Raw genomic sequence first — 60,948 nt, forward strand, 5'->3', positions numbered from 1 at the left:
CAAAAGGCCAACTGGATTTTGTTTGTTTCTATAACCTTGAGGAAATCTAAAAACTTCAGCATTCATCATATGCTGCATTTACTGCAGCTTCATTAAAGTATTGGGAATCATAATCTATAACAATCAAGATTGTATCATTTTTATAATATTTTTAGAATTTTTCTAATGGTACTTACTACATGCAAATGTTCTTGAACCATTAGAGAAAGCCATTATCTTACATGCTTATACCATAATTTGACATTTTTAAAGATATTATTCAACCCCAACTATCTTGACAACATAACTAGCTTTATTTTGTTTATTTAGTAAGTTCTTTTTGCAAAAAAACTTTCTTTTATGTTTCTTAAGTGACAATCCTCACATCTAGCAAACAATCCAAACCTTAAGAAACAATGACGCAGAAAAAAAAAAGAATTTATAGCAAATCACCCAAAACCTTGATCATTGGGTTGATGTACAGGAGCAAACAACACTTGACCTCCTTCCAATTTCCTTTTCATCATGACAAGAGCTTAGTGATTCTCTGCTAAAGTGTGCTGAGCCAATTTGGCAAATATTATCTTTGATGATTGATGCCTCCATATGGCTGATTGTCTAATAAAAAGTTTCTTTTAAGTTAAAAGCAAGATCCTCTTGTTTGTAAAAAAAACAAAAAAACAAAACAAAACAAAACAAAAAACAAAAAACAAAACAAAACAAAAAACACAACAAAAAACAAACAAGAAAACAGAAAACAACTTTAAATCTCAAACAGAAAACAACTTTAAATCTCAAGCAAGCTATTCCAGGATTTAATATTATTTGATTTGGTGAATTCGTCAGGTTTCAAATCTTGATTTCCTATGGATTTTCCAAATTATTTTTATACATCTCAAATTCCACCCTTTGAACTGAGGACAAGATGTTTTCATCTGCCTTCAGCTTCCCTAATGCTTTTGTTCGTTGAGAATATTACTCTTTGTACTTTTCTCAGCAACATTCAGACATTTATTCATTCATGCAACGATACTTTTAACCTTCTAAAATGTGCTAGGTGTTCCTTTTTATGTGTAGATACAGCAGTGTACAAAATAGGCAGTATCCTACTCACTTAGAACTTGCTTACTTGCACATTGAAGGGTGTACTGTGGAAGGGGAGACAGTTAATAAATTAACCGCAAATAATTTCAGAAAAGAATGAGATCAGGAAGAATAGAAAAAGAGAGAGACAGAATAAGGAACAATTACATACCTCAACAACAACATAGAGAAACCACTTCAGGGGTTAATAGCATGCATTAAATATTGATTATAGATTAGATTATGATTATTATTGCTAAGAAGATTGCTTTATTTGAAATATATTTTGAGCAACATGAATGCAGCTAAGAGGAGGAAGGTGGCCTGCCTAAAGCAGTATCCTTTCTAATGGAACAGAAGCAACAGTAAAAATACTCTCCTGTCCGAGTGCCCCAAAGGCCAGTTACCAGGAAAGGCAGAACCGGGACAGATCAAGGACACAGGGCTCCTTCTGAAGAGGATCTGCCCCTGGGTGCCTGCCCTCTGTTGCTGCATTTCGTGCTCTTCCGGGTTCCAAACAGAGGTTTCTCCCACCATCACAGACCGGCAAGCCAGTGTGACAATGAAATCTCCAGGACTATATGGTGGGGAAGAAGCAGAGAAGACTGAAAGAAAGGGCGTGGTGACCATGGGCCCTCATCAGGCCAGGCTGGGTGAAGCTCTAAGAGGGACTGTGCCAGCAACCCTCATCCTCCTTCTCAGGATGGTAGGAAGAACTGCCTCTGCAGGCCAAGGACGCTCAGAGAATCCTTGCAGGAGGCAGAAGGGGAGTCTCCCAGAAGAGCTGTGCAGGGGTTTCAAGTTGAGTTGACAGCATTGGATTTGGGCCACTTAAACAACCTGGGGTTGAAAAGAACATAGACAAGATCATATATATGGCATACTTCCTGGTAAATGGGAATGATTATAGATAAATGGTAGATAGATAGATAGATAGATAGATGATAGATAGATATCATCATCTATCTATCTATCTATCTATCTATCTATCTATCTATATTTCTATAGTATCTATGTATCTATGTATCTACATATCTATATATCTATATATCTATATAACTATATATCTATATAACTATATCTGTATCTGAAACTGTATCTATATCTATATCATCTATCTATATCATCTATCTACAGGGTGGGCAAAAGTAGTTTACAGTGGTGAGTATGTGAGTTTATTCTTGTGTTATTATTTATTAATTAATGTATTATTTTCCATATGAACAACTGTAAACCTACTTTTGCTCCATCCTGTGTGTGTGTGTGTATAATGCCATATTCTGAGGATAATAGAGAACAAGACATAAAATTATTCTTCAAAAAGTTTACAACAAAAGGGGCACAATAAGGTCCCCTATGATAATGCAAATCAAGCTGTAACATGATCTACTCTTGAGCCCAGATATTCAAGCTGGCAAGGTAGGCAGCCTTGCCCAGTCTCTTATGAACCTCACTACAATGCCACCTGGTATTGCAGCTTGTAAATGTATTGGCTCTTACTTATGGCATTGTGGCTAGTTTTGTCACCCTTGCTTTCCAGTTTCCACTTATCAAAATTGTCTGAACCCCTCTATTGGCCCATGTCATTCATATATATATATATATATATATATATATATATATTAATATATATATATATATATATATATATATATATTACAACTTCGAGAAAAAAAGTTTCATATCCATAACTGGACAACTCTGCCAAACATGACCACACAATTGCCCTTAAAAAGAATGCTCATTAAATGATACAATGCCCTTAAAGTAGATCTGGGTTTAAATCTATACTTCAAATCCTATTTACTATGTGGCACAGGGAAGTCTCTGTGTCTGTGAATCTGAGTTTTCTTAACCGATAAAATGAGTGAACTCATAATGATTACTAAGGGGGCTTCTGTGAGGCACAAATAATGCAAATGAAAATTGCCCTCTAATGTTAATCATGCAAAGAGGATAGATTGTATATTTATGGTTGAAAATATTTCTGTAGTAACTATGACCACTTAATAGAACTGGAACTCGAACTGCCTATGCCTCAGTTGCTTATTCCTAAGTAGGAATAATAATGATACCTACTTACATCATAGAGTCAGTGCAAAAATTAAATGTGACATCCAGGTAAAGTGATTAACTTGGTAGTATCTTGTATTCTAGTTATCAGGATGAAAATGGTTGTCTCCCTTGTACCAATGGGGGCCAACATTAAAAAAGAAGCAATTTGCACTACCTGTTAAAGAACATCACATTGAACCTGGAGCCGAGTTCTTTGGATTCCCTGCTCTATCCAGTCACAACAACATCTTGGGATACCACCATTTAACTCCTGAAATTCCTGGTTCTCAAAGTTGGCACCAAAATCGATTTTTTCTTTTACATTTCCCAGAATTCTGCCAGCAAACTGGCTAACAACTCCATCATTTCTGTCAGTAACAGTTTCCTGTTAATTTCTTTCAAATCTGTTCTGAAGGGCTTAAAGGAGGATGTATGTTTCTGAATCCATTGGCAGATGGGCAGATGATGCAGCGCTCACTCACGCTTTAATTAAACCCATCCATCTTATTCTTAATTAATTTAATTATAATTTGGATTATAATTAGACATTTAAATTGCTATACATTTGTGGTGAAAGAATACAGGTAGGTCAAAGGAATCTCAGGTATTTTTTTAATCATCTCAAGACATTCTGTGATCAAATAGATCAAATAGCTTGTTAAGAAAGAAGATAATGAGCTTTGAGATGCCAACTAGACATCCAAGTGGATGTATTAAGTAGTCACTAAATTTATAAAACCAAAATTATGGAAAAAATGTCTTGGTTGGAGACATAAGTTTGCAAATCACTATCTTAAAGACAGTGTTTAAATTAAAGGCATGAGAGTGGATGAAATCGGCTAATGACTATGTGTAGACTGAGAAAAAAAATAGGTTCACAGGACACTGCATCCAAACTTTGAAGCATATCAATGTTTAAGTTTAAGATCACAAGAAGCCAGCCAGGAAGACTGAAAAGAAACAACCAATTAACTAAGAGTAAAGATAGGAGGATTTCAAAGCCATGGGAAAATATGTTTCTAGAAGGAAAAAACAGCCAATTATGTCACCTGAAGCAGATACAGAAGACATTGTTGTTGACTTTGACAAACAGAAGACCCTTTTCAATTCATTTTTTATTGCTCACATACATTACATACATTTTATTTATTTCTTCCTCATTAACATTTGCAAGCATGCTAAATTGGACATATTGATATGTCTTTGTGGGGGTATCCATTGCTAATTTTCCATTATGAAACATTAGTGTTTCAAATATTTAAAATAGGATTTCTACATCTTGTAGCTGATTTATTTTAGATGATTTTTTGTTAACAGCAAAGTTATTAACCATTTTGTTCTTCCTCAGAATTATGTAGGAATGAATCAGAGCTCTGTCCTAAATGTCACAGAGAGCATTGTGTTCTTAAAGGTGGTTGTACAGAATTTGTAGCTGGTTCTCTCCCAGAGGAGAGATTTGATTTCTCTATTGTCCTCCTGATTACACAATGCATAATCCTCCCCTCTCTTCCTTTCAGCATTATTGGGCATGCAGTTTAGACAGAAAATCTGTGTAGGAAGAAAGGTTGCATAGCAATGTTGTTGTCTTCTCTGCCTCACTACTTAACATTAGCAGGGTTTGAATATTGTTTAGATCAGTGAAATTACCCATTTGAGACACCACATAGATTCCTCACATTTTGACCTGATATTATGCATGTTACAATCTAGAAATGACACAAGGGCAATATAAATGGTAGAGAGAAAACTACAGCTTTGTAATTGCCATGCATGTGGCTATATATCATATAGTTAGGGTAGTGGAAAACTGTAACTAAGAATAGGAAAGTCTTGGTATATAGTTTTGACAATGAATATGGCTTTACTTCCTGTGTTGAATTATTCAGTATAAAAATCTTGGGATTCAGATTCTAACCAAGTAGAGAATCTCAGTTCTAATATATAGAAAATAGTTATCTCACAAAGAAGTTGTAAAGATTGAATTTCATACATAGTGAAGGTGCCTAACACAGGGACTGAAACATACTAAAGTCAATGAATGTTAGTTTTGTTTCTCTTCCTCCTACCTTAGTCTCTTCCTCCTTTCCTTTTAATCCAAAAGTATTTGTGGTTTCAGGCCATGCTCACTCGTCCATCAGTTCCTTTGTTTATTCATTTATTTCTTCCATTACTCCCCATTTCTCTTTCCTTTCTGCCTACTCTCTTCCCTTCTTCCCTTTCTCTTTCTCTCTCTCCCCCATTTCTTTCCATCTCTCCCATCATCTGATTTTACTTTAAAGGTATTTCAAAATTATAAAATATCCATAATATCATCAATAAAAATGCACGGCATTTTAAATATTCAGATATCTTTGGGCACAGAGCAGTGTTACTCTACAAAGAGGTGCAATCTGAAATAGAGTGAAAAACACTGAAGATTTCAAAGGATGCAGAAAACTACTCGCTGCAGATCTGATCTGAACTGGACGAATGGTGAAGCATTCTCTAACAGAGGAGACCCTTATGAAGACAGTGAGGTTTGTCAGAGTCCACATTCCCAAAACAGGATTGAGCTGGTTGCTGTTACTGGGAGATCCGGCCTTTCCATGGATCTCTGGGTTTTCATACCCAACTGGGTTGCATACAACCACTGAGAAATCAGGTAAGGTCAGTGTATTTAACCCTTACCACTGAGTCCCCAGGACCTCCAGAGAGAAAATGGTTCAACCAGTTACAATCCAACTTCCAGTAAAATCAGTCAGATAAACTTTCTTCAGCTTCTCTGAAAATATAGTATAGGATATGTTTGCAAACACATTGCTGAAATCAGTTTTGTTAAGACTGAAATTATTGCCTAAACCGGTTTGGCTCAGTGGATAGAACGTCAGCCTGCGGACTGAAGGGTCCCAGGTTCAATTCCGGTCGAGGGCATGTACCTTGGTTGCGGGCACATCCCCAGTAGGAGATGTGCAGGAGGCAGCTGATCGATGTTTCTCTCTCATCGATGTTTCTAACTCTCTATCTCTCTCCCTTCCTCTCTGTAAAAAATCAATAAAATATTAAAAAGACAAATTATTTTGCTTATCTATAATCCAAAAAAGCTTGTGCAGTATTTTCTATTAAATACAATGGTGTTTTTCCTTCTCCAAATTAGATCCATATACACTGAAGAAATGGAATAATCAATATTGATGAATAAATCATTGTTAACTGAGAAGGTGGGGAGCTATTTAAATAGTAGTCTTTTGGTTTTTAGTTCTCAATTAAACTCTGTTTCCATTTTCATCCTACTATATACTTGGAGTACATATACAACATATGTCCATATGGGCTTAATAAAAATGATATTAATATAGTCAAGAAAAACAATAAATGCTCAGAATGCAATATATTCAGTTTTAGAAATGCAGATTTTCTCATTATTTTAACATGCATACATTTCATTGAGTTTTTTATTTGTGTAGAATTGAATCTCCTTTTCCTTCCTAATTTTATGAGGCCACTCGTCAAGGCTCTAATAACAATAGTAAGCATTGTATAAATACTCATGAAAATATATTGACTTTTGAAATAAATGACCCAGTTTTCATTATACTCCTATCTCTGTTTAAAGTTTTGGGTGACAAAGAATGTAAGCATACACTTATTTAACAAATAGTGGACCCATAAAATGCTAGAAAATTTTAAAACATCAGTATATATATGCATGTCTATATGCATGTCTGTTTATACTACTTCTGTCCCTGACAATCTGGATCTTTTATAAATAAGATCATATTTCCAGTCTGTAACCCTATTCAAAATATTCACTTTTAATTAGTCAAGAAAAGAATAAAAAACTTTTAAAAAGAAAATCAGTTGCATTTTCACATAGAAAAGTAACTCCAATGAATAATTAAGATTGGATCAAAATAGATAATAATTATTTGAAGTAATTTATGTCATGATGATAAGAGGCCTGCCATGAGGTTCTCCAATCATTCTTATTAATATCGGAGTCATTATTGTGTTTATAAGAATTCTGTTTATTCTGCACCTGCTCATTCTAAAACTTGGACTCAAAATTTTATTGAAAGTCTCTGGTTTCCATCACTCTCTATCTTTTCCAAAAAATGTTAATTAGTAGACAAAATGATTACAAATATTAACATGTCCATATTAATAATTCTTTTTATTCCTAAAACATATAATTAAAATATGCTAAAAATTTCATTGAATATTGGAAAATTGAATATTAAGTAGTCAAAGCACTTTAATAATAATAAATTTCTAGTCACTATGTTATAGCATTTGGCTTCAAGTTCTTTAAGAAAAGGAAAATAACGGCCTTGCAGAGGCCACTGCCCTGGAGCCACCTGTGCCCAGCCATTTGCAACCCCACCATGTTCTCCCTTGGGCCTCCTCTCCTTCCAGCTGTTTGCAGAAAAAGTTCCAAAACAACAGAAAACTTTCATGCTCTGAGCACTGGGCAGAAGAGATTTGGTTATAAAGATTCCTGCTTTCAAAAGATTATTTTGGGACTTATGTGCAGATGGTGACCTCACACGCCATAATGCACAGGTGGCAAGTCCATCTATGGGGAGAAATTTGAGGATGAGAACTTCATCCTGAAGCATATAGGTCTTGGCTTCTTGTCCATGGCAAATGCTGAACCCAACACAAACGGTTCCCAGTTTCTCATCTGTGCTGCCAAGACCGAGTGGTTGGATGGCGAGCATGTGGTCTTCGGCCAGGTGAAAGACTGCACGGATATTGTGACAGCCATGGAGAGCTCTGGGTCCAGGAATGGCAAGACCAGCAAGAAGATCACCACTGCTGACTGTGGACAACTCCAATAAATTTGACTTGTGTGTTATCTTAATCACTAGCCAGGGGTGGGCAAACTTTTTGACTTGAGGGCCACAATGGGTTCTTAAACTGGACTGGAGGGCCGGAACAAAAGCATGGATGGAGTGTTTGTGTGAACTAATATAAATTCAAAGTAAACATCATTACATAAAAGGGTACGGTCTTTTTTTTTTAGTTTTATTCATTTTAAACCGGCCGGATCCGGCTCGCGGGCCGTAGTTTGCCCACGGCTGCGACTAGACCATTCTTTTGTAGCTTCTGAGAACAGCCCGTCACCCCATTTGTTCTGAATGTTCTATAATTGTCATGCTCTCCCTGCAGTACCGTGGATTCCATATTTTCCTTACCCCTTTCCAAGTCTAGCTGGATTGCAGAATTCAGATTTTTATTATGAAATAAAAACTAGACAAAAAGAAAAATTGGGAAATTACAACCATTACGATACTGAATGGAAGTATAAAATACAAAGTAGCTCTTTCTTAAAAAGTTATTTGAGCCCAGCTGGTTATTTGACCCACAGTGGTTGAGCGTCAATCCATGAATCAGGAGATCACAGTTCAATTCCCAGTCAGGGCACATGCCTAGTTTGCAGGCTGGATCCTCGGTTGGGGGCATGTGGGAGGCAGCAGTTCAGTGATTCTCTCTCATTGATGTTTTCATCTCTCTGATTCTCTTCCTTCCTCTCTAAAATCAATAAAAACTATTTTAAAAAATATATTAAAACAAGTTATTTGAACAACTGAAAAGAAAAGACAATCTCTTTGAAATAATGTAAGCATTTAGAAATCACAAGATATAAAATTACTATGGGGTATGATATTTTTAAAATATTTAAGACTTGTTAAATGTATGTAACTGCATAAAAGCATAAATTGATTCTAAAAGGCTACCCTTTCAACTCAATTTTTAAATCTGTGTTTTATATATACTGTTTTTACATTGACTATTTCAGCTAAATATTTTAACCTGCTTATCAGCTACACAATTTCTTCAAATACTGTTATTTGGGAATATATTGAGGTGCATAAAAAAACAAGAAAGCAGAGTTTATTATCTAAAAGATCTTGCCTTACTTATATCTTTATATTCTAATCTTATTTTTGTTACCATATTTCATATGTTGAAAAGCACCTAGAGTAAGAGATTAACTGTTTTTCCCACAAAAAGAAACAGCAATAACATGAAATTAGAGAGCATGTGATGTGTCTCGACAGTTTTTGCCCCTCTCCCTCCCTTTCTCCCTGCCTGCCTCCTTCCTGTCATTCTCTATGAACACACATTGCCAGGGGCGTAATCGTTTATGGTCAACTAAACTGAAGAACCAGTAATGAGGAATATCAATCAGTAATCCTAAGAATAAAATTTCTGCCCAAGCAGCCCAAAAGATCTCATGTAAAGGATTTCTTGGCAGTTTGTGAGTGCTATTAATATTTTTCTCATTGACAATATGAACCACATCTAGAGTTACGAAAAATATGAGCAAAGTCCCTTCCTCTAGCCTCACTCCAAATGTACAGCAGCCCTAAGAGATGGGATGGGTATTGTATCTGGGCCACCTTTCCACTCAGACATTGCTGTCTCCTGTCAACATGTCACTGTTGGCTATTTTACTAAAAATTTTGATGCATTAATAACATTAGGTAAAAAGCAGTTGGACGGGAAACAAATGATACACTTTCTTACCCACCCTTTTCCCCAACCATAGTCCCATATGTTGGGGGAAAAGATTTTGTAAATTAATGACTTTTACTTAATGCCACATCTTTTTATTTTGTTGTAGTACTTTTGTCTGCCTACATCCCACTCTTCTACTCTTTCACCACTAGAAAGCTTAAAATGTTACAATTTTTCGCCCCGCAAAGTTGGCTAGCTCTTCTTTTCTCTGTTTTATACACAGTAATACATGATATTAGTCAAAGAGAATACATTCCTTAATGCCTGAGACAGACTCTACTGAGTTTGAGACAAGCCTGACATGCATAGCAGCATCATCCCTGTCCTGACCTCTCTTCACCTGTCACATCCACCTACGGTATCTAATATTTTTTACTGCCTGGATGATTTCTTCTCTTCTGCAAACAGATACTTATAACAAAGCTAGGCATCATCTAGGGCAGGGGTGGGCAAACTTTTTGTGAGTGCGTGCCCAAACCAGCAAAATCTCTGACTCAAAATTCTTCTGCGTGCCAACCCTAATTTTTTGAGAACATGTTATGCTCACTTGATATCTCTTAAGGTGTACGTATGTGAAGAACCTTGAAGAAATAATAAAATTCATTTGAGCGACAAAAGCACAGTATATGATGATGAAAAATACATTTATTTTTTAATGTATACGTGTACACTGGTAGTCCGACAGAAAACTTTATGACTCCGTTTGATATTATCAGTGGGACTTTTGCTGCTGCATCACTGATAACAGAGATTTTACATCAGGTTTATATTTCGTGACCTTCAGAGATATGCACGAGCTATACTACTTTCATCCGTCAGGCTACTCCTATTACGAGATTTAACAAAATTCATCACTGAGAACAAAGATTCACAATTGTCAATGGAAGATTATAAGAGAGGGTTTCACGTACCAGCAAGTTACTGGCGTGCCATGTTTGGCACGCGTGCCAAGGGTTGCCCACCCATGATCTAGGGGCTACAAATAATGCACTAAGCACAAGCCTGCTTGATATGGAAAATTTGACAAAATCCTTCTGTTTTTCTTAAATAAATTGTTTTAAAGGGGATTTTAGAAACCACTGACATTTTAGCTTTTTAATTAGCAACTAGTGGGCAAATAGAAAAATGGAGTAAAAAATTTATTCCATTCTTAAAACCTAACCCCAGTATCATCCCTACCTTTTTTGAAAGAAGAGGATTGACTAAAAGAAAGAATGTGGGATGTAGTGAGAGAATCTGAGAGTCTGAGAGTCAGAATTGGAGTAATGGTAGTCAATTGGCTGTTATGAATACTGACTAAAGATAAGGTAATTTAGCATTGTGCTTTAGCCACACACAAATAGGAGGGTCAAATTTGCTTAAGTTGAGTGGCAACAAAATAGTTTATTATTTATATGGACTACTTAAAGTAGCTCCCAAATTGTAAAGTTTTGAGAATAATTTAAAAACAAACCAACAGAGGGATTATAATGTCTATTTTACTTTTTTGTTTGTTTTGTTAATCCTCACTCAAGGACATTTTTTCATTGATTTTTAGATAGAGTGGAAGGGAAAGGAAGAGACACAGAGAGAAAAACATTGATGTGAGAGAGGCATTCAATTGCTTGCCTCCCCCACATACCCCAACCAGGGCTGGGGCTGGAGCCTGCGACTGAGGTAAGCACCCTTGTCCTGAATCAAAACCAGGATCTTTCAGTCTGTAGACCAGTACTCTATACACTGAGCCAAACTGGCTAGGGCTATTTTTCTTTTTAAAAGTATGGAGTTTCTTATTGATTTCAGAGAGGAAGGGAGAGGGAGAGAGAGAGAGAGAAACATCAGTGATGAGAGACACTGATGGGTTGCCTCCTGCACTGCCCCCGTCCCCTCCCTCCCTTCCCTCCCCCCCCCCCCCTCCTGCCCTGGGGAACAAGTCTGCAACCATGGCATGTGCCCGGACCAGGATTCAATCTGTGACCTCCTGGTTCATAGGTCAACACTCAACCACTGAGCTGCACTGGATGGCTCAGTTGGGCATTGTCTCTGTGCACTGAAAGGTTGCTAGTTCCATTCTGGTCAGGGCACATGCCCAGACTGTGGGCTAGATCCCTGGTAGCCAGCGTTCAGGGACAGGCAATCGACATTTTGCTCTAACATGGATGTGTCTCTCTTTCTCTCCTCTCCCCCTCTGTCTATAAAAAGCAATAAAATATCTTAAAAAACACACATACAACAGCTTTCATGGGGCCATCCACAATGCATGTATAAAAAGTAATGCCACATGCATGTAATGCCATTTGTATAATTATTCAGCATACAATTTCTTTGTATTTCTTAGTGAGAGGGGCTGGAGAAAAATATCTTTTTATGTGTTTATATAAAAATAACACAATTATGTTATTACATTTATATTTTATGTATTCCCAAATATTTAGTTTAAATTGTTCTGTCTCAATAACAATGATTACATATGATAGCATAGCATATATAGATATAGATATGGGTACATATATGTTGTGAGATACATATTTCAGACCTCTGTGCAAATTTGAACAGAAATGTTTCACCCAGATTAGTGTGATTGTTCTCAGTTCCAAAACTCAAAGTTATTTTATTTACTTTAAAAATATTGCCGAAACCGGTTTGGCTCAGTGGATAGAGCATCAGCCTGCGGACTGAAAGGTCCCAGGTTCGATTCCGGTCAAGGGCATGTACCTGGGTTGCGGGCACATCCCCAGTGGGAGATGTGCAGGAGGCAGCTGATCAATGTTTCTCTCCCATCGATGTTTCTAACTATCTATCTCTCTCCCTTCCTCTCTGTAAAAAATCAATAAAATATATTTTTAAAAAAAATATTGATTCCATTTAAGTTATACAGTCTCTTTGTCTTAGGTAGAACAATAATATTAGCTATCTGTTAAGAAATTCAGAAGTTCTGCTCTGATTTTTATCCTTTCTGTCCTGTCTCCCACTTTTTCTTTTTCTTAAATTGGCTTGCTTTTATTGTGAGTCTCCAACTTACAGGGCCTTTTCTAGCCAACCCTCTCAGCTACCTTTCCTAGTTCACCATGTCGGGCTTGATAAACTATTTTTTAAAATAGTGTCACTTGTATTCTCAATTCCATCACAATCTTTTTCTTCTGACCTATGAATTCTCACGAAGTCTTACTCTGAATAAAATCAAAATCAGCACTCTCTTTTTTTTATCTATTCATATTTATCATTTGTATTTTATTGTAAGGATAACACAGCATGAGATCTACTGGAGATATAATACTTCCAAATTTCAAAATATTTTACAAAACTACAGTAACCAAACAGTATGGTACTTGCATAAAGACAGACATATGGGCACACCTTGGAGATATTGTGGGTTCAGTTCTAGACCACCACAATAAAGTGAGTCATAATATTTTTGCTGGTGGGAGGTCTTGCCTTCAATTTGTAAAAGAATACAATATCTGTGAAGCATAATAAAGTGGGGCTCAGTAAAAGAAGGTATGTCTGTATAAATCAATGCAACAAAATAGCTCAGAAATGAACCCACACAGATATGGTCAACTGATGTTTATCAAGCATGTCAAGAATACAGTGGGAAAAGGATAGTGTCTTCAACAAATAGTTTTGATAAAACTGAATATTCACATGAAAAAAAGCATAAAATCAGATTGTTGCCTTATACCATATACAAAAATTATTTCAAAATGTATAAAGAATAATACTAAAAAAAGACCTGGAAGTTTAAAACTCCTGGAAGAAAACGTAGGGAAAAAGCTTCATGACATTGGAGTTGGCAATGATTTCTCTAATAAAGCAACAAAGGAGGGGAAAAAAGCAAAGCAAGTGTGACTACATCAAACAAAAAAGGTCCTGCACAGCAAAGAAAACAATCAATACAATAAAAAGAAAACCTAAGGAATGGGGAAAGTATTTGTAACCCATATATCTGATAATGGGTTAATGTAAAAACCTGTCCTCTCTTTTCCAAATTTAAGTTGTTTTATATTTTGGGTACAAAGATATGACTGACATAAAGGACATCACTATGTAAATATAATCACCTGTAACCCTCAATGTTATCCGACATTCCCCAGGAGGCCTAGTTTAAACTTTGAATATTTCTCTCAAGACCTGAGAGACGGTCACAGCCAAGAGGAGCCTAAAAAGACATGACGATTAAATATAACACAGTACCCTGAATGGGATGCTGACTTAGCGAAAGGCCATTTGGTTTTTAAAAGTAAGGACATTAGAATAAAGTTCTGACTCTAGTTAATAAAAATATATCAATATTACTTTATTAATTATGACAAATATACATTCCAATGCAAGTTGTTAATAGGAGACACTGGGTGTGGGTGTATGAGAATTCTCAGTGCTACCTTGATTTTTCTGTAAATATAAAACTATTCCAAAGTTGAAAAGCTTATTTAAAAATGGGCAAAATTGGGCAATAAGCACTTCACAGAAAAAGGATATCCATTTTTCCAATAAATGTAGGAAATGGTATGCAACCTTATTTAATCGTTAGAGTACTTCAGGGTAAAATCGTGGATCTCAGTAGACACTTTTTGAATGGTTAAAATAGTTTAAAAAGAAAACAATGCAAATGACCACAAAACATATAAAGCCTGAGTAATCTGTCATGTACTTATACATTAGAACACTATGAGACTATGAAGATGAATGAACTGCCGCATGAAACAATAGGGATAATAGATTGTTTACAAAATATCGGCTGGAAGAAGACACAAAAGACTGCATACAATATGATTCTATTTAAATGGAGTTAGAAAATATTCTTTTGTGGTAGACATGGCACCTACCCTTTGAGCTGAGGGTGAGGATATTGACTGGGAAGAAGCATGTGGGGGACGTTTTAGATTCTGATGATTCCATTTTCTATCTGAGTAATGGTTTCAGAGGAGTTTTCATGTAATAATTTATAAACCTACCCTTTTATTTTATACTTCAAACACTTAGTAAACAGAAACGTTTGCTTTTTTCCCAATTACATCTGGACTGTCTACCTTCTCAGTTCCTTGATACACTTCTTAATATAGTCTCCAGCAATCCCATGCTTGCCTAAACCAGTGGCAAATATTTGTTTCTTTTCCATTCTTGATCTCAGTTTTATTTATTTGTAAATACTTTCTTCATCTCTCTATCTTATTCTCTCTTTCTATTTCTTTTTCCCAACATTCTTATTTAATGTTTATAACCTAGAGTTCTGTTATTCACTGTTGTCTTATTCAGGACATAAAACAAAATGTATCTACTACATATGCCTTTCATTAAAATGGGTCATGGAATAATACTCACTCTTGAGATTCAAACTAATGGCTATTTACCAAGCATCTTCACAGTTATTTCCTTTATACTTCTCTTATTTATTTTCACTAAGCGAAATCTGTTGACACTACTAATATAACCATATCCTGTCTTCAACATGTCAACGTATTAGATTTAATTTCTCAAAATGGCAGACAGTGTCTTTCAGTATCTCCATGCTTACTTTATCCCATCCGTTCGCCTATGGTTGTGAAACCAATATATTCCTCTTTTCTTAAAACCCCAGCCCTTCAACATTTCTCATGGCTTTGTGCTTAGGCATTGGCTTTTTTTTTAAATATAAGATTGTCTAACATACCAGTTCGCACCTTTGTCTGTAAATTTCTCCCCTCTTTCAAAGTCAACAAAATTTTATTCATATTTTTTATCTAGAGATCTTTGAAGCTTTCTCTTTTCCCAATTGTCTTATTTTCAAACTGTGATTTTATTTTTTTAAATATATTTCTTTATTGATTTCAGAGAGGAAGGAAAAGGGAGAGATAGAAATATCAATGATAAGAGAGAATCATTGATTGGCTGCCTCCTGCATGCCCCCTACTGGGGATTGAGCCAGTAACCCAAGCATGTGCCCTTGGCAGGAATCGAACCTGGGACCCTTCAGTCTACAGGCTGACACTCTATCCACTGAGCCAAACCAGTGAGGGGTCAAACTGTGATTTTATCACTGAAAAAAAAAATAATCCATGAGCAATAGGGACTATATTATACTTACTAGCTTTATTTATCAAAGGTTTTTTAAATTTTATTACAATAATATTTATTGAAAATGTGTTAAAAATCTCCAATGGCTAGTTGATAGGCATAAGTCACAAAATATTTTGACTAAGAAAAACAGACCCTCACCCACCCACCTGTGGATAATTCCTCTTTAGTGTCTTGTAGGATAGCCTTTAAATTTTTTTATTTATATAAAAATGATAGTATAGAAAGGTAAAATTTTGCTAACTTTGAATGTTATATTTGAAATGCCTGCAAAGATACAATATTTTTATCCCCAAATCTTTATATTTTTTTCTTGCTCTCCTTTTATCAACCAAACCTAAATTTCATGGTGTTCACCTCCCTGCAGCACTGTGACAATTTGAACAATGATTCAGATTACCATGATTTCCATTGTGGAAATTAAAATTAGAGCTTATTATTCAACATACAGGTAATGAGAACTATCTAGATGATAGGGGCAGGCCCATCAGTGAACAAGTCATGCTCTTCCTTATTGTGGATTTTGTTATAATCAACCACAGATAGTATTTTCTGGTTGGTATTTAAGGTGGAAACACAATTCATTAAACATAAACTTAAAGTCACTCCAAGTATATTTAATAAATTTACAAGCAATGACTAAAACTGGCTTTCTGCAATGCACTGGTGATTTTTTATTTGAGAATAATTAAAGAATGGCTTGCAAATGTACTAGTTGGCAGTATTGCCAAGAATAATGACAAGGCAAATAGATAAAATAAACTGTAATGTAAATGAACATGAAAGGTCTTTTTGTTCATTCAGGTCTGTGACAAGTATTCCTTTTCAGTCATTAAAGTTGTTTGCTATATGTAATAAAATTGGCAATTGTTTGCTGTATATAATAAAATTGACAGTTGCTAGAGCCCAACATAATATTCTCTCTTTAAATAAGATATGGAAAGTCTGCCAATATTTAAAACTTACCATTACCAATGTACATGAGATTTCAGATAGGTAATGTTTTTAAAAAGAAGATTTTTAATTGATTTTTAGAGAGAGAGGAAGGGAGAGAGAAAGGGAGAGAGAGAGAGAGAGAGAGAGAGAGAGAGAGAGAACCATCCATTGGTTGCCTCCTGCACACCCGCCACCAGGAATCAAGCCCATGACCCTGGCATGTGCCCTGACCAGCAATAAACTGGCAACCCTTTGGTGCACAGGATGATGCACAACCAACTGAGCCACACCGGCCAGGGCTCATATATAGAATTTTTAAAAATTTATTGGTAACACTATTGTGAAGAGAGTAGTATGAATATACTGAATTTTTTTACAGAATAGCTTGGACAAATAACACTGTATTTTGGGGGGAAAAAACAGAGCAATGTAAAATTATTGTCGGTTTCAAGTTCACTAAAAGGTATATATAAATTAATTTTTTTCTAAAAAATCTATGTAAAATGTACAACATAACAATATCTTGGAAACTACTTTCACTCAATTTCCATCTGTATCTTTATACCCTTTTGAGAATTCCTTCCCTTTTCCCCTTTAGGTATCCACATTGATTGTTTGTGCTTTCAGCTGGCCAAAGTTGGTCAAAAAGTTCCCAAAGCATCCTTTCCACTTCTCATCTCTACACAGTTTACTTTTTTAATAATTTAGTCCCTCTGTATCTTAGACTGACTTTTTGACAAATGATAGTAATAAAAGTAAATTGTTTTTCTATTGGACTTTATAGGTAGAATACACTTCAAACTTGGGGGAGGGGGAGCTAATCTCTTTAAGGATCAATTGGAATTTGGCACATAATGAAGGGATTGGTTTAGAATACTTAAAATAGGCACTTAAAGGGAGATTTCATAGAGTGCAACATTAGTTTTGAAGTACTTTGGACTGTATTTTAAATTACATAAATTCACTTTTTCTTGAGAGTGCCTCTAGCTTAATAAGGAGAGTCCTAGAACACTAATTATTCAAATAGTTAGCAATAACCTCAAGAATAAAGTTTATACTCCCAGAATCTTCTCTGAGTACAACAACCAGCACTTGTTACTTGTTAAATTTTTACATAGGTCACATCATCGCTCATATGTTTTCACTGCTTTCATCTCTCACCATCTTTTCTGCAAAATTTGATGATCAAAATAAGATTACTTTTTTTCCTTTACTTGCTCACTTTTCTCTGTACTAAACAGCTATTTTCTTATGTCATGTACATAATTTTGGAGGTACTATATACTTGGTAGTTGATTTGTGTAAGTGGTAGATTTACCAGAGTCTATTCTAGAACCCCTATCTCTATCTTTTGATTGATGAATGAAAAGATTGGGAGCCCTATCCCTTTGGCAACAAGCACCCAAAGTGGAGCTTCTACCAAGAAGACCTAAGAATGAAATCCTGCCATTTGTGGAAAAATGGATATATCTAGAGGGTATTATGCTAAGTTAAATAAATCAAGCAGAGAAAGACAAACACCATATGGTTTGACTTAAATGTGGAATGTAAAACAAACAAACATAAAAAACAAAAATACACACAGAGAGAAACAGAGACCAAAGGGATAGTTCCCAAATAGTAAAGGGTAGGGAAATGGGTGTAAAGGTGAAGGGGAATATAGTCAATACTACTGTGATAAGCTTACATGGTGACAGATGCTTACTAGAATTAGTGGGGTGAACACATAGCAAAGTATAAAAATGTTGCATTACTATATTGTACATCTTAAAGTAATATAACCAATATATTTAAATTAAAAACAAATTTTATAAAATTAAAAAATTAGGGATAGGAGAGGGAGCAGGTCATAGCTTAAAACAGTGGTTCTCAACCTGTGGGTCGCCAACCTGTGGGTTGCGACCCCTTTGGGAGTGGAGCAACCCTTTCACAGGGGTCACCTAAGACCATTGGAAAACACATATATAATTGCATATTGTTTTTGTGATTAATCACTATGCTTTAATTATGTTCAATTTGTAACAATGAAAATACATCCTGCATATCAAATACGTTATGATTCATAACAGTAGCAAAATTACAGTTATGAAGTAGCAATGAAAATAATTTTATGGTTGAGGGTCACCACAGCATGAGGAACTGTATGAAAGGGTCACGGCATTAGGAAGGTTAAGAACCACTCTTTATATATGTGTTTTCTGATGGTCTTAGGCGACCCCTGTGAAAGGGTTATTCGACCCCAAAGGGGTCGCGACCCATAGGTTGGCGACCCACAAGTTGAGAACCGCTGGCTTTATAGCTACAGAAATTTCCTGTAATTACCTATATGTGGTAAAATTTTTTAGTAAATGCTTCTTCATTGTTTTCTATGTCCTTAGTACAATTTCCAGAGATTTTTGAATTTTAAAATAGTTTTCCCCAGTTATTTATGGTGTGTATTAATTTTGAAGTGCTATTATAAGAAATAACCACACAGTGGGAGGCATCAAACAATAGTGATGCATTCTTACACAGTTTTAGAGGCCAGAAATATGGAATTAAGGTGTCGAATGGGCCATGGTCTCTCTGACGGCTCTACAGGAGAATTCTTCCTTATCTCTTCCAGCTTTTGGTGGTTCTTGGCATTCCTGGCTTGAGGCAGCATAACTCCAATCATTGCCCATGTCTTACCTTGACTTCTCTGTGTTTCTGTGTGTGTCCTCTCCTTTTCTAAGAAGGCCACCAATCATTGGACTTGGGCTCACCCTAAATCCAGGATGACCTCATCTCAAGATTCTTACCTTGATTCCATCTTCAAAGACACTTTTTTCAAAGGAGACCACATTCTGATGTTTTGAGTGGACATGGACTTTGGGAAATAAAATCTTGCCACTGCAGGTTGTTTTACTGAGAAATAGGTTTGTGGAGCAGCTCAGGCTCCTGTTCCAGAACCAGGAGTCCTACCTCTCCTCTTTTCAGCTTTATTGGGGTATACTTACTATATAAAAACTGTACACGTGTAAGATAGACATTTTGATGAGTTCGGGCATCTGCATGCACTGGAATAGCATCACCACTATCAAAATAATAAACATACCTATCATCTCTAAAATATTTCTTGTATCCTGTGTGTATGTTATAATGAGATCTACCCTCTTCACAAACTTTTAAGTACAAAACACCCTGTTGTTAACTATACACTATGTTGCACAGAAAATATCTAGAACTTATTCATCTAGTATAACTGTAATATTATACCCATTAAACAGCTACTCATTTCTCCCTCTTCCTATACCCTGGCAACCACCATTCTATTCTCTGCTTCTAGAAGTTTGAATATTTTAGATTGGACATATAAGTGAGACCATTTGTTATCTGTCCTCTGTGACTGACTTGTTTCACTTATCATAATGTAATTCAGGTCCATCTATTTTGTTACAAGTAGTGGGATTTTTTTTTTTCATTTTTAAGGCTGAATAATATTCCATCGTATGTATATACTCCAGTTTCTTGATCTATTTGGATTATTTCCACAACTTAGCTATTCTGAGTAATGCTGCTTAATTGCTTCTTGACTGCAAATTGCATAAGAGAATTATCAATGTGCTCTCTTATTTCTTAGAAATATTCATGTCCTGATTGATTTCCCAATTATATCCTAATAAACTTTGTCAGAATATCAAATATTACATGCTACCATTTCTCATTTTTATTACTTGAAATGTTTGGCTTTCTTTATGACTTTCTCTTTTCTATTTTGAGATCGGTAATATTGAAGAAACTGTATTTTCTTTTTAGCTTTTGCACTTTATCATTTAAAACACATAAACTACATAAAATTTCTGTGTAGTGCTTTCTTCCAGGATACTTTTGGGAGAGAGAAAAATGAAATTATAACCAGAAGAGCTGCCCCTCCGTAAGTTATGCACTGCTTGCCTGGAACAATCAATCAAATATACTAATTAATAGTCATCCTCTACTGTAGTATTGGGAGTCTCAATGCAGAAGAATTTCTCTGTATGCTGACCTTGAGAATTTGGACACACTGGTAATAGTATTTCAGGATCATTTGGTGAGACAAACGCTCATCTTAAACTCCAAATCCTATGAACAGAAAGGAAGATCGTTTTCTTTAAGATGCTGACTCTGAAATGGTGGATGTCCTACTTCAAATCAGATCATTTTAAATATAATTTTCATGAAAAACAAGAAGCATAATATGGAGGAAGGGGTTAATGTAAACACTAAACAGCCTCTAGGTCTCTGAACAGGACTGAAAAAAGCAGAATATAGTTTAACATGTCTGGTAAGCTTTAAAATATGAAAATCCATGATATATAGACATCTATAAAGTAAAAGAAAAAAATGCAGTGGGTTCTCTGTGTTTGGCGTAAAAGATGTTAGGGAAGAGGGTGATGATCCAGAAAGGGCAGATGTGAGTATGAGACAAGTTGTACAAGACCTTGAAATGCAGGCTAAGGAGCTTAGGCAGAAATACTAAGTAGAAAAGAGATATAGCAGCAGGAGTTTGCTCTGCTTCACTTACATTAGATTTTAAATGTATTTTTTTTTACCACATATACACAAAACTTCCTTAATAAACAGATGACCAAAGCAGAAACAGGACTCAGGGTCCCATGCCTTCGAACTTGGTTCCTCCATCCTGTCTGCCCAATGCTGAAATTCCTCCAGAGAATCATGAGCTTCTCAGGATGCAGGAACATTCTGTCTTACATCATAAACCATTCAAAATCTGGATCACAAAACCAGGCTTGTCCATTGCTATGTTGTTTCCTAGGTTTTGCTTTCACAGGAGAGATGTTAAAAATGGAAGACAATAAATTAACCTCATGGATAAGTTAAAAACACGCACACAAATCCCTTGGGATTTTCTTCATCCAGATTAAGTCATAATTATTGGGGATATTTCGGGAGACACCTTGTGCTATCCCTGTAACTGGTTTGGCTTTCCTTCTCTTGTGTTCTCCTAGGTCCCTCTACTGGCTTGTATCGCAGCACTAATGGCACGGCTGTGGAGTTTTTTATAATTCGCCTGCCACCCTTTTAAAGGCTAAGCCTCTTAATAGGAGCGGTGCCTTACTTTTTATTTATCTAGTACTCTCAGGGCGCTTGATATGGATAGGCCCTGGATGTCTATTTCGTTAATAACATTAGTAAGACATGCACTTTGTGTACTGAGTTTTTCAGGAAATTCGTACATTTCTTTTAAATCACCGATGCCTGGAAGGCACTTGACTATTTACTGAAACTATTCTTTCCCTGAAGACATATCAAAAAACCACAGGGTTATTTTATCTTGCTTTTGGATTAGAAGCTGTAGCACCCGAGGCAAGACCTATAAAAGCAGGCAGCAAAACGGGTTTCCAACAAAATCCACTAGGGTCTTCACAGGGTAATCATCCATCCTCACACGTGTTTGAATTTCTCATTGTTGATTTTTAACATTGACTCATCTTAAGATGGTAGCCAATGAGAGCTTTCTCTCTACATATAGATATAGAGATTGGAGATGATAGAGACAGAGATAGATTATATATATATATTATATATTATATATTATATATTATATATATAAATCTATATATATATAGATTTTTTATATATATATAAAATGTCTAGAGATAGGTATCTCCTATTTCCTATTAGTGCTATTTTTCCTATTGGTGCTATTTTCTGGGTAACATAACAATTGCACTGCTGCTAACTGGTTGTTTGATTCAGGTGCAAACCTCTATCGTGTCAAAGGGAGAATTGTGCACTTTTAGAAATCCAGGTAGAGAGTGACCTTGACATGCAGAACACTCATCTTCCATCTGTGGATTAGCAATCGTCCCTCTGTTCATCCCCTCTTAGTGCTGCCTCTCATTCTCACTTGACAGGAAATGGCAGTTGGCATTGCTCCACAGCTTCTTCTCAGCAGAACATTAGAGGATAGTCGGGGGATTTTTGTAGGCTCCATATGTGAAAATTTAAGAAACACTCATTGAACTGTTTCTTTTTTTAGCACTTAACCTTGAGAATTCATTTCCACTTTTCAGCTGAAAAGGAAGAGATAAAACTACTTCTAAAACTTACAGTTTCTTTCTAGCTCTTACAAAATGCAGCTTCTGGACTTGAGCAAGAGAAAAGATTTGGTTCCTCCTGCAGATGACACCCTTAAATTAAGTATTACTGGAGTAGGACGGGATAGTGTTAGAGTGTCACACATGCTTAAATTCCTCTTCTTTTTTTATTTTTAAAATATATTTTTTATTGATTTCAGAGAGGAATGGAGAGGGAAAGATAGAAAATATCAGTGATGAGAAAGAAGTAATTGATCAGCTTCCTCTTCTTTTGAGCATAGCTGGGCTACCTGCAAGGATGTTAAGATTGGCACACAGTGAGTTTGGGGTTGAGAATGAATCTGGGGGAAATCCAGAGCTGCAGGTGCAAGAACAAAGCCTAATTTGGTGGGATAACCATAGCCAAACAGGAAGTGAGAGTGAGAGTGAAGCACTTGCTCTCAGGATACAAGGTGTTAGAGCATGAGTCAGCAAAAACAAAAGTGCTTCGGACATCATCCTTCCCTGCAAGACCAAGATTGTAGTTTATTCACCCAGCTGCTAGCACAGTTACTGGTACATGGAAAAGGCTTAGAAACTTATAAGGGGGATTAGTGCATGAATGCATACATTGATGTGCAAATGAATAAATGCACGAATTTATTCATGCATGGATGAGTTCATAAGTGAAAGAATAATTAAAAGTTTAAGGCAAGGTGCTCTTCACGTAATCAAATTTGATCAGACTCCCTTTAGGGAGTCTGGTGAGCATAAGAAAAAGCTTTTTGATATCTGAAAAGAAATGAAGAGCTTCACAATTTCCTACTAGCAAGATTTTGATCACAGGGAAAGAGCAGAATCAAATGGCAAAATCAGTAGTAATGATTCAGTTGTTAATATTAGCATGTTTGATTGGCATCTAGTAAAAACCTCCTGTCCAGGGTAGAGACGGATGCTAAACACTGGGAGAGACTTCACTTGAGTAAGTACGCAATGATTTCAGGAGTCAGAACTCAGTTGCTGACAGCTCCTGCTTTTTCTTCTCTACACAACCATACAATCAATAACCAGTTTCCTAGTACAGAGTGATATTTATTTTGAGTGACTTTTGAAGGGTTGGAATAAATGTTTAAAAATTGTAGTTCAGAGTAGAAGCCATATTTTCTTTAGGACATGGCAAAATAAATAATAGAACATCTGGGTAATGAAATGCTATTTTAAAATGCATATAAAGAGTTTATAGTAAATGCTTCACCATAAAGTTAAATTTTATAAAAGTTTATAAAATTGTTAATGCACTGTAATTTGAGCCATCTCTCAAGAAAGCATTACCAATGTCAAGCAATGAATTCAATGAATTTTAAATGTGATTGCTTCTTGCTAATGAATCCATGAACGATTTATTCTGTTACTTATCGTTTTCCAGTATTATCCAAATGGTCTATAATAAGCACATATTAATATTGGAATGAAGAAATTACTATAGTCATTCATTTCCATTTGAAAAACATTGTGTGTGGTTCTGTTCAGTTATTATTAATAAATTAATGTTGAATCCACAAATCCAAGATTTTGCTTTAAAACCTTTAACAATATCTTAGGAACTTTTTTAATGTGTGTGCAATTGTGAGATTGTGTGTGTCTTTGAGTATTCATTTAGTTAGTTTATAAAGGAATTAACTGCATCATCATGATGCCATGGTATTGGTTTTGGCCTTAGTACGCTTTCTGTGTCAAAGACAGAAGCTAGGATCTTGGGGGGAAAAAAGAGTCATAAAGCAAGTGCTTGATAGATATTTGTAAGTAAAGGAAAGAAGGAAAGGAAGATCAAGGTAAGGAGGGTAAATGATTGAGAGGAATATACAATGTTTTAGAAATGTTTTGATAGATGATTCCTGAATTTTGTATTGTTATGCAAGTTATAAAAATTGAACAAAGGTGTTCTCCCTAATAAATGTGTTTTATTGGAATTTTAAGGGATACAGGTTAGGTTCAACAAGGAGAATAAAGTACCTGGACAAGTCACTATATCGCCATGTAATTTTTGTCAATTCATGTTTACTTTCTTAACCTTAGAGTTCTCGTTAAGTGTAATGCTGGCAATTAACCAAAGAACCTCTAAATTCTATCTTCCATTTGGACCTGGTGTTTCATTTATTTATTTGACTTTGTGGCATATTTATGGCTAGGAGTTTTTTCAAAGAACAGTGCAGATATTCTAAAAGATGAGGTTTCCAATTTATTTAATTTGATGAAAAGCCTAAAATGTAATAAAATTATATTTAACAAATGAATTTTTTGAAAAGGAAAACAGTTTCTGACATAAATTCTGGAAACTATTAACACTATCCCATATGATTTATTGTTTTCTGTATTATTGTACAAGTTTTGGAAGAGGAAGAAAGTTAAAATCCTAAGTTTCATTATTTTAGGTTCTTTGTATATACTAAAACATTTATTTATCTACTATTAAATATAATTATACATATACACATGTGCATATATAAATTTTAAAGTTCTATAGAAAGAAATTAAGGCTCAAAAAGATTAACTATCTGACAGAATCATGATTGAAAGAGAGAGATTCCTGATCCCTAGACATAAATATCCCTTATAATTCAAAAATATTTAGTAGAAATTACATAAATAAAACTCAACATGTCCTACTTGGTTTTCCTCAGTGGTTTCAGCACCAGCTCAGGGACCAAGGGATAACATGTTTGATTCACGGTCAAGGGCATGTACCTGGGTTGCAGGATCCTTACCCCAGTCAGGGTGCCTGCAGGAGGTTAACCGATCAATGTTTCTCTCTCTCTCTCTCTCTCTCTCTCTCTCTCTCTCTCTCTCTCTCCCCCCTACCTTTGCTTCTTCCCTTCCATTCTCTCTAAGAAAATTGATGAGAAAAAGATCTTCTGGTGACGATTAACAACAATAACAAAATGCTAAACAAATAAATAAATATAAAAAAATAAAACTAAACAGTATGGAAGGGAATGAGTTAGGACAGGATGAAAAGAGGTAAACTTGGCAGGTGTGGAATAAATTAAAACTTATTAGAATGGGTTAAGTATAAGGTGTTTTATGTTTTTTTTTTCCCACCTTTGCATGTAGCTATTAAAGCATATAATGACCATTAGGGGTCCTTTTCTCTGGCCTGCTGCAATGGTTACAATTGGAAATATTGAGAGAGGTCAAAATTATTTCTTATTTTTACTATTCTTTATGAGTTTTAATTTCTTCACCTGTTAGTTTTAACCCTCTCATGTTGCCACTTCCTCATTGAACAATAGGTCAATGACCTACTAATGCCACTGCTGGTTCCTGTTCATCCCTCTAAGCAAAGTTCAGATTCTCCAAATTGAGACAATCACTCTGGAGCCCCCAAATAGAAAGCATTGGAAAGTAATTCAAGATTAATGAAAGAGATGATGACTTTCTAGACTAGAATTTCTACTATATCTGTTATTAAACTTGTATTCTTTAGTGATTGATGGACCTCTTTTGTCTTTGCTTTTATCTTCTTAAAAACAGGGGTGCTAGAAGAACCGTACTCTAAGGTTGTTCTAAGGATAAACTAAATTATTACATTGAGATGTTGAGAATATAGCATAATGTCCTATAACACATAATTATAAGTCTCTCTCTCTCTTCTCTCTCTCTCTCTCTCTCTCTCTCTCTCTCTCTCTCTCTTAATGAGTGCTCTCTGACATTTTTTTCTTCCATTTATCCAATTCCACATTTCAAGGTAGATTCACTCAAAAAAATATTTATGCACTTGATATGTGCCAGACATTTTTCTTGTTTGAAGAGATTCAAAAGTGAACAAACAGACCAAGTTCCTGCCCCATGGAGCCTCACATCTGGTGTGTGTGTGTGTGTGTGTGTGTGTGTGTGTGTGGTGACTGCCACAGCAGCCAAAATAAACTATGAAATCAGTAAGCAACATAAATGTTCCATGTGTTCCATGGCAGTAGCTGTAATCAAGGAAGGTTATAATTCCATAGTGGGGGAGGCAAACCCACTTCGTGAAGATAGTAGCTGAGCTGAGATTCAATGAAAGGAAGAAGAGATATATGTCACCTAAAAAAAGCAGAAAAATGAAGCAATTGAAGAAAGAAGAACAAATTAAGGTGGGAAATATCTTGCAATATTCAAGGGGCAGAAGAGTAATGAGTGAAGTGTAAGTATACTAGCAGTAAGTTAGGAGCCTGTCATTGGAGTGGTGGGACGGTGGGGACCGCATTGTTTGAGAGGACATTGGAGAACAAATCAAGGGCCAAAGCATATAAGGTCTTATTTACCATGTAAATGAGTTGGACTTCATTTTAGAGTAACAGAAAAGGAGTTTAATTTTTTTATGATGTGGTCTTATTCAGGAAAAGGTACCTACTAATGTTGAATAGAAAATAAATTTCAATAATAGCTGGATTTGAGAGTAAAAAGGGTACAGGGGCAAATACAACAATTTCAGTGATGGATAACAGAGCCCTGACCAGGGAGTGATGAAGGGGAGCAGGTGACATGCTAGATGGCAGGTGTGGGTCAGGACTGATGACCCAAGGTATTGTTCACGTTTTTAAATAGTAGATTACTACAGAATTGTGGTTTGCTGATAAATATAATAACACAGAGAAAAAATGATGATGCGGAAGAGGGATCCTTTAACTAAAGGCATCAATCTGATTGATGTCCTTTATGACCACAACACAGCCACCACTTGCCTGGGACTGAAGATGTGGTTAATGAGAATTTTATCAAAGCACAACACAACCATCGCCTCAGAATAGAAATGAGAGTCACCGAGGGGGCAGAAACTGAGTGTGAGGCTCAAGGATGACAGAAGAGAGCGTGAAACAAAATCATGTCAAAAAAATAAGTGGCTCATACCTCAACTTCTCCCCATTCTCTCTTAGAATTATGACACCCATATCAGCCCCCTCTAATTGAGTCACATTGACAAAATGACTATTTATAATTAGTCCAGGAAGAAAAATTCAGCATTTTCCCTTAGGCAAGGAGCATTTACCCACCGCACTAAAATTTCTCTCTGCCCGAAGGCCTTAACACCACTGCCTCCTTTGCTCCCTTAAAGAAAGAAGATAAGACATTCTTCATTCTTCACCATAATGCACATTTAGTAGGAGCTCTCTAAGTCAACTTTGCTTGACTAATTGAGAATTAACACTTGAAGAAAGAGTTAAAGAAAAAGTACTTCCCAATTTCTCATTGTTTCGTAATTATGAGCTGAAATCAGATGAAGACATGAGTTAAATCAATTTTCAGTGGGAGGCCAGCAAACTGAAATACAGCTAATTCAACTGTGACAGGGACAGGCTCTGTTCATTCTACTGATTTGAAGTCCACGTAGATGAAAGACTGTGGAGCACACAGATGTGTCTAAGAGCAACATCCAAATTGGCCTGTGGTCACATCATTCCAAAATGAGCTTCTCAAAGAGTATAGATGGGGCCCCACAGCATAAGGCATTCCTTTCATGTCACATACCCATAAAATATTATGTGAAGTGTGTGACATGCTAGAATGAAGCAAAGAAAAGTTGCCTACAATGGCTTTAGAACATTAATATATCACTTTAGCTGTTTCCATATTCACATTATTTTATTTTCTGATGTGTGAGGCCCATTACTCAAGACTAATCACCACGACTGGTGATTTGCCCTCCAATGTCCTCGGACCATGAGCCATTTTATGTATGTAATTCAATAAAACCACCTTCGGCTTCTGGATGAATGATTCCATTGCAAAATGAATTATTCTTAAACATTTGCCAAACCAGCAGTTCCTATTGGCATCCGTGACTGCATTAGGGAAGCTGATGTAGCATGGAAACAGTTCAGAAAAGAGAAATGACTGGAAATAGGTGGACTCATTGTCTACAGAGCAGGTGGTTCTTCCCTCTCCCTCACCGGGTACTGTGCTTTCCTGATTGCACCAAGGAAATGGGGGAAATGGTTTGAAGTTATTTGAAAGCCACAAAAACAAATGCCACTGTGGTAGCCCTAGCTTGGTTTCCCGGTAGTACCCCAGCCCCTCACACTCTGGTAGTCTCCCCCAGGCATGTCTTCCAAAGCCATGCAGCTTTTGTGGCAGCCACATGGGTTCCTCTGAACCAGTTATGGTCGATGAGATATAAAAAGATGGTGGTGGTTTTCTGGGAAAAGGTTTAGCTTTCTGACAAGAGAGAGAACTCTTATCCAGGTTTTCTGTTATATTGTAAGTGATTCAACAATTTTATTAGGAAAACTCATGATTCACCCAGGATTATCTGAGATCCTATCAACAACTAAATTGTTTTATCTAATACAAAAAAAAAGGTTTTTCAAAGTCAGGAAACCTTAAGGTAAACCTCAGCTATGCCTAAGCTCTTCAATTTTAAACAGCTTTCTTAAGCATTGTATGTCTCAATTTTCTTACCTCTAAGGCATAATTTTCCCCATTGAGGTTCATATTGGTTTTATTTTTTAACATATTAATAAAATAAGTTGCATTATACATTTCCAAAATTTGAGCCAACATCAAATTTTTAAATGAATTCTTACTTGTTTAGAATGTGTTATTTACAAATATGTTCATGTAATCAGTGGGTTAATATCTAATAATATTTTCATCTATAAATAATGTGTTATTTTTGTCTAATTTTGTTTTGGAATTAGGACACACATCAGAAAATTTTGTTTTACGTTGTTTCATATGATTTGAGAAAACTTAAAGAACCTAGAAATTCTCATTTTCTTCAAGACATAAAAGACATAAAAATGGTTAATAAAATCATCTGTGCCTAGTGTTAGGTGGAAGGTAAATATTTGACAACTTTTATATGCCCTTCCCCATGGTTAATGACATATTCATATTCTTCATCTCTCCTTGTGACCATTTTTTCCATTTAAATTATCCATCTCCTCTCAACTTGAGAAAATTGCAAAGATTTGAAATTGTACATTGAATTCTCTGATATATATCAGAGTCTTTTGCGTTTGATTTTGTAATTTTTTCATACTTAAAATGCTTATTACTTATCTCTTCTGCTTTAAACTGAGCAAAACTATAGTGTGAGTTATATGTAATAATTTATTTTAAAGATAAATTTTTAATTTTATGTTGTTTACTTTGCTGTGTATTTTTTTCTATTCTATTATTCCTTTTTTAAAAATCTTTATTGTTGAAAGAGTTCATAGGTCCTCCTTTTCTCCCCATTAAGCTCTTCTAGCCCACTCTTGTCCCCACCCCAGTGTCTCCCCACCCCATTATCTGCTACCACAGATTATGCATATATGTTCATGAATTTATATATGCATATAAGTTCATTGGTTGATCTCTTCCCACCCAGCATAATATTCTCCAGGTCCATCCATGTTGTTTCAAATGGGAAGAGTTCTTTCTTTTTTATTGCTCCATAGTATTCCATTGTGTAGATGTACCATAGTTTTATTTATTCACTAATCTGCTGATGGGCACTTAGGCTGTTTCCAAGTCTTAGTTATTGTAAATTGTGCTGCTATGAACATAGGGGTGCATATATTCTTTCTAATGAGTATTTTCTTTTTTAGTGAACCTTCTTACTTTATTTTTATCTATTTGGGTCAAATGTTTACTTTGCTTATTTTGAGTGCAAAAACTCGTTACCTAAAAGTTATTCACCATTTTATTTCTTTGACTTTCTCTACTGTAGTTATTATAAAGACAAAGTACTCAACTTCAACTGCCTTCACCTAGATATAATTCTGGCCAGTGGTTGTCATGAATTTTCAGTACTTTTCTCAGGATCCTACTTTTTTGTCCCAGACATTAACACAATATTATAGTTGGAAATACCACAGCAAAGGTTCTTGAGAAAAGAAACCAAATTATCAAAATGAATTGACAAGCACAATAGAGATACACTCATAGATAGAGAGTACTGGTAGGCTGACAGCTGTCTGGGTGGGTGGAGTGGGTGCTGATAGAGCAAAAAAAGCTCATGGATGCAGACAGCAGTATAGTGATTGCCGGGGGGCGGGGGGGGGGGGGTGAGGAGGAGGAGGGTATGGAAGGATGAATGGTAATGAACAGAGTCTTGACTTGGGTTGGTGAACACACAATACAGTCTATAGATGATGTGTTGTAGAACTGTGTAACTAATATGTGTATAATTTTGTTAACCAGTGTCATCACAATAAATCCAATAAAAAAATAAACAATGATTTAAAAAAAAGAATGGCAAGGAAATTTAAGAGCAAGAACTTTGATATACAAGGTGGGGCAAAAGTAGGTTTACAGCTTTTCATATAGAAAACAATACAATAATTAATAAATAATAATGCAAGAATAAACTATATTTTGTGTACTCACAACTGTATACCTACTTTTGCCCCACCCTATATGATGATGGTATGACTGGACTGTCACAAAGGCTTGAGTAGCATAATCCTAATAATTTATTGGGTAAAATCAATAAATCTTTTATTTATTTAAGCTGATGTTGGTTGTATTTTCTTTAACTTTCTGCCGAACAAATTTCTGACTTATAATTTGTATTGTTTCTTTTTCTAACGTATGTTTAAATCATATATGATTACCATTGGCTATATATATATATTGGATACTGGTTATTCTAAGTCAGCAGTTCTCAACCTGTGGGTCGCGGTGACCCCTTTGGCAATAGAACGACCCTTTCACAGGGGTCGCCTAAGACCATCCTGCATATCAGATATTTACATTATGATTCATAACAGTAGCAACATTACAGTTATGAAGTCGCAACAAAAATAATTTTATGGTTGGGTCACAACATGAAAAACTTTATTTAAAGGGCCAGAAGGTTGAGAACCACTGTAAGTAGTCTGAGATGTTTGTTTATTTGTTTGTTTGTTGTTTTATCTTTATTGTTGAAAGTATTACAGATGTTCCCCTTTTTCCCCGTTGATTCCCTCCACCTCACCCCCCACCCAGGCCTTCACTGCACATATATGCTTATAAATTCTTTGGTTAATTTCTTCCCACATGCCACACCTCAATCCCTTCCTTCCCTCTGAGATAAGACAGTCTGTTACATTCTTCTATGTCTCTGGATCTTTTGTTCATTGATTGATTTTGTTCATTAGATTCCACATATGTTTTAATTTTTTTGTTGTTTTCTCTTTTTTTACCCTTAAGCCACTTATTGATGTTTACTTTTATTAATTTGTTAACAATTCTTTTTATTTTCTAGAGAGTTAGATTTTTTTTTCAAATTATATTTATTGGGGTGACATTGGTTAATAAAATTATATAAGTTTCAAGTGTACAATTCTATAATACATCATCTGTATATCATTTTTGTGTTCACCACCCAAAGTCCAGTTTCCTTTTGTCACCATGTATTTGACCCCCTTTACACTTTACTACCTCTCTACCACCCGCTTTCCCTCTGGTAACCACCATAATGTTGTCTATATCTATGAGTTTTTGTTTGTATGTATGTCCTGTATATTTATTTGTTGTTTTCAGTTTTTTATCCCACATATGAGTAAAATCATGTGATTGTTTTCCATCTGACTTATTTCCCTTAGCATGATATGCTCAAGATCTAGCCATGTTATCACAAATGGCAGTACTTCATCTCTTCTTATGGCTGAGTAGTATTTCATTGTACATATGTACTACGTCTTTATCCAACTATTGAAGGACACTTTGGTTGTTTACATGTCTTGGCCAAGGTGAAAAATGCTACAATGAACATAGTGGTGCATATATCCTTATGCAGACTTAGATTTACATTTTGTATATGCTCTTCTGCTTCAGAATATATAATAATATTGTCTGCACTTCCTTTCTGTCCAATATCTAGAGTCCATTCCAATTAGTAATATATATTCATTACTTCTTAAACGTCCCCCTTAAATATTACCAATGTGATAAAATCAATTAACTACCTATTTTTGGCTTATTCAAATTATCAGAATTATTTGATACATTTTCTACTTCCTTCATGAAACCTTATCTTTAATTGAACATCAGGACATTAGTACCTCTTGCTCTTTTAAGGTTGTCTCTCTTTTTCTGGTTTTTCCTCATTTGCTTAACTATTAAATGTTGGAATACACAAGAATTTAGTCTTTACACATATCTCTATTCTTACTTTCTATATTATATGTTTTAGATCCATGATTTTAAGTACCACTTATATGCTAACAACTCATAAATTTATTTTTCCCTTGAAATTCACATTTGTATATCTGTTTTTCTGTTTGGCATCTGCATCTAGATATCTAATAGATATCTCAAAATATATATGTTTACTAGAGGCCCAGTGCACAGATTTGTGCACATTGAAAGGAAATTAATTAGGAGGTGGTCAGCAGGGTGGGACTGGGTGAGATGGGCTGGACACTCCCTGGAGCCAACCTCCTGCAGTCCCTCCTCAGCCAGCTGCACCTGGGGCAGCACCGGGGCTCAAATGGAGTTTGCATAGTGAGCGGGGTCCCTCAGGCAGGTGGGGTCCCTTGGCCTGGCCCGCAGGAATCAGGCTGAAACCAGCAGTCTGACATCCCCTGAGGGGTCCCGGAGTGCAAGAGGGCACTCTGCAAAGTTGCTGTCGCTCAGAAGCTCCTGTGTTAAGCATCTGCCCTCTGGTGGTCAGTGCTCATCATACATACCCCGGTCGGCTGGTCACTGGTCGCTTAGCCTTTTATATATATAGACTAGAGGCCCGGTGCATGACATTCATGAACTAAGAAGGGGGGTCCCTCTGCTCGGCCTGTGCCCTCTCACGGCCTGGGACTCCTCGGGGGATGTCTGCCTGCAGGCTTAGGCAGGGAGTGGGCCTAAGCCTGCAAGTGGACATCCCCTGAGGGGTCTTAGCGCTGCCTCAGAGGCAGGAGAGGCTCCCTCCACCACCACTGCGCTTGGTAGCCATGAGCCTGGCTTCTGGCTGACCAGCACTCTGCCTGTGGGAGCTCACTGACCACCAGGGGGCAGCTCCTGCACTGAGCATCTGCCCCCTGGTGGTCAGTGCACATCATAGCCACCAGCTGTTTGACTTTTTGGTCAATTTGCATATTAGGGTTTTATTATATAAGATGATTTCCTCTTCCTAACACTCCTCCTCCTACAGGTTTGCCTATCTCCATGACAATTCATTATTTCAGTTATTCAAATCACAAAATCTGACATCATTCTTAACTTTTCTTATTCTCTCACTGCTATTAGCAAATCCTATCAGTCTACCTATCAGCAAAGTAAGTTTTAATCTACTGTGTTATTACTTTTCCTTGAGTATTTAAAAAATCTTGGATTATTTTAAGGTAATTGAATTTTAAACATTCCCTGCATATTAGAAAAATCTGTTCACACACTTTTTATATAAAGCTCTGTAAACTTGCTGTTAATCAATTTTGATTTGTGTTAATCACACCAGATTCTATAGCTAGGTGATCAAAGTCCTTCTGAGATGAGACCTGAATAATGATGGAATCCAGGTTACAAAAGTGTGGGAAAAAAAACATTTGAGGCAAAGGAACAATAACTGAAAAGTTTCTTAGTTGAGAATCAACTTAGCAATTTGTATAGACTGGAAGTAGTCCACTTTTACAACAGTGTAATAAAGGAAGGTGGAGTGTAAAGAGATGATATCTATAATTTAAAACCTGTGAATCATAAAATGGAGTTTGTACAATATTTACACTGGGTAAAGAATTCTAGGTTGACAGATTTTATTATTGTTATTGTTGACTAGTGGCCCGGTGCATGAAATTTGTGCACATTAAAAGGGAATTAATTAGAGGAAATATTTTAATATTGCTGTTTGCCCTTTCTCTATAATAGAAGTGTCAGAGATGAAAGAAAATTAGTAAAATGTATATGAAAATATTCCTCTTGTCAGAGTCCGGGGCGCACCACAGGACCCAGAGCCAAGTCCCGGTCCACCCGTGTGTGCCTCAAAATCACGCGAGACCCAGACTTGGCCAGCCCCACCCCCATCAAGCCCCACTGGGCGGAGGGTGCAGCCTCAGGTCCCCTGGCTCAACACGGGGTGGGGAGTGTAGCCTCAGGTCCCCTGTCAACCCTGCTGGGAAGGGGGCACAACCTGAGCTCCCCCGTCAAGCCCCACCAGGCAGGGTGCATGGCCTGAGGTCCCCCATCAAGCCCTACTGGGTGGGGGGCATGACCTGAGGTCCCCTGTCAGGCCCTGCTGGGTGGGTGGTGCAGCCTGAGGTCTCCTGTCAAGCCCCACTGGGCGGGGGGCACAACCTCAGGTCTCCTGCCCCAGCCCAGCACCACGCAGCCTCAGGTCCCTACTGATCGCTCGTTAAGGCTTGTTATGGGAACTTGGACTCTGCTGTGAGTGCAGCCATCTTGTGTTACGAAAACCCTGCCTCTGCTGTGGGTGCCGCCACCTTTGTGACAGAGTGACAGTCAATTTGCATATTCTCTCTTTATTAGATAGGATTGTCTCTGTCAAGATTTTTAAAAGTTCAGAACACATCCTTCTGGCTTGTATTGTATTGCTGGAATTGCTTTTAGACATCTGAAGAATTATTGCCCTTATTCATCATGAATATGCCTGTTTCTCAGGTTGATTTAATAATTTTATTTTTATCACTAATTTTAAGCAATGTTATCTCAATATACCTTGATGCAATTTTATTCATGTCTTTGCTTTGAATTCATTGAGCTTCTTGGATTGTAGGTTTAGAGTTTGCTTCAAATTTGGAAGATAGTTGACATTTTTTTTCTATCCTATCCTCTCTCCCTTTTATGGGACTCTATTTAAATATTTACACATGTATTAAATTTTATTATACAAGTAAGAATGCTGTGATTATTTTACTCTTTCTTATCTATTCAATTTTGAATAGTTTCTATTTACTAATCTTTCTTTTTTTTTCTGTAGCATATAATCTCTCATTAATCCCAGAGTGTGTCATTTCTGACATTGTAATTTGCATTTCTCAGAAGTTAGATGTAGTTCTCTTTATAATTTTCATATATCTTATCATGCATACACTTTACTGTTATTCTTTGAACTATATAAAGTATATTTATGCTCAGTTTTTTATTATTCTTATCTACCAGTTCTATCATCTAAGTCATTTTAGGTTTTCAATATTATCAATTAACTTTACTATTTATTATGCCACATGTTTTTCTACTTCTTTGTTTGCTTGGCAATTTTGTATTGGTTACCTGCGTTTGTTTTCTACACTAGCTATAACAAAGTTACACAAATTAAGTGGCTTAAAACAACAGAAATTTATTCACTACAGTTCTAGAAGCTAGAAGTCTAAAATCACGGTGTTGGCAGACTCATGCTTCTTCTAAAGTCTCTAGAGGAATATGCTTCCTTGCTTCTCCCAGCTTCTGGTAGCACCAGGTATTCCGTGGCTTGTGACTACGGTCTGCACATGGTCGTATTTTTTGTTTTATGTCTCTGTGCCTAAATTTCCCTTATCTTTAAGAATGTCAGTTATTGCATTAGGGTCTACGTAAGGGGCCTCATTTTAATTTCATTACATCCATAGTTTATTTCCAAATAAGTTTACACTGACAGGTATTGAAGTTGGTGCTTCAATGTATCTCTTGGGGAGAGACAGTTCACTGCATAAGAATGCCAGAAATTGTGAATTTTATACTTTGGGTACAATATTTTTGCATTCCTTTAAATGTTTTGAGGTTTATGCTGAGATGTAAAATTATTTGATCCTGAAAAGCCTGCTTTTAAGCTTTGTTAAGTGGGCCCAGAGCAGCCTCCAGTCTAGGAATAATTTGACCTGAAAACTGAGGCAATAGCTTTCTGAGTGCTGCATTTGATATGAACTTTGAGGCTTTCTACTATGGCTGTAAACATGAACCAGCCTTACAGAAGCTTCAGGGTCTGTTTCACCTGATTTTTTCTGGTGGTTCTTTCTCCACCTCAGTAATTTCCTCACACATATGTGCTAAGAATTCAGATGAAGAATCAAAAGGAATTTTCTTCCACTGCTCTGGAGCTTTCTGTGTAGCTCTTTCCTCTCTAATGTTCTGTCTTATAATGTTGACTGTTTTTTAAAAAGGCACATTTTTATTGATTTCAGAGAGGAAGGGAGAGGGAGAGAGATAGAAACATCAATGATGAGAGAAACATCGATTGGCTGCCTCCTGCACTCCTTCCACTGGGGATCAAGCCCTCAACACTGGGCATATGACCTCTACCAGAATCTAACCTGGGACCTTTCAGTCCACAGGCTGATGCTCTACTCATTGAGCCAAACAGGCTAAGGCATAATCTTGACTCTTGAACTTTAAATTCTGTTTTTACAACTGAGTGAGACCATGGATTTCAGTTTGATTCTCCCTCCCTGTGCTTTGGCCCAGCAATTCCCTCTAGGCATTAAGTTAGAACACTAGTAAGGCTCATAAATTTTGGTTCCCTTCTCAAATAAATTACTGTTCTGCCATTGTTCCCTGAAAACATTGCTTCATATATTTTGTCTAGTGTTTTAGTTATGTAAGATAGAGAGGTAAATATGGCTTTGTTCCTAACTCATAGCTGGAAATAGAAGTTGTGAAGTGCAGTTTGGATTACACTTTGATTGAATAATTACCTACCATACAATTTGAAGCCAGGGTGTGATGCTATCAGATTTATTTTTTAATATCATTCTTCTTGGAGAAAGAGAATGAACTGAAGTAGAGAGGAAGAAGGAATACCAACTGTGAGTGGATTGCTATGGTCCAAGCTAGATATGGTGATGGCTTGGATCAGGTATGCTAAGATAGAGACAATAAAAAAGATGTGCTTTGGGGATAGAATTGGAGATGGATCCCACAGGTCCTGCAGAATTATTGAATGTGAGGTAAAAGGAAATAAGAGTAGTGAGGTATAATTTATAAATTTTGGCTAAGAAACTGGTGAATGGTCATGACTTTCCTTTTTAATTTAGATGAGAGGGTTAGCTATAGAACTGTGGAAAAGGTTGGCATGTTATTTATAAATTTTTTGTTTCTCCCAACTGGAAAATTGAATCTAAACACTTTACTTTGATTTTTCTATACACTATTTTTCCTTGTCCATTTTTCTCCTTTCTTGCCTTTTGTTATTTTTCTTCTCTAATACTTTTGAAATGTTATCTTTTATTTATACCCCACTTAAGAGTGTATTCCTTAAAGTTGTATTCTCCTATCACTATGAAAAATTAATATCTTCAAGGTTTCTGAAACACACATCTGACCTTGTTGGACTCTACACAGAATTCTGCAATAGTTTCTAGTGCCTCAGGATAAGTCCCTCTCTATAATTTATCTTATGTCAGAGATTTCTTCTTACAAATTTTACTCACTCTGCCTTCTGTAAGAACAGAACCTTTCTGTGACTTTTATAAAGACTCACAATGGGGTGGTATATATTAAACATTTTTGATACCTTCTTGCTATAGGAAAAACTTCACATTCAGTTAATTTTTTTCCCCATTGTCAATGAGGGAAGGAGAAACCTCAGCAACTCGGCTGATAGCAAATCAGTGACTTCAGAATTCCACGCAAATATCTCATTAAATATGAAATAATGAGATAATTTTTAAAGATTATATCTGAAGATTAATGCAACTAGAAACTTGGTTCATGAATAAGCTAATTGTAGTTCAGGTGTTAAATGACTAAGGTGCACACCTCACTGATCACTTTTCCTACTTCTCTTCTTGATGGTCACTGTCCTTCTCTCTAGAAAATGTTCTTACCACCACGTAGAGTTTTCCCACATAGAGCAATCCTAGAAGTGGGCACACAGAAAAGTGAACTGGGTGCAATATTCGTAATGATATTTTCTTTTGTTTTACCTTTGGCCACTTATTTTTTAAATAAATGAGTTTGCCAAAGTTATATAGAGTCCTCTCCATCTCTAATATTTTAAAGATTTTATAATTATTGAAATGGACAGCATGTTGTACTTATTTTTCCACACAACACTGTTTAACTGTTATATTTAAGAAAAATTTAAGTCCCTGGGAAATATCAGAAGTCTTGGCTTAGACTTAGAAGTTTGACCTTTCTATTCTTGTCTGTTCTGTGCTCTTAACTCCACAGCGGCTGTCCTTATGGTCAAGTAAAGGGATGAAGACACTCAAAACCTATTAATAAAAGTAAAATTATAACTCTGAGACATTGTGTTCATTGTTCTTTCCTGTTGGCTTCCTATTTTCAGAAATGTGTATATTTTAATCAGCGTGCAATTTCTCAGGTTAGCTGCCTGGAAATTATAATGTATGCAATTAAAAAAAAATAGCAGTTACTGTCTGCTGCAAAGGTTTCCAGTACAGATGCAAGAAAAAAGTGTCCTTGCCCTTTCTGTCTGTCTGATTGTGGCAGACAAGATTGAATGGGGGAATACAGGAAAAAAAAGTAAATAATACGTGAACTTTATTTCAGCGAATCTTACCTGAAATACGGAGCTCTTGATTACTGTAAATCTTCACATCTCACCTGACTGACTTCTGTGGCAGTCACTACTAGTATTCTGCACAATGGCCATATCCCTGAATAGGATAATATTAAGAATAATATTACAGTATTATGGTTTTGTAGTGGCCATATGATATCCAGATAAAATCCCATGTTTATCAGCCTCCCTTACACTGGTCCCTTCCATGGTCTTGGACAGTCATGTACACATTTCTTGCCAATGAGATGGAGGGGTAAGTCCCTGTGGAAAAGAATATTTTCCTGAATAAAATACCAACACGGAGTTACTCTTCCTACTTCCCCTTTCTTACAGCCTGGAATGTGGATCTCAGGCCTTTAGGTTGAGACGCAAATGCCATACCTTAACCATGAGTCAAAAGTCAGGTGTTAAAAATAATGGAGGAAGGGATGAGTGGAGGGAGCATGGGTCCTTTCCTGAGACAACCCTTTCACCTGGGAGAGCTGAGCCTGAGTTCCTGGAGAACGGATATTGTGTTTACATAGTTCACAGCTCAATACTTAGTGCCACCACAGTCCTGGAGGATAAACTGTCACAGACACATTTTTTTCTGCAATGGGTTGAGTTTCCCTTAGCTCGTTTGGCATAGGTCTCCTTTTCCATGAACTGACATAATGCCCTGCAACTCAACTGTATTCTGGTCTACATGGTGTATCAGACTTAAAGTTCTACAGCCAAAACCTCAGGTTAAAAAATACACACAAACAAAACAACAACAAAAAAACCCTCATGTTAAACTTCATTCTCTATGAGACTATTAAAAGAATTTGCATCTTAGGATGTTGTGGGAATTAAATTCCTACACTATAGTTAAGTCGTTAAGGGGTCTGATTGAAGCAATAAGTGAGTGGTAGAATGGTCTCCATTTCAACAGACCAACAAGGGAATCCAAGTTATCAGTGTTCCTGGTAATTGTGAAAATCAAACATAATTTGAATTAATCTTAACAAATATGTCTCAGTTAATGGAGTTTGATGAATTTTCAACCACTTTAGAAGTCCTATGCCTGAAGAAATCAAAATTTACTCCCAGAGCTCATATTTTCTTGCATAGCTTAGGCACTGTCAATGTGTATTTCTCTCAATTTCCTACTTCTAAGTTCTTGGCTGAATAAACCCCTCTGTTTACTGAGACTTTCTCTAAGTGTGCAGTATGGCTGATTCAATTTCTTTATACTCAAGTGTAATCACATTTTGTCCAGCTTCTCTGAGCTGGTCCTATGAAATTTTTGGATGTTTGTAAACTCCTAAGATACAATATATGAGCAATATCTTTTATTCCAGAGATGGTTAACATATTTATTGTAAGTTAATTTTATTGCTGTTTTCAAACACAAAAAATGTATCTACATGTGCATGTTTGTAAAATTGAGATGCATTCCATGGTTACAGTGTAAGTGGAAACTTTTATGTGTCAGTTCCTCCCATCCCCCACTAACTTGTCCTCCAGGTTTTACTGCATCTTATAAAACAATCTACTTTCAAGAGGAAATACAAGAGCTTAATCTTTAGGAAAACCTCTGGCAGTATTCTTGAGAATACTACACAGCGGTCCCTGTGTACTTTTAATAATCAGTTTCTATCATAGTTCCTTTCTATCAAGAGATACCTCTTGTATTACCTCTTGTGTTAGAAAAGGTTTCATATAGAAGAAGTTTCTATGTAAAAGTTTCTTTTTTTCTCTCTGGAACAACCTAGAGGTGCTATAGCTGCCTTGTCTTCCACTGGGATGGTTGTGACATATGTTCACATGGTTTCTCATGGGACCCAGGCAACTAAAATCTTCAGGGGTTTTTTTGGTTTTTTAAAAATATTTTATTGATTTTTTTTTTTTACAGAGAGGAAGGGAGAGGGATAGAGAGTTAGAAACATCAATGAGAGAGAAACATCAATCAGCTGCCTCCTGCGCACCCTCCACTGGGGATGTGCCCACAACCAGGGTATATCACATTGACCAAATCAAACCTGGGATCTTTCAGTCCGCAGGCCAACGCTCTATCCACTGAGCCAAACCGGTTAGGACTTAAATCTTCAGTTTTGTCTGCTCTATCCAGCAACTGAAGGATAGAAGGGCCAAGATACCTAAAAGCCTCTGCATTGTTTCATTGTGGATATAGATGGCTGCTGATATATTCAGCCCCCATGTCATTATTCCAAAGAGAAAGTAGGAGGATTGTTGGAAGGAGGAAGCACCTGCAGACTTCTGATTACATGTCAGTTGGTGATGAGTGTGTCATAAGGAAAGCTCAAGCTGCAAAGGAGTCTGAAAGGAGAACCTTGGCTTTCTAGACTCTTGAATAGAAAGTAAGCAAGAGGGAAATCGGAAATGCATGTTGGGTAAGTAAGTCTAAAATACCTGTCACTTTCGAGTTTGCAGGCCTCCTTTTATGTGTTTAAACTTTTTTTTAATTGTTATTTTTTCCCACCTTTATAGTAACTGCAAACCTATAGGGAGGAAGTCAGGTGAAAATTATACTCAGCTGAAAATTATACTCAGATGATGCCTTTTAAGATACAACACCAAAGACAGTTTATAAAAGAAATACTTGATAAGCTGAACTTGATTAAAATGAAAAACTTCTGCTTTGCAAAAGACAGTATCAAGAGAATTGGAAAACAGCTTCACATAAGAGAAAATATTTGCAAAACCAAATCTGATTAAGACTGTTATCTAAAATACACAAAGAACTCTTAAAAATCAATAATAAGAAAACAAGCAACTTAATTAGAAAATGGGCCAAAAACTTTAATAGACACCTCACCAAAGAGATACAGATGGTGAATAAGCATATGAAAAAATGTTCTACATCATGTGTCATCAGGAAAACACAAATTAAAGCAACAATGAGATACTACTACACACCCTTTAGCCTGACTGAAATCTGAACACTGACAACATCAAATGTACCAGTGAGGATGTGGAGCAACGGGAACCCTCATGCACTGCTGCTGGAAACGCAGAATGATGCAGCCACTTTGGATGACAGTTCGGAGGTTACATACAAAAGGAAACATACTCTTACAACATGATCCAGCAATTTCACTCCTTGATATTTTCCCAAAGCAGTTTAAAATGTCTGTGCAAAAGCCTCTACATGGATGTTTATAATAGCTTTATTCATAATTGCCAAACTGGAAGCAACCAAATTGTCCTTCGGTAGGGAAGTAAGTAAATAAACTGATATAATCATACAATGAAATATTAGTGCTAAAATGATAGGAGCTATCAAGCCATAAAAATATACTAAGGAACTTTAAATGCATATTACTAAATGAAAAGAGCCAATCTGAAAAAGCTACCTATGATGATTCCAACTATATGATATACTAGAAAAGGCAACAAAAGATCAATGACTGCCAGGAGTGGATGGGGAGGAAATGTGAATAGGCAGAGCACAGAGGTCTTGTACGGCAGTAAAAATATTCTATGTAATATTATAACGGTAAATATATGTCATTGTACTTTTGTCCAAAACCATAGGTTATATAACAAGAATGAACCATATGTAAAGTATGGACTTTGGATGATCATGATGTGTCAATGCAGGTTCATCCTTCGTAGCACGTGTACCACACTAGTGAGTGATGTTGATAATGAGAGACGATATGCACGTGTAGTGGCAGAAGGTATATGAAAATTTTCTGTTCATTCCTCTCATTATTATTATAAACCTAAAGCTGCTCCAAAAAATGTCTTCAAAGAAAGAGGACAGAATATTTCCTAATTTTTAACCAGAGATAGCACAGCCAAGATTTGTAAACAATTGCATTTCAGTTGTTTTGAAAACTGGATTTCAAAGGGAGGCTAGTTTAAATAGATTAAATAATTACAAAACAAGGCAGCAATGATTACAACACAATTATTCCTCCAGGATAACAATGTATTAGAATGTCTATGAAAAGCCTCTAGTGTTATCACACGTCACTTGGCTACCCTTCAGCATGTCGCCATCTGGCTAAGTTCACTGCCGCTATCAGACCCATAACTTAAGTTTGTGAATATCGAGTAAACAGTCCTTCTTTCCTTGTTGCTAGATTCTTGTCAAGCATTGCCAGTTAATTGCAGCATGTGACACACTGCCTCAACAAGTTTGCTCAGTTTAATCTTCTTTTGGACTGAAATTACCATCACATCATTTACATGAATCAATAGTTACCTACCTGTTGTGAGTTCTTAGTCCACCAAAGATACCAGGACCGTTTTTTAGGGGAGAGTAAATTAAGCCCTAAAAATACATATGTTCAAAATATCAGACAAATGAGAAATTTAGATGCTTTTTTTTTTTTTTAGTCTGGAGATCATCTCAATCTATACTGCAGGTTTATTTCCCATTGATGTCTGTCATACCCTTTCTGTTTCAGGCAAACTTAAGAAATTGATCTCCCACCGAAACCGGTTTGGCTCAGTGGATAGAGCATGGGCCTGCGGGCTGAGGGGTCCCGGGTTCGATTCCGGTCAAGGGCATGTACCTGAGTTGCGGGCACATCCCCAGTGGGAGGTGTGCAGGAGGCAGCTGGTCGATGTTTCTCTCTCATCGATTTTTCTAACTCTCTATCTCTCTCCCTTCCTCTCTGTAAAAAATCAATAAAATATAAAAAAAACAAATTGATCTCCCAATATCATCTACTAATTTTTTCAAATAATTCTAAAAGTTGTACAACTCTTGTCTTTTATACAGTGATGTAAAATATAAAATGTACGGGATTTTTATGCATCCAATAAACATATAATGCAAATATATCCCTGCATGGATGCTGTTATTTATGTCCCAAATTAAATGTTTCTCTGCTCTCAAATATATGATTATCTAAATCACACTCACTCTTGACAGCAAATTTCTAGTCTATGATTCCCAGTTAAGCCTCTTTTAAGATGAATCTCACTATCTAGTGAACACCAATTGGAATTTCCTCTCCTCCTATTGTATGGTTTTTGTGAGTTTACCATGAATTTCAAATATTGGTTTACAGGTCTAAATTCACCATATTATATTATAAACTCTATATATTTGGGATATTAAGTACCTCATTGATTTTAGATATCTAGTTGCACATATAAAGTGCATTCTCAATACATTTTTATTTAGTGATTGGCTGATAGGCTATAAGAAAAAAACTTTTCTGGAAAATAATTAAGTCAAAACATTGGCAACATAATACTTAAATTCGCCTTAAATATATACTAAGCAGATAAAAGAAACTAAGCAGTGAAAATTAGAAGTAAGAACATTATTGATAATAGCCTAATACTAGAAACCCTCCCAATGTCCACAGGAGGAGGATAAATAATTGTGGTATATTTATACAATAGAATATTGCAATTAAAAAATGAACCACTGATGTATGCAATCACATGGATGACTATCAAGAACATTTTCAGTGAGAGAAGCCAGATACACAAAAAAGTACATACTGTATACTTACACTTTTAGAAAGTTCAAAACAGGCAACACAAATTTATGGTGGTACAATTTGAACACTGTTTATTCCTGGTTTGGGGGCAATTGAATGAAACAAAATTTAAAAATGTTAAAGAATTAATTGAGCCCTGGCCAATGTGGCTCAGTTGGTTGGAACATTGTTCTGTGCACGACAAGAACATGGGTTCGATTCCCAGTCAGGGCACATACCTCGGTTGTGGGTTTCATCCCCAGTCTGGATGCATGTGAGAGACAACCAAACATGCATCTCTCTCACATAGATGCTTCTCTCTCTCTCTTTCCTTGTCTCTCTCTTTCCCTTCCTTCCGCTCTAAAATCAATAATAAAAAGAATAAATAGACATACCACAAGCATATAAAAAGTACTGCTAAGGAAGCTTTGTAAAATAAAAAACAAGTATAATCTGATAGATATATATTGAACCCCCAAAGCTACAAATATACAATAATCATTCCTTTCATGTTCGTATATAAAAATTTTGTAAAAACTGACTTCAAATAAATCTCAAAAGTTTCAAACCAATTGTATCATAATGTATTTTAATGAAACTATAATTTCATATATATAGAGATAAATGATAGATAGATGATAGGTAGATAGATAACTAAATATACTTGAAAAATATCACATTCAACTCATAAATTAAAAAAATAACTTACACTTAAAGTGAAATTTAAAGTGAAATATATAAAAAGGAAAATGTGATGCATCAGGAATAAGTGACAATGAAAATATGCATATCAAAATTGGGGGACTTAGACACTAGAAATTAAAGGTAAGTAACACAAAATAGCAAGAGGACACATCTAATTTTCAGCTGCTACTCTTCTGTTCCAGAAGATTCTTGCCATGTGTGATTATAAGACCCCAGGCTGCCGGGATTTCGATTTTTTTTTTTTTTTAGAATTGTCTGAGAAAAGTACTTTATGTGAGATTTTCCAAGTCATATATGTTAGAAATTAAGTCTTTAAAAAATTATACCGCATGAGACAAGACAAAAAAATATATGTTCACAGCTAGATGCTTCTAAACAATGGTTTTCAAAGTGCGATCGTCAGAAAGTTCACATCAGAATCAGGAGTGAACCTGTGAGGCATGCAGATTCCCAGGCCCCATCCACCAGTGAAACTGTAGGTGGTGTCCAGCAATCCTTCATTCACAAGCCCACCAGGTGATATTATATATTTATATTTATATTTATATTTATATTTATATATATAAAATCAGGGCAGATATATAGGGTGTCCCAAAATTCAGGCAAGATTTGATTTTTGCATGAGCATTAACAACAAAAAATAGAAGCCTAATTTTACTTGGTTTATTGAATCATATTCTAATATCTGTTGCCCTTTGATTTCAATCCCTTCAATTTGATAAGCATTACCAAGTACCAATTATGGCCCAGGAGCAGGGACAATGAAGACCAATGAAGACCACGGCTTTGCGTATGTACCAGCAAAGCCGTGGAGGCCATTTACCTGATGTGCTATTCTATACATAACCCTATACTGTATACTTTATGAATCAATAAAAAATTTACAAATTTTAATTATAAACCTTAGTTTTTTATCAAAATTACTTCTTGCGTGAATTTTGGGACACCCTATATATAGATGTAGGTACATATATCTTCAAGTCCTTAGAGGCTGGAGGTTTGACTTCACATCCTTTCAATTCAGCTATAACAAATTTATTTTTGCTTTAGTGAAACCTGATAGTGAGTCTTTTTTTTTTTCATAACATCAAACTGGATATTACTCAGAATGACACAGAAATGATCAGCTTTTGAAAAGCAAGACTTGGACATCTAAGAATACACAATGGAGAGAGGGGAAAATAGTAACAACATTTTTTAAAATTAAAAAAGAAATAACTGTATCATACAGGCTTTATCTTTTGAAAAGAAACTGACACAGAGGACTGTGTGTACACAGTGGGGTTCCTCATAGTTCCTGTCCAATTTTATTGAACTAACAGCTCATTATTTTTCTACTAAGGGGAAAAATAAAAGGATTTCAGGATAATCTACCTTTTAAAGGATGTCCTTATTTGGATAGAAAGCAAACAAATAATAAAATAACACAACAATAGAAAGGCAGGGAGATATGCTTGTGAGGAGGTACCCTCAGCAAGTTTCCAATGCAGTTCACTCCCAAATAACACCTGGTCTAATTAATTGGGTTAATGGGTATATATCTTTCCAAAAACAAAGCATTGGGATTCTTTCATAACCACCAGCTATGTTGGTTTGGTTTCAGAAGAAAGCCTAAGCCTAGTAAGGTGGTGAAGGGCCAAACAAGCTTAATAAAAACTAGACATCTTGAATTTCTACTAAAAGGCACTATGGTAAATAATCAAATACAGTTGGATTGTTTGCTGAGCTGTCAGTACCAATGGTGCTTTTGGGAAACAGACTGTGTTCCATAAAGTGCTATTTCGGTTTGCCCTGAAAATTGAATACTGATGATCAAAACTAGAATTTTAATATCCTGTGACATGTGGGAAATATCAATTGGCTGCCTCCTGCACACCCCCCACTGGGGATCAAGCCCACAACCTGGGAAGGTACCCTGACCAGGAATCAAACCAGTGACCTGTTGATGCATGAGACAACACTCAACCAACTGAGCCACCTAGCCAGGGCAAAGGCAAATATTTTAAATAAAAAACAAGTGTATACACTGTTGACTTATAAACATGCAGAGTCACATTTCCATCCACAGGGCAATTTCCAAAGAATCCATATGGTGAGTTGCAGTTGGATAGTTCCCTGGCAGCTTATCTACTAGTGGGGCTTGTGAGGGAATGTGAGTAATCAGGAGAAAATTAAGCCAAGGGAACTCAAGCTAATATTTGAGAGACAGAAATCTATATACATAAATCTTAGTTTAGCTCATAATATAAGTTATAATTTAAATTTTAAAATGCCCTAATATAATTAAAAGAAGGCAGATTATCAAGAGGACAAACAGTAGGAAATTGCAGCCAAAACAAGAGTGTTGGAGTCAGACCCTGCATTCAAACCCAGGTTACACCAGTTTACCTAGGACCAAAGCGGTCTGTGTCTCCATTCCCTCACTGTACATGGAAATAACAGTGATGACAATACCCACTCTTCAAATGAGTTTGTGATGATTAAAGGAAATGATGTTTATAAAAGCCTCTAGAATGTAATGTGCTCAAAATGAATCTCAGTTTGGCATTGGGCATATGACCGTTTATATAGATTGTCCATCAATCATTGTAAAGTGGAACAATCCAGAATAACCTTTTGGACCAACTGGAACTTGAAACAGAATGAGAGGGAATAGAAGATTAGACTGATAAGAAAGAAGAGGAGGCATGAGACCATACACAGAGGCAGGAACTGATATGACCTGGTAAGAAACACACAAGGAGTCCTCTTGATTCCCCATGGAAAAACTTCCCCTTTTCTCTCTCTCAGTATTTCAAATTATTAGAAAATAAATATTTTTTCATGGTGGGAGACAGGAGATTGAATCCCGTTTTTTGTCAGTGAACAGTTTTCCTTCAGCATCTTAGACAGACAGTGTTGCCCGTGGAGAAGCAGAACATGGTCAAGTTACATGTGGAAGCTCTGAGTCTGTCACTTCTTAACTGCATGACTCTTGGCCAATTGCTTCCGATGTCTGTGCCTCTACTTACAAATATATAATAGGAAGATAAGTAAGGCCATTCAGAATAGTTTAGACAATTGTTCTTATGACCAGTAATTAAAGTAATCTAACTGGCACTTAGTAACTTTTTAGTGAATGTTGAAGAACATTATTAGAGTAAACTGTTGAACCTCCTTGGAACAAAAGCATTGCATAAAAATTCAAGCCCAAAGATACCTTTCTTCCCAGAGAAGCTGAATTTAATAGGGACATCTGACACAAAAGGAATTTCAGGTCCTACATGAGTATCTGCTGTTGACAGCTACCCACGCTGGCTTACAGGGATATGGCTGATGTGGCATTGTGCATTGTCTTTGGAGATGACCCATGCGCTTTTCTTTTTTGGTCTTTAATACCTATATGCCTTAATTAAGTTTTACATAAATGGAGTTGCAATGCTTTATTATTCTAGCTGAGTTTTTCCTGAATATAAAAATGAAAGCCTCACTTTGCAAGGTGTAGCAACAATACTATTAAGTGTTTTAAATATAAAAAATAAAGTGTATTGCATTATGGGCTCCTTGGGGAGCATCTCTGAAATACAGATTAACATGCAGGAAATTTTCTAGAGGTGCTGCTAGAATGATTGCCTGGGAAGGGAAAGAAAGGAATCAGAATTTCTTAAAGGGAGAAGATGGGCCAGACCAATAGGCAACTCTGAAGACCAAATTCTCATTCAGAATTCCCCATTTTGGGGGTGAGGAGGCAAGCTTTTGTGCTCCCACAGTGACCAATCTTTGGCTATGACCTATCCCCATGGATTACCTTGGGGGAGGCAACTTTGCTCAGCCAAACAACTCTGAAAGACACCTGGGTTCTGAGGGCTCCAGCGGCTATCAAAATTTAAGTCCATAGTCCTACAGGGAGATCTTACTGGCATATCAAGTCATAGCGCACATCACAGAGTGAAAGGGAAAAATAAATATAGTTATATCTAGTCTCATATATGCATAGAAATATATACGTATACATATATGCACACATATATTGACTATATAAATATAAATGTTTCTTTTAGCAGAAGCTTGATCATTAGCAGAGATTGCAATATTATAAAGTTTTCCAATTGAATTTTTTTTCCAGTTCAGAAGAGAAATCTTGGTCTGATAATTGGCATAATAATAAAGAAATGCTAGGAAGACTCAAAGACCATAGCTACACTATGATATCCTTTCTCTCATGGCTTAGTGAGAAATACTTAAAATCTAATAATAACTTCTTAGTATCTTTCACTATTCTGTCTTTCATCCTGGCTAGCCTTGCTTATCAGAAAAGAAAAGAAGAAAAGAGAGAGAAGAATGGAGGGGGAGAAGGAGGATGGAGAGGGAAGAGAAGAGAAGAAAGAGGAGGGAAGGGGAGGAACAAAAGATGAGAAGACTAACCAGAAACTTATTCAATTACATGTGACTGATTTAATATAATTATATTAAACCCAGTATCTACCCACATAACAACAAAAAAGAAAAATTGAGAACAATTTCTTCTAGGAGTGAAGAGATGCTATGAATGCAGCAAATGGCGCCTGCTTGGGCTGAGAGGGTTAGGGTTAGATTTGTGAAAACTCACCAGGCTGCATCGACAGCCTATGATGCTGCATTCAGAAGGCACAGCACAATCGGGTCTGATTCAGAAGCCCTCAGTGCTGCAGTCCTGGGAGGGCCCTGCAGGGTGGAGCAGGGCAGCAGAGTGCTGGCACAGCAATCAGATTTGGGAGCCAGGAAGGGTTTCCATGGGAATCGGGGGGCTTGCCTCTGGACGGGGCTGTGGGGATCACATCATGATTGGAAATTGATGGGCACGGGTCACAAAGCAAGGCAAGTTTCCGCATCCTTCTTTTTTTTTGTTCTTTTTATCTGTAAAGATGCAGTGGAGAAGAAACAAATGGTTGATTTTAAATGACTAAATGTGGGAGTGCATAATGGCAGGAACTCAAGATGTGCTGGAAGTACTGGTCAGACCGGTGAACCCGGAGAGAGAGATTTGGGTAATAGGATTTTTTTTACACTAGGGTAAGAACTGGAACTAAATGGGAATAAATGTAGAGGCACTGCTCTGTTGTTTCTATAACAGAAAGCCATTGCGTTTATTCATACAACAGGTTAGGTTTGCTAGGTAGTCCTATTTCTTTACTTTTGAGTTTGTTTAGAATCTCTGAATAACTCGTACTGTCCTTTTTAATGGAAACACTTTTTGGAACAATAGTTACTCTGTGAGCGCTTCTCACCCTGGTAGTTTCAGTCCTACTAAGAGAAGGGGGGCTATAGGGACAGGTCTTTCCAAGGAGTGGGAAATCCCCCTGTGAGCCACCTTTGAAAATGCACATGCACCTGTGAGGGAAGAGGTCATGGCACTTGCCTATATTCAAATGGAAGCTCAAGTCCTCTTTCTTGTTTGTTCTTTTCTCCACCTGAAAGCAAACCATCTTTATCATTTCTCCTGGCATGGGTACGGTGTGCTTGACAAAAATCGGGAAAAGTTCTTTGAGGTATGTTTCCAATTACTAATGAGCAGGAGCATAAAGTTGATGGTTCAGTTGATTCCTGTCTTAGTTTTTCTAAAATTTTCTCTGAAAAAAAAAAAAAAAAAGAGATGACTTGGCTAATAATTTTATATTTTTGTTTGAATTTTCTTGTCTGGACCGCAATGTAAGTGATTTCCTAGACAGCATAGAACGTGTTTTTCAGAAAAGAGGGAAAAATAATGACTATTTCTCAGTGCAGCAGTAGCCTGTCCTAGGCCATCACCCCCACTTTCTTAGACACATCATTAATCAGCAGCACTTGCCTGTTTCTCTGCTTCAAAGTAAATGCAAAATCTTTCATCCTCCCAAGTTGAAAGTGTCATTTATCATTAAGTGAAACACTGTACTGTGAGGATGGTTTTAGTTTAGCCTTTGCTCGCCTTTTAACCTCCCAGCTTGAAACATGTCCATGGATCATTAAGAGAAACATTGCACAGAGAATGGTTGAAATTTAAAAGCTTTTTTTTGTTGTTTCTGAAGTAACAGAGCCTCAAAAAATAATCCTAGAGACAGGAAATTCTGATTTGAGAATTTGCTTCCACTTATGGAAAAACAAAATTGTATCCTAACACACCCTATCCCTGTCCTTTGCTAATATCAGTGTCCGTGCTGCTGGCAGAAGCATTTTAATTATGATGTAATTTACCACCAGTATGGTTTGAACTGTTAAGAGCAAAGGTTAAGGAAGGCAGTAAGCAGCAACTTTTAAGGACTTCTGAACTCCAATTAGTCTGCAGAAGAGAGTTGCATAAAAAGAAACAACGAAAGTAAAGCAAGAGTCAAGTTTTGTGTTTGGGAAAGGGGAGAGAGAAGAGTATTTTTATAATCACTCTGGATATATATATATATATTTTTTCTCTTCCCACAGTTGCTTCCAGGAGGCACTTTAAAACAAGTGGTGTAAGACATTTGTCAGAGTAGCTGTACACCTGAAATCCTGCATTGATCTGTGCAACATCCAAAAGGTAAAACAAGGCTGGGGGTAGGTGAGCACTTCCTCTATCCCTGCCCCTGTACACTAAAGGCCATAAACATTTCCAGCAGTAATGTGAGACCAAAGAAAGAGTGACTTTCCCCACCAGAAAATTCTTTCAGAATTTTAAGGGGCACATGTCTTCAAAAGAGTCCCTTAGGTCGGGGGTTCTCAAAGCTTAGCGTGCAGAGTCACTGGAGGGCTTATTAACACAGAGATCTCCCGTCTGGGGGAAGCGGCCTGCTTGTGGCGAGCATCCTCGTGGGAAGCCCAGAGCCCGACTGTCCCCTCCTAAGAGAATCCATATCAACTTCGGTCTTCATAATTAACTTTAGAACAAATTTCTTCTATTATATTTTTCTATATTTATAACTAACAATTATTTCAGCTTATTCTTTTCCATTATTGAACTGATCTGAATTTGACTGCAATGTCTGTTTTTTTTTATTTTATTTTATGTTGATCCTAAATGTATACCACTTAACTAACCCTTGAATAATGCTAGTTGTAAATTTAATACGATTCTGTGAATATACTTTTCTGACAATACTATACAGGATAGGGCAAAAGTAGGCTTGCAGTTGTATGTATAGAAAATAATACAGTGATTAACAAATAACAATATAAAAATAAACTATGTTTCATGTACTCACAACTGTAAACCTACTTTTGCCCCATCCTGTGTGTGTAATACCGTAGACATCTTGATATTTACTTTCTTTTTTTTTTTTCTCATTGTAATTTTTTTTTTTTTCGCTTAAAGTATTACAAAGGGTATTACATAAGTGTCCTTTTTCCCCCCCGCCCTTGACAAACCCCTACCCTCCCTTACCCCCCAGTGTCTTATGTCCATTAGTTATGCTTATATGCATGCAAACAAGTCCTTCGGTTGATCTCTTACTCCCCTCCCTCCTGCCCCCCAACTCTCTCTGGCCTTCCCACTGCAGTTTGACAATCAGTTTGAGGCAGCTCTGCCTCTGTATCTATTATTGTTCAAAAGTTTGTAATGGTCTTTATTATCCATGAATGAGTGAGATCATGTGGTATTTTTCCTTCATTGACTGGCTTGTTTCACTTAGCATAATGCTCTCCAGTTCCATCCATGATGTTGCAAATGGTAGGAGTTCCTTCTTTTTAACAGCAGCATAGTATTCCATCGTGTAGATGTACCACAGTTTTCTAATCCATTCATCTACTGATGGGCACTTAGGCTGTTTCCAGATCTTAGCTATGGTGAATTGTGCTGCTATGAACATCTGGGTGCATATATCCTTTCTGATTGGTGTTTCTGGTTTCTTGGGATATATTCCTAGAAGTGGGATCACAGGGTCAAATGGGAGTTCCATTTCCAATTTTTTGAGGAACCTCCATACTGCCTTCCATAGTGGCTGCACCAGTCTGCATTCCCACCAGCAGTGCACAAGTGTTCCTTTTTCTCCACATCCTCTCCAGCACTTGTCGTTTGTTGATTTGTTGATGATGGCCATTCTGACAGGTGTGAGATGGTACCTCATTGTTGGTTTGATTTGCATCTCTCGGATGATTAGTGACTTTGAGCATGTTTTCATATGTCTCTTGGCTTTCTGAATGTCCTCTTTTGAAAGGTGTCTATTTAGATCCTTTGCCCATTTTTTGATTGGATTGTTTATCTTCTTTTTGTTAAGTTGTATGAGTTCCCTATAAATTTTGGAGATTAAGCCCTTATCAGATATGACGTTGGCAAATATGTTTTCCCACGAAGTGGGTTTTCTTGTTGTTTTGTTGATGGTTTCTTTTGCTGTGCAGAAGCTTTTTATTTTGATGTAGTCCCATTTGTTCAGTTTCTCTTTAGTTTCAACTGCCCTAGGAGCTGTATCAGTGAAGAAATTGTTTTGGCATATGTCTGAGATTTTGTTGCCTTTGTATTCTTCTAGAATTTTTATGGTTTCCTGTCGTACATTTAAGTCCTTTATCCATTTTGAGTTTATTCTTGTGTATGGTGTAAGTTGGTGGTCTAGTTTCATTTTCTTGCATATGTCTGTCCAATTTTCCCAACACCATTTATTGAAGAGACTATCTTGGCTCCATTGTATGTTCATGCCTCCTTTGTCAAAAATTAATTGAGCATATTGGTTCGGGCTAATTTCTGGACTCTCTATTCTATTCCACTGATCTATATGTCTGTTCTTGTGCCAGTACCAGGCAGTTTTGAGAACAGTGGCTTTGTAATACAGCTTGATATCTGGCATTGAGATCCCACCTACTTTGTTCTTTCTCAGGATCGTTGCAGCTATTCGGGGTCTTTTTTTATTCCAGATGAATTTTTGGAGAGTTCGTTCTAGATCTTTGAAGAAGGCCATTTGTATTTTAATGGGAAGTGCGTTGAATGTATAGATTGCTTTGGGTAGTATGGACATTTTAATGATGTTGATTCTACCAATCCAAGAACATGGTATGTTCTTCCATCTGTTTATGTCTTCCTCTATCTCTTTTTTCAACATCCTGTAGTTTTCTGAGTAGAGGTCTTTAACCTCTTTAGTTAAGTTTATTCCTAGGTATCTTAATTTTTTTGGTGCGATGGTAAATGGGATTGTTTTTCTGATCTCCCTTTCTGAAAGTTCACTATTGGTGTATAGAAATGCCTCAGATTTCTTGGGGTTAATTTTGTATCCTGCTACATTGCCAAATTCATGTATTAAGTCTAGTAGCTTTTTGATGGAGTCTCTAGGGTTTTGTATGTATAATATCATGTCATCTGCAAATAAGGACAGTTTTACTTCCTATTTTCCAAATTGGATGCCTTTTATTTCTTCTTCTTGCCTAATTGCAATGGCTAATACTTCCAGTACTATGTTGAACAGGAGTGGTGAGAGTGGGCATCCCTGTCTTGTTCCTGTTCTTAGGGGAAATGGTGTTAGTTTTTGTCCATTGAGTATGATGTTGGCTGTGGGCCTGTCATATATGGCTTTTATTATGTTGAGGTATGATCCTTCTATTCCCACCTTTCTGAGAGTTTTTATCAAAAATGGGTGTTGGATTTTGTCGAATGCTTTTTCTGCATCTATTGATATGACCATGTGGTTTTTTTCTTTCAATTTGTTTATGTGATGTATCACATTTATTGATTTACGGATGTTGTACCATCCTTGCATCTCTGGGATAAATCCTACTTGGTCATGGTGTATGATCCTTCTGATGTACTGCTGGATCCGATTTGCTAAGATTTTGTTGAGGATTTTGGCATCTATGTTCATGAGGGATATTGGCCTGTAATTCTCTTTCATTGTGATGTCTTTACCTGGTTTTGGTATTAGGGTGTTGCTGGCTTCATAGAATGAGCTAGGAAGCGTTCCTTCCTCTTGAATTTTTTGTAGTAGTCTGAGGAGGGTAGGTTTTAGTTCTTCCTTGAATGTTTGGTAGAACTCCCCTGTGAAGCCGTCTGGCCCTGGGCTTTTGTTTGCTGGAAGCTTTCTGATGACTGCTTCAATTTCTTCCATAGTTATTGGCCTATTGAGGTTTTTAGATTCTTCCTGATTGAGTTTTGGAATGTTGTATTTTTCTAGGAATTTGTCCATTTCCTCCAGGTTGTCTAGTTTGTTGGAGTAGAGTTGCCCGTAGTATTGTTTAACAATCATTTGTATTTCTGTGGGGTCTGTTGTTATTTCGCCTCTATCATTTCTGATTTGGTTTATTTGGGACCTCTCTCTTTGCTTCTTGGTGAGCCTGGCTAGGGGTTTGTCAATCTTGTTTATCCTTTCAAAGAACCAGCTCTTGGTTTCATTGATTTTCTGTATTGTTTTTTTGGTCTCTATTTCATTGATTTCTGCTCTAATCTTTATTATCTCCTTCCTTCTGCTCACTCTGGGGTTTTCTTGTTGCTCTCTTTCTAATTCTTTGAGTTGTAGAGTTAGATGATTGACTACCATTTTTTCTTGTTTTTTGAGATAGGCCTGTAGAGCTATAAACTTTCCTCTCAGGACTGCTTTCATTGTGTCCCAGAGGTTTTGGATTGTTGTGTTTTCATTGTCATTAGTGTCCAGGATGTTTTTAATTTCTTCTTTGATGTCATCGGTAACCCAATCAATATTTAATAAGATGCTATTCAGCTTCCAAGTGTTTGAGTATTTTGGGTTGTTTTTATTGTAGTTTATTTCTAACATTATGCCATCGTGGTCTGCGAAGAAGCTTTTTATGATTTCAATCTTCTTGAATTTGTGGAGACTTTGCTTGTGACCCAATATGTGGTCTATTTTTGAATATGTCCCATGAGCACCTGAGAGGAATGTATATTCCGCAGCTGTGGGGTGAAGTGTTCTGAAGATGTCAATTAAGTCCATCTGATCTAGTGAGTCATTTAGGATTGCTGTTTCTTTGCTGAGTTTTTGTCTAGCGGATTTATCCAGTGATGTCAGTGGTGTATTAAAGTCCCCTACTATGATTGTATTGTTGTCGATCTCTCCCCTGATATCTTCCAGAAGTTTTCTTATGTATGTGGGTGCTCCTGCATTGGGTGCATATATGTTTACCAGGGTTATATCTTCTTGTTGTATTGATCCCTTTAGTATTATGAAGTGGCCTTCCTTATCTCTGGTTATGGCCTTCACTTTGAGATGTATTTTGTCAGATATAAGTATTGCTACCCCAGCTTTCTTTTCCTTTCCATTTGCGTGAAAGATATTTTTCCATCCCTTCACTTTCAGTCCGTGTGAGTCCCTTCTAATGAGGTGGGTCTCTTGTAGACAGCAGATGTATGGGTCATGTTTTTTTATCCATTCAGCCACTCGATGTCTTTTGGTTGGAGCATTTAGTCCATTTACATTTAAAGTTATTATTGAAAGGTACTTGTTTGTAGCCATTTCTTTTTTTGTGTGTGTGTGTGGCTGTTTTCTTTCTGAGCTTGATATTTCTTCTTTTTACACCAGTCCCTTTAGCATTTCTTGCATGGCTGGCTTGGTGGTGATAAACTCCCTTAGCCCTTTTTTGTCTGTGAAGCTTCTTATTTCCCCTTCAATTTTGAATGATAGCCTTGCTGGATAGAGTATTCTTGGATTCAGTCCTTTGCTTTGCATCACTTTGTAGATTTCCGTCCATTCTTTTCTGGCCTGATGTGTTTCTGTTGAGAAATCATTTGATAATCTAATGGGAGATCCCTTGTATGTTACTTTCCGTCTCTCTCTTGCAGCCTGTAAGATTCTCTCTTTATCCTGAACATTTGCCATGGTAATTATGATGTGTCTTGGTGTGGGTCTTTTCGGGTTCACCTTGTTTGGGACTCTCTGGGCTTGTGTGACTTTTTTCTTCCCCACCTCAGGGAAGTTTTCTGATATTATTTCTTCGAATAGGTTTTCTAATCCATGTTCATCTTTCTGTTGTTCTGGCACCCCTATTATTCGTATGTTGTTTCGTTTCATGTTGTCCCAAAGCTCCCTTAGGCTCTCCTCCTGTCTTTTAAGTTTTTTCTCCATTTGCCGTACAGTTTGAGTGTGTTTTGCTTCCTTGTCTTCTAATTCACTAATTCGGTCCTCCGCTTCTCCCAGTCTACTGTTGATACTTTCAATGGAGTTTTTTATTGAAGCTATGTCACTCTTCATTTCTTCTTGGGACTTACTTAAGTTGTTGATTTTTTCATCTGTTTCTTCTAGCTTCTTGCATAAGTAGTTGAGTTTTTCATCTGTTTCTTCTTGCTTCTTGAACATGTGGTGCATGTACTCTAGGAACCTTATTCTGAATTCTTTTTCCGTCATGTTGCATATCTCTGTCTCACTTAGCTGCTTTTCTGGCGAGTCCTCCTTTTCTTTCCTTTGGGGGTTTCTTTGCCTACCCATGTTTGATCTCGCTGACATATGTAGATGTTGAGATGTTCAGTGGCTGCTCCCTGCGTGGCAGGGGCTCCTTGGGTTGTGGTTGCTGCTCAGACGGTTGCGGTAGCAGCTGCTTTCCAGTTGGCAGCAGCTCCTCTGGTGGGTGTTGTTCACAGCTGTGTTGGCTCTTCTGGCTGGTGGGGGGAGGCTTCACGTACAGCTGCTGTTCCACAGACAGAGGGTGTGGTGATCAGGAGGCTGTGGTGATCAGGAGGCTGCGGTGATCAGGGGGCTGCTGTTGCTTGGATCTGCTGCGATGATTTAAAGGCACAAAATACAACAGAGCAAGGCACAACGTACCAGGCACTGAACACAAGTATATTCACAATATTAATAACCCCAAATAAAGGTGACCACCCGAATTAAGAGAATTAGGGGATAAGGGAGAAAGAAGAGAAGAAGATAAAAGAGAGAACAGAAAAGAAAAATAAGAAAAAAACAAACAAAAAAGGAGTGCAAAAATAGAATTGGGAAAAAAGAGGGGGGAAAAAAAGAGAGCGAAAAAAGAGAATGAAGTAGAAGCGGGGAAGAGACTATTGGTATGAGGAGCAAACTCCAATAGAACTGCCACTAATCTCAACAAATTCCAGCAACAGATCCCTGGAGATGAATGCAAACTACAAACCACCAATAATATCCAGAGGGGTAAGGGAAAACAGAAGCACAAAAATAACCGGGGTGGGGTGGGGGAGGGAAGGGAAAAACCAGCAGAAAAAAAAAAAAAAAGAAAAAGAAAAAGAAAAACAACCTCACAACCAGTCCTAAAAAAGAAGAAAAAACACAAAACAAAACAAACAAACAAATAAAAAAAAAAAAAAAAAAGCCCAATATATTCAACAATCAAGAAAACAATAGAAAGATAAGAGAGAAAAAAATGTTTGGAAAGTGAAGAAGGATAAAGAATAGGTGTATAAGGATTTAGAGCAGTAGATTGGAAATAGGATATATAAGTAGGGTGGAATTAGACAGGGGGTAAAAAGAGGGAATTGGGAAAGTCTGGAGCAGGAATAGGGTAAGAGAAACAGGACACCAAAAGGGGAAAAGTAAGGAAGAGGGTTTTAGCAAAGAGGTGAAATTGAGATAGGGAAAATTAATGCTAAAGGAACGATGAAAATAGAATGGAGAACACTAATCCCAAAAGAAAATAAAAAGAAAATAAAATGGCACTTTAAAAAATGGTAAAATGGTAGCAGTAATAATACTGGTTAAAAATAAAAATGTGGTAATTGAAAGGGTAAAATCAGGTGATGGAAAAAGAATAAAAAGAGAAAAAAAAATTGGTTTCTTAGTAAAAAGGTGAAAAAATTAAAAAGAAAAAGAAAAAGAAAAAATTTGCAGTAGTGATGGTCTTTCGGTTCTTCTACTCTTCAGCCTGGTTCGCCTTAGTCCAGCACTGCATGGTCTGGGAAACGCTCCTCTCTTATGGGCACTGCATGGTCTGATCAGTTCCTCAGGATGCCCCCTTTAGTCTCAGTTCTCCGCAATCACAAAATCCAAATCTCAAATCTCCTGGCGCCAGCAAACCCGCGGAACTCCTTACCCCGGTCAGGGTCTGTGTCTGTCCCAAGAGACGCGGCTGTCTGCCATGCGGTCTCCCTCCCGCCCTCTGGGCTCAGGTCTGGCAAACTTTCCTGCCCAGATCCCTGGTTTTTAACCTTTCCAGGGGAGGTCTGCCCTTCCCGGCTGCAAACCGTCTCACCAGCTGAGTAAATTTGCCAATTCGGGGTGGGTGTTATTAGTTTCAGCTGCTTACTCCGTTTGCTCCGGGACAAGACCTGGGACGCGTCTGCCTATATCGCCGCCATCTTGCTTCTCTCCTGATATTTACTTTCAATAAGAATAGAATAGTAAACTACTCTGTGTTATATTACACAAAAGAATTATAAAAAAAGGACTGATGATGGCCTGGCCAGTGTGGCTCAGTTGATTGGGTGTCATCCATGCACTGAAAGGTTGCTGGTTTGGTTCCCAGTCAGGACACATGCCCAGAGTGTGGGCTCGATCCCCAGTAGGAGTGCAGGAGGTAGCCAATAGCTAATCAATGGTCCATTGTCACATTTATGTTTCTTTCCCTTTCCCTTCTCTCTAAAAATCAATTTAAAAATCTTTTTTTTTTTTTTTAAAGAAAAAGGACTGCTGATGAGTGGTAGCCATTGTAGCTTAAGTATTATGGGACACAAACAGGAGTATGGAGCATTTGGATTCTAAATTATAAAATTAACCTTTCAGAATTGTTGACCCTAAATCCCATGCGTTAGTTCGCTAGAGCTATTGTAACAAACACCACCAACGGAACAACAGAAATGTATTGTCTTCCAGTTGTAGAGCCTAGAAGTCTGAGACCAGGTGTCAGCAGTGTTTGTTCCTCTGAGGGCTGGGAGGGAGACTGTTGTGCACCTAGTTTATAGCTCTGAGTATGCGAAACACAGAGTTTATTCTTGTATCATTATTTATTAACTAGAGGCCCAGTGCACAAAAATTTGTGCACTGGGGGGGGGGGGGGGGTCCCTCAGTCCGGCCTGTGCCCTCTTGCAGTCTGGGACCCCTCAGGAGATAAGGACCTGCTGGCTTAGGCCTGCTCCCGGGTGGCAGAGGGCAGGCCCAATCCCTAGGTGCAGCCCCTGGTCGGGCTCGGAGCAGGGCTGATTGGGGAGTTGGGGCGCCGCCCCCTGTCATGCACAGAGCAGGGTGGATTGGGAGGTTGGGGCGCTGCCCCCTGTCACGCACAGAGCAGGGCCTATCAGGGGATTGGGGAGCTCCTCCTTGTCACACACAGAGCAGGGCCGATCAGGGGGTTGGGGGGCCGCCACTGTCACACTCAGGGCAGGGCCAATGGGGAGGTTATGGCTCTACCCTGTCACATACAGAGCAGGGCCCGTGGGGTGGGAGGGTGGGTTGGGGCGCCACACCCTGTCACACACAGAGCAGGGCCCATCAGGGGGTTGGGGCGCCTTCCCCTGTCACGAACAGAGCAGGGTGGATAGGGAGGTTGTGGCCCCGCCCCCTGTCACGCACAGAGCTGCAGGGCGATCAGGGGGTTTGGACACTGCCCCCTGTCACACTGATCTGGCGCCAAGAGGCCTCGAGGCTCCTCTGATCCCAGTGCTGCGAGGCATATTACCCTTTTACTATATAGGATAGAGGCCTGGGGGCCGGCGGGTTTGCCCTGAAGGGTGTCCTGGATCAGGGTGGGGGTCCCACTGGGGTGCCTGGCCAGCCTGGATGAGGGGATGATGGCTGTTTGCAGCTGGTCACACACTCTTCAGGGTGGGGGTCCCCACTGGGGTGCCTGGCCAGTCTGGGTGAGGGGCTGAGGGCTGCTTTCAGGCTGGCGGTTTTGACTGAAGCTCCCAACGGCTCCTTTTTTCCCTTTTTTTTATTTTATTCTGGGCCAGCTTTAGCTCTGGCTCTAGCTCTGAGGCTTCGTATCTGGTTTG

General features: G+C 37.2%; 1 non-coding gene across 1 annotated transcript; it reads left to right on the plus strand.

Moving 5' to 3' along the window:
• Positions 1–38,841: 38,841 nt before the first annotated feature.
• On the plus strand, positions 38,842–38,974 carry LOC139020225 (small nucleolar RNA SNORA31). Its single transcript, XR_011473238.1, has one exon. It is a non-coding gene; the product is annotated as a small nucleolar RNA SNORA31 (small nucleolar RNA).
• The last annotated feature ends 21,974 nt before the right edge of the window (positions 38,975–60,948 follow it).

The sequence above is a fragment of the Myotis yumanensis genome, unplaced genomic scaffold, assembly GCF_028538775.1.
Source record: "Myotis yumanensis isolate MYYU_CA2020_CCGP unplaced genomic scaffold, mMyoYum1.0.hap1 SCAF_11, whole genome shotgun sequence".
NCBI classification, from domain to species: Eukaryota; Metazoa; Chordata; class Mammalia; order Chiroptera; family Vespertilionidae; genus Myotis; species Myotis yumanensis.